Genomic DNA, 72,089 nt, shown 5'->3' with positions numbered 1-72,089 from the left:
TTTTCCAAATTAAACACATATTAGAGGTCTTGTAGAATATCACCATATAATTTTTAGTTTGATAGTATATTTGGAAACAAAAGCTAAGCCTTTTTTTTATTTATCAATGTCTTTTTTGTTTCTAGTCTTGTTTCAAGAAACTCTAATTTTCTTGTATTTGACAACAACCATTTTAGTTTAATATTATGCCATCTTTAAGTGATTATCTATTCTTTTTAAGTGATAAAAGAGTATATCAATCATTTGGTTTTTTGAGATTCATGTCTTTGACATAGTATTTACAACTTTTGCCAAAAATTCTTCTTCAAAAGTATATTATTCAACATGCTATGTATTCTTTTTCAATAAATTATAATTCATTTTTTTTGCTACTTCACTTTGCTATGAGATTCTAAAGTTATAAAATGATGCATAATTCTATATTCTTTGTAGAAATATTTAAACTCTTTAGATTTTTACTCTCTATTATTATCAAGCTTCAAGCATTCATTTGCATATTTAATTATTTTTCTACCTCAATCTTTTTTTCTTTAAAAAAATCATATATCTTTGATTTTACCTTGTGAAGAACACTTTTATCATTTTAGAAAAATCATATATATATATATATATAATATCAAACATATAAAGACTTAATGTAAGTCTCTAAGTATCTAAGTATATATAATTTAAAATATCTTTTATGTAATAAATAAAAATATTAAAATTTTTTCTATGTTACTTTTTAAATACATAATTTTTACAAAAATTAAGCTTATGCCTCTTCATATCTTTTAGCAACTCACATTTTTTTAGCTCTTATAGTCTATGTTTGTTCATGAGGCCTAGTTGCATGTACCATAATAAAGCTTGATATGGATCACTTTTATCTCATATATACATAGCAATACCAATACCAATACCAGTAACTCTATTTGTCAAGCAATCTATTGTAAAGTCATACAAGTTTGAAAACGTTTTTGCATTCATCAAAATTAAAGCTTCTTTTAAATTTTGAAAATGTCTTTTTTTATAGTCCATCTATACTAGTTTTTATTCGAGATTCCTAAAAAAATTAGGTTCTTTTGTAAATTAAAGATATTATTGATATATACTATTTTTTAATTTTATTGTATATTTTAATTAAAATTAAATCTATTTTTACTATTTTATAAAGCATATTTAAATTTATATATCATGGTAGATATCTGATGCACTTATTACATTTAGAATGTAGTGCTCTCTATTTGATTCTACAATACTAGTTGAATTAGATGATTGAATTCTATCTTTATGTTGATCTCTATGCACTTCTATATTCTAACTACCATTATAATGCCTTTTCTAATCTGCAAATCTTTTCTTTGTACAATCTTTCTTAATGTGGCCTATCTTTTCTTAATTTCAACATTTAATATAATTTTTTTTATCTAGACTTTGATCTTGAGTTACCTCTATTAGTACTTTGACCTCAATCATGTTATTTGTCTTTGGCTAACAGAGCTTTAGAATATTACTCCTCACTACTTAGCATCTCTTTAAATTCATTCGATAATAAACTTTTGGCAACATCACCTATCTTAATGGTTTCTTTTCTATACAAAAAAATTATAATAAGATGCTTAAAAGAAGGTTGTAACAATAGTAATAATATGAGAGATTTATCTTCTTGCTTAATCTTTACATCAGCACTAATCGATTCACATATAATATAATTGAAGGCATTTAGATACTCCATTGAATCTCTTCTTTTTATTTATTTAAAAGACATTCATTTTTTTTTCATGTAGATATCAATTTGTTAAAGCCTTTGTCATATATAAGCTTCTTAACTTCTTTCATAATGTAATAGCCAACTTCTCTTTCATAAAATTATATAATTCTTTATTAGTAAGACTTAACTATATAGTTTTTATTGCTCTCAATTTGACGTCTTTCTATTCTTCATCATTTTTGTTAATCAATTGTTTTTTCAATAATTTTAAAAAAACTTTCTTTATTAATAAATTCTTTACTTTAAATTTCTATAGTCCAAAGTTGATCTTTCCATTAAATTTTTCAACTTCAAACTTTATGTTTAAAATATTTTTAAAAATGATTGAAAAAATCTCAATCTTACTCTAATATTAATTTTTGTAAATTGAAACAACATAAAATTAAATATCTAAAGAAGTTGCACAAACTACATTCATTTTCAAATACTCAAATCAAACAATTTCTTTTCTAAAAATTGCCCCAAGATTACAAAGTGCCACTCATAATTGACCTTTAAGAAATAGTCTCTATATATAATTATTAGGCTTGATCAAAATCCTATCTATCTAGGCACAAAACACACCTAGAATGGCCAAAATAGGTCAAAATTTGTGCTTTGAGAAATTACTCTACATCTTGCTAAAGAAGGGCTTACATAACACTTTATTACCTCTTTTAGAAACTTCCAAGCTTGTGTATAATGGTAGCTTTATCACATTCAAATACACTAAAAGACACATACATAATAGACTTATAATGCTTTAAAGAAGTGATAGAAAAATATAATGTTGGTTAAAGAAGAATTCTTTAATAATACTATATCTTTGAAGATGTCTAACTTCTAAAGTACTTATTAAATTAGAGCACCTAAGAAGTTAACATCCATAAAAAAATAGATGTTGATAATATAGTTGATTACTTTATTTTGTCATTGTATAAAAATATTAAATTGGCTTGAAGTTTCAAGGAGCTTCTTGAGATTGCTAGTAGTTAGATTCTTAAGAAAAAAAATTGTCTTCTAAAATCAAAGAATATGTAAAAGTGGCTCTAAACAAAGAGCTAAAGAGCTTATCAAATTCTTCAAAATAAACTATAAGAAAGATTATTTTTATTTTTATTTTTATAATATCTAAATAATAATTAAAAAAATCTTTGAGATTGTAAATTAATATTTGGACTAAAATATAAGAACTTACACAATATTAATAGCTAATAGATTTATTGGTTCTACATAAATAGCTAGTAATTCTAAATATATATATATATATATATATATATATATGTTATAAAATTAGAATAATATCTTTATATAAAATTTATTAAGAGAATCATAGGTAGTGATAAAAAATACAACTAAGTATAGATAGATTACATAGAATAGAAATAATACCATATAAGTTTGTGGATATAAATAAAAGTCTATACCTTATTATTAGATATTTACTAAAAAGAAGTTCTAAGAGACTCTTGAAAAACAAAGCATACAAAGATTAATAACAAAGATATGTGCTTAGCAATAAAGAAAGATTAATAACCTTATATATGTGTATAATATTACATTATAATACAACTTTTAGATAAAAGAGTAAAAAAGACATATATTAAAAATTAACTTAATTGTAGTCTTTAAAAAAAATTAAAAATCATAGATAGAATATATAAAAAAATAAAAAAAATAATATCTATGCTATATTTTTTTAAAATAGGCTTTTATTTATTTTGTAGGGCCATAAAAAAGACATAATAAGGTGTAACAAATATACATATATACTTTAATAAATACCTATATAATTAAATAGAATTAGATAAAAATAGATAAAAATAAATTAATTTCATGATACGTTCTAAAAGAGCTTCTTAAAAGCTTCATAGATGCTACTTTGACTTTATATGTATTTGTAGTTGATTGATAGGTTAGAAACTTGATTAATAAGTTAATCACATATTAATAGCTTGCAAAATAAGTTAATTATGTGGCATATATATAAAAAACTTGCCTTGTAAGTTAAAATATGTGTCTTGCCTAGTCAACACGTTTTGGAGGTCTTATAGGATATTGCCACATAGTTCTTAGTTAAGAGTATATATAGACGTAAGAGTGAAGTCTTCTTCTTTCTTGTTAATGTTGTTTTAGTCCTTAATTGTATTTCAAGACTTTATACTTTTCTTGTTTTTAACAATAAGAATTGTAATTCAATATTATATCATCTTTGACTAACTTTCTAGTTCTTTTCAGTGACTCAAGAATATATTGAGGATTTCTTTCTTTGAGATTCATATCTTTGATAATTTGACAAAAGTATTAATTTACTATTTTTATCTTATTTTAGAAGTGAATGGATTATCTCACTTCTATTGTTGTATTTTAAAGATTGCAAACTATCCACCTTTAAACAAACAATCTTATTTTTTAACATTGATTTTTTCTTTAAAGAGAGTATATTATTTTTCTTTATAGAAATTTTCATTTGATATTAGAAGTTGTGGATTATCTTCCTTTAATTTTACTTTTTGAATTTGTTTGAATTATCTATAGATGCTATTCTCAACAAAAAAAAAGAGAATAGATTTATCACTATTGTAAATCTTCATGAGCTAATTAACACTCTAAGAGTAGAAATCTCATGTATTTCTAAAGTGAATCATAGAGGTATTATTTCTATACTTATGAAAAAAATTCAAAGTCTATGTCAAAAAGTTGTTTAATTGAAGGAAGCAAGTACATCGACCTCATAACCAAATCCAAGGAATTTTACTTCTATAAGTATGTTGGGAACAAGGATTAGTATTTTTGAGAATTTTGATGGAATAAGATCAAAATTTTGAAGATTTTTATAACAAGCCAAGCTCTATTTAAGATTGCATCTCTTTCAATATCTTAATGAATTTATTCAAGTCGGATTTAGAAGCTCACTTCTATCATGAAGTATTTTTTCTTGGTTTGCATCTTTAATAGAAAAAGATTTGTCACTCTTTTATGATTTATATTCATTCCTAGAAGTATTTACAGCCACATTTGAAGAAAATAATTAACAAAGAATAGTAGAGACCAAGCTCTTATCTTCACATCAAGAATCTTTAGTCAGCCACTATATATGCTATTGAATTCCAAAACCTTGCTTGTGATGTAGACTGAAATGAAAAAGTCCTTATCAATCAATTTTGATATGGATTAAAGAATAAAGTCAAAGAATTGTTATTGATAATAGTGAAGGTAAAATCTTTGGAATAATTTATTCTTCAAGCCATTGCATACAACAATCAATTTTTTGAAAGATTTCAAGAACAAAGACTTGATTAAAGAGGAAGAAGTCTAATAATGATAGCCGCTCCTAATTTTTCATAAACTCATTCATCAAGGCCGAAACCAATGTAAATCAATATAATATATTTTAAACCTATCACAAAGTAAAAAAAAAAGACTCGATGATGTCAAGAGGGCTTATGATTATATTATAGAGAAGCTAAACATATTATTTAACATTGTCCAAAAAAACAATGCAACTACAGAATAAGAAGCATGATTGCCAAAGAAGACAATATATCAAAAAACGAGTTTTTCTAACTACAATAAGAACTATAGAGCTGGAATCTTACATAACCCCTACTAAATGTCCTACTCTCTTTTTAAATCCCTCACCTTGTTTTAGAATAGAAATTTATTTAAGCCTAAAAACTCAAAAAGTCTTAGCTTTGTTACACATAAGATTGTTCTTTTAGATGTAGCAATTAAAAATCATAATAGCATAGTAATATTTAATATAATAAGATCTCTATTTAGTTTGATTATTTTAAGATTATTTTAATTAAAAAAAAATATAATCCTTAGATAGATTGAAATTCTTATAATCTTAATTTTTTTGGTAGTTTATTCCAAAATCTTGTTAGTCAAGTAGAAATAAATAAGTCAAGTACATCCAAATCTTTATTAGTAGATACAAGAGCTTTCATGCATGCTATAAAAAAAAGATTATCTTTTGCTATATATGCTACACCTATTTTTGATAGTGAAAAGATGTCAAATAATATTCCTAGCTAGTATTAAGATTTTTAAGCCGTTTTTTAAAAAAAAAATATAAACATTCTTTCAAAGCATCATCTTAATGATTGTTCCATCAATCTTCACAAAAGAACTCAACTACCATTTGGACCAATCTATAGTCTATTACAAAATGAATTGGCTACACTTAAAGAATACATTGATAAGAACTTAGCTAAGAATGTCAAATGCCATTCTAAATCTCTAACCGAGGCTCCTATCTTATTTTTAAAGAAAAAAGACAAATCTTTGCAAATATGTGTAGACTATTAAGGACTCAACAAGATCACTATCAAAAATAACTATTCTCTATCTTTGATTTCAAAACTTCTTAATTAACTCAATCAAGCAAAGATCTACATAATAATAGATCTACAAAGAGCATATAATTTAATATGCATTATAAAAAGAGATGAATGGAAAATTGTATTTCAAACCAAGTATGAATATTTTGAATATAATGTCATGCCTTTTGGACTCACAAATACATTAGCTACTTCTTAACATCTAATAAATAATATCTTTTGTCAATTCCTTGATGATTTTATTGTGAGTTATTTGGACAATATCTTAATCTGTTCTAAGAAAATAAAAGAATATAAAGTTCATATTTGTTGTGTATTACAAAAAATTAGGGATGCATGATTATATGCCAAGTTAAAAAAAAATGTATATTCTACACTACTCAAATTGACTTCCTAAGATACATTATTTCCAATGAAGGACTAATGATAGATTCAGAGAAGGTCCAGGCTATCATAGATTGGAAGATTCTAAGAACAATAAGAGTTGTGAAATGCTTTTTGAGCTTTCTCAATTACTATCAAATCTTCATCAAGAATTTTTTTTAAGTTGTAGCTCTACTTACATGTTTGACTAAGATAAACTTGATTATAGTAAAGAAGTCAAAGCATTATTTGATGCTTTAAAAAAAGAATTTATTTCTATACTAATCTTATATTGTGTTGACTTTTTTGAGAGATTTTTCATAGAAAAAAATGCATTAGATTGTGCCTTACATGCAATATTGTCACAAATGGGAGAAGATCACAAACTCCATCAAGTAGCTTTTTATTCCAAAAATATTTCAACAGATAAGATTAATTATAAAATCCATAATAAAGAGCTCTTTGTAATCATGGATTCATTTTAAGAATAGTGACATTAATTAGAAGGCACCGTGAATCCAATCACTATATATACAAATCACAAGAATCTTAAGTACTTCATGTTGGTACATCTTTTATATTATCACCAAGCTCATTGAAGTATGTCTTTATCAAGATTTGATTTCGAGATCAATTATCAACTCAAAAAACAACGAGGTTTATCAGACGTCTTTTCTAGATATTTTTATTTTATCCTAAAAAAAAAAAACATCTTTTAATCAATAAAGACTAAGTTTTTTAAAGCCAGATTATTTTCACCTTTGAGTAATAAAATCAGCATTGATTATTGATTCAACCTTTGTCAAGCAAGTTTAATTAAGTATATCCTTAGATTTTCTTGTTTATTATATCAAGAATAATTCTTCTAAATTTCATGATACTTCCAAGTTTGAGTTCAAAAACAACCTATTTTATTTTGAAGGACGATTATATATTCAAGAAGACATGGCACAATTACGTATTTTTCAAAATTATCGTGAATTTCTAGCAACCACACATTTTGGATATAATAAGACTTTAGAATTAATATCTAGAGATTTTTAGTGGCTTCAAATGTGAAAGGCAGTCAAAGACTTTGTACAATCATATTATATTTGTTCAAGATCCAAAACTCCTTGCCATTGATCTCATAGATTTCTTCAGCCATTACTTATTCTAAAACAATCATAGTCTTTTATTTCTATGGATTTTATCATAGATATTTTAGTCTCAAGTTTGTATGATTCTATATTTATGATAGTAGATTGTTTTACTAAGATGGCATATTTTGTACTAAGTATAAAATCTATTATAAGTAAAGAAATGGCTAAGTTTTTTCTTAACAACATCTATGAATATCATGGATTATCTAAAGATATTATATTGGATAAGGAGACTCAATTTATATCAAGATTTTGAAGAATCCTCTTCAAGTTTTTAAAGATAGATATAAAGCTCTCTTTGGCTTTTCATCTTCAAATTAATGGACAAACAAATCAGATAAATCAAGTTTTAGAATAATATTTGAGGTGTACTATCAACTATCATCAAGATAATTGAAAAACTTTTTTATCATTAGTAAAATTTGTATATAATAATTTGGTACATTCTTCCACTAAACAAACATAATTTTTTGCCAATTATGATTATCATCCTTAACTTGATACTTTTGACTTTTCAAAAATTGATAATCTTATGGCAAAAGATTTGACAAATTATTTATTAGAGCTACATGCAACAATAAAGGCATACTTAAAAGGAGCTAAAGAACAATAAAAGATTAATAAAAATGCCTATTGAAAGGAACAACTACAATTCAACGTGAGTAATAAGGTATAATTACTTCATTGCAATATGAAGACTATTCATCCTTGTGACAAGTTGGACTATTATAAGCTTAGACCTTTTTCTATTTGTCAATAATTCAATCCTATTGCTTATTGATTATATTTATTTATATTATATTATAACTATTTATAGTATATAAAAATTAACTAAAATAGATAATATATTTATAAGTATTGATTTAATTTAGAATAATTAATAGGTTAATTTAAAGAGAATTGATATAAGAAAATTTATTTTGAGGTTTACTTATGTTGATTATAGTATTTAAAATATATAGGATTTAAATATTTAGTATAAAATTTAAGGAAAATATTGAATCTCAAAGATAAAAATCCAAACCTTTAAAAAGCTTATTTGGAGGAATGAAAGTAAATTATGGATTAATGAAGGCTAAAAATAAAGATCTTTATCTCTATTAGTCAAATGCCACGTCTAATAGGCATTCAGCAAGCTATGTGCAACCATAAGAAGGGTTCGACAACTTCAAAAGAAGTACTCAAGAATCAAAAATAAATCGTGTAAGGTTTAGAATTTGGACTAAAATTTGCGTACAAATTTTAGAGGATTTGGAATTAAGGTGATGAAGTTATAGTCATTTGAAGTTAAGATATTTTCTTAAGATATATTGTTGTTATTTTAAGAATATAAAGAATTTTATGATAGATTTTAAAAATTAGGAGAGGCTACTACAAAGATGATTTTAAAATCTAGATCTTTTATGAAAGAACTTTTGCCTTTGGAGTTTGTATCAAAAAGTTATAGAGTGTTGAAAACAACACAGGTAATTCAAAGGCAATAAGTGAGTCATTTTGTTGATAGTAATGGTTGGAGCCATATCTTGAGCTTACAGATGATTTTTTGACTAAAAATTTTTAGAAGTGATGTTATTAGGTTAAAAAGCTATATATCAAAGTTTTATGGTAATTGAGTACTTGGTTTGTGAGATATAAAGAAATTTGCACATTAGTATATGTAAGCAAGGATTAAAAGCTACTAGTAGGGTTTTGGTGGTATCTCAAGATCCATAATGAATTTGTAGTTGAAATTTGTTGTGGTAGTTTTTAAAAATATATCAATAATTCATGTAAAATTTTGATTTGTTTGAATTGTCCAATTATGAGATATGAACTGTTGAAGTTTGGAAAAAAATCACCTTAAGGATATACAAGACTTTATAATATTTTTATCACAATTTTGATGATTATTAATACTTAAGACTAATGTATTGATGTAATTGCCCTTATAGGAAGAAATTTATATATAGACTTAGTATTTTTTTTTTATCTTGAGGCTTGGTTGAGTAATTAGTGATAGCCAGAAGCCCAATGCTTTTTTAAGGCAAATTCTCTCTAATCCAACACCAAAATCTATGAAAATCCACCTTATATTTCATATATCTCTTCTTGAGCCATATAAGACAACAAATACATCTTGCCACCCCTTCCTATAGAAGTAGATAATAATCAAGAATTTGAGGTAGAAGAAGTCTTAGATGCAAGGTGGTCTCAAAATAGATTAGAATATCTTGTTCATTGATGTAGATATGATATTAGTAAATGCTTGTTGGAGCTAGCAAAAATCTTGCAAATACAGTAAAGAGAGTTGAGGCTTTTTATCAACAACATCCATCAAAACCAAGATAAAAAATAGCAAAACTTTGCTAAAAAAAATAAGATTTAAAGAAGTTACAAAAGCTTCAACAATGATCAAATAATAGGGTGGTCTTCTTTTCCTAGTATAGAATACTATCAATGGCTAAGATGACCTATCAACCATCTTTGAAGAGAACAAAGATTAGAATATGTAGCTAATACAATTCACCAAATCTTGGATTTCATCAATATATGATGATTGCTCTTGATAGAATTTATTTCTAAAAAGAGAAGTAATGTCACGAATATAGAGATATATATATATATACTTTAGTAAATACCTATATAATTAGGTAGTAGCAGATAAAAATAAATAAAAATTAATTAATTTCATAATACCTTCTAGAGTGTATTGAACACAAAGTTCAATAACACAAGAGTGTATTGAGGATTTTTTTCTTTGAGATTCATGTCCTTAATACAAGGTAGATTAGCAAAAATAATATTATAAGCATATTAAGGTAAAAATAAAAGATATTTTTTGATAAAAATAATTTCAAATAATCTTAATTTAATATCTTATGAAGACCAATTGTGAGCCAAGGTCAAAGCAAAATCACAAAGGCATAAGAATAATTGCCTATAGCAATAGCAAGATTCTTTTATTTAATTAAATTAAATAAATAAATAAATAAAACTTATTAATAATTCTATGAATGTTGGTTTTAGAGGATTTGATTTTGTAATGATTTTCTAAAAGCTATGCAAGGTTTAAAATTAATTTAAGTGATTTTGCTTTTAAAAATTAAAATAGAATTTATATATTAAATTATTATATGAATTTTGTACATAATCTATAATTTATTTTATATAATTTTTTAAAAATTCTTATATTAAATTTGTATCTTAAATTGAACTATTTTATTAGAATTGAAGTAGATTAAAATTTTGATTTTTTGTATTTTTAATATTGGTGAAGATTTTTAAGATTATATAAAAAAATATTAATTAGATTGGAGTGAAATTTTATAAAATACTATTTAATTTAAATTTTGATATTAATGAAACTTTAAAAGCAAGTCAATAGTACAAAAATAAGATTTTGGCACTAGGAGCTCAACATTAAGGTTGAAAAAAGACATTTACCAATATCCAAGTAGATTATGTGGATATTTTTTTTAATTTTATAGTTCTATTTTTTCTAAATTTCTTAAGATTATTTTCAATTATAATGTTAATATATTTTTAATGTATACGTTAAAATAAATGATTAATTTAATAACTTCTAAAAAAATTATAAGATTAATTTAAAATAAAGTAAATTTTAATTAAGATTTAGTCAAGATTGATTAGGATTTTTTAAAATTTGATTAGGATATAGTAGGATTCAAATAATATTATTAAAATTTTATTAGGATTTTTTAAATTTAATTAGGATTCCTTTATGATCTATTTTTAGGATTAAAATTTTATTTTAAGATTTGATAAGAATATATAAGGTTTATTTGGAGTTGATTAGAATTTTATAAGATGTATTTAGGATTTTTTAAAAATTAATAAGATGTTCTTAAGATATTTAGGAGCTTTTTTTAAGTTGTTTAAATTCACAAAAAAATATTTTTAAAAACCTCATGCATTATTTTTGGTTTTGAAATCCAATTTTAAGATGAATTAAAAAACTTCCATATCTAAATACTTAGTACATTTCTTGCTTGAAATTTTCATCATACAACAACAATTGGCACTCATGACACTTAGTAAGATTAAGGAATGGGACCAAAAATAATAATAGATTGGCAACATGCAACATTATAAGAAAAAATATTCTAAAGTTGATTTAGATTATAAAACTTGAATTTTTAAATAAATAAATAAAAATCCTTAAAATATAGAATATATCATATAATTTTAAATTATAAAATTCTTTAGTTTTGTGGTAGGTCTAATATATATGTTGTACAAAGTATTTGAGTTGATCTTATAAAGTTTGATGCACTCTTCTCAATGCAACTTATATTTGATTATACATGTATGACATTCTATATATGGTGGTATGTAATTGGACTACTAAATATGTATTAAATATATTAAATATACAAAGTTAAGACTTTCAACTTTTAAAGATGATACTATAGTTAGAAATATAGATGTATAATAATCTACTAAAACTAATTATAGATAGATCCATAATGGTCCATATATACCATAAAATGAAATAAAACATGTTAAACAATAGGGAGAGGTTAATTTTGTGAACATATAATATAATGTAATTTTTCAATCATTCTTATTTCTTAGGGCCATCTTGCCAATCCTTAATTGTGACAATTCAAGCCAATTCTTTTCACAATTTGTGAAGATGTAGCAAGGCCAAGATCTTATAGACATTGCTCATGCTCCTCTATTAAGATCCTCGCATTAGAAACATGTGACAAGTGGTTACTAAAGCTTATGTCAACTTATATATTTCAAGAAACCATGGTTACAACATGTAATAATAGATACTTTACCTCTCTAGCAAATAACAATCTAAAAGCCAAATACACCACAAAAAATGATTTATTATGCAACACATTATAAATATAATACAAATTCTTCAAAACTTCTATAAAATATTGCTTAAAAATAAATGAAAAATACTACTAATTTCCAAATAAACAACACAATGAACATCACAAACAAACAAACAAACAAAAAAAAAAAAAAAAAAAAAAAAAAAAAACTATTAAGCTTGCTGAATTCCTTCATTCTCAAAGTCGAAATTCAAGTGACCAGTTTCTGTGTCTCACCAAAATCCCTAGCAATTGTCCATCACATCTACTGCTAAGCTTCTTCAGCCATATCCGGAATATTACATGTCATTAGAAAACACAATGGAATCAGCTCCACTAGTATTCTTGCAAGCTCCCCATAATTGCGAGAGAATGCTCAAGTGCAACCGGGCAGAAAATCATGAGCTTAAAACGGGTCACTATATTCCCTTCAGTTGCCGTAGAAGAGGTTGCATGATCAAGGGCTCAAACTACAAGTACCATAGCCGCTTCATCATTAAGTAGAAGACGTAACAAGGGGTCGATCTCAATTGCTAAGAAGAAAATGCAGCAAGTGCTGAAGTCTGACTTTATCATGGAAGTAAGCCTGCACTCAATTAAATTCATAACAACCGGCTAACAAAGAGGAGCATGCACACTATCCTCTTCACCTAATGAAACATGAGGTAGGAGATGGGTGTGGGAACAAACAACATCCCTATTTTGAGGGTGTTGATGCCTCCCTCGAACCCTGCTCGTGGATATTGTCTCGCTCCAGTCTTCCGTGGGTTACAACCAATAACCACCTTACTGCTGCACTGCTTAGACAGTTATCTAGTCTATTGCAATTAAACTTGAAAGCTGAGCGGAACTTTGATGTGGCTTAGATTCCAGTAGCCCAGCTGTATCAATTAACTTCCTCCGTAGCGGTCACGTTCCAGCAACGTCAAGTGTAGAATTCTGTCCAGCACTCTGCCTGCAGCTCCATGTGCGGGTTTCCATGGGGCAATGAACTAGCTACAAATTGCTGAAAACAAGTGTTGACTGAATGGTTGCCTGGTGATTCAAGAGTCTTACTAATTCTGAAAGAATATGGCAAAGATAACTCCTCCAGTACCATCTATCATCCTTCCAAAAAATGTGAGAAATGTAACAAAAGTTGTTCCATATCTATACTGTCCACATAATTTGTACTCTAGCATGGGAAACAACCAAGTGATCCAAAGGCTACTCCATATACGGCCGCGTCATCTGACAAACCAGTTCCCATAATGATCAAAGACACCAATAACGGCGTGCAAGCCAATGCTTATCAGAATAAAAAATGCCATATTAATGCAGCGATTGAACTGGCTTGGTGTCTTGGCTGTTCCTTGAAGGAGAACAATCATGCCAGAGCCAAGTGCACTGCGAAACCATTGCAGTGATGCGTCTCGATTGTTCACAAGGTAGAGCCACGTACCTGCGGTGAGGTAGACAATGGTGAGAAAAATGCCTATCTTTGACCATTTGATCTGTACAAATTCTTTGATAAGCGCCGTCCGTAGAGATTTAAATCCTGGAGCGTTCTTGATGGCACTCGATGCAGACTTTCCAAGTGCAACATATATTTGCATAAGCTCAGGATCTTCTTCAACCACCTTGGTCTCCAATTGTTTCTCGACCAATTTCATTACACTGTGCAGCCTCCTGGAGTTTTCATTTAAATTAGGGTCAGTGCCTTCTGCATTTAAGATCCCTGGAAAATAGCTTGATATACAATCATCGTCAAGAAAGGCTTGACAATTTTGAAGGATATAGTCACGATCCACAACATTAGCGTTGTATAAACCATGTGAAAAATTTTAAGTGCCCAACATTCCTCCTCAGGTTTACTCAATACCATTAAGTGCCACCCTTCTACCCCAACATTTGCAAATGTATAAGCCCAAGCAAAACCGCAATTAATCCCACAAACTTCGGAAATAATCAGTGCAAAGATTTCATCCTCAAACTTTTTGATAGGTCGATCAGGATCAAAATGTTTTGAATTGATTTCCAGGAGTCGTTTGTAGACTTTTGATTCCTTCCACATACTTATTAAAAACGTCCGACAATTGCTCACGCAATTTTGTTGATTTTCTTGAACTTTCCACATTGGCAACCACTTGGGATGACCTGTTTTCCTTGGGACGACGCCTTTGTCTTGTAGTGCGATGTTTAGCTAATTCCGATTCATCGGAACTTCCATCAGATGTTGTGTCAGGTGCATACCTCATCGAAGATGTTTCTGGCTTTTAGTGTTTAATATAATCTAAATCTATGAGTTCTGAATAGTCACGGAGTATTACTCCAAAATTCAAAAGAGTACTGTCGTATAATGCAGTTTCACTGTCACCGGACGATTACCCATGCTTGTAACCGGACGATTACCCATGCTTGTAAGCATGTTACCAATAACCTGAGAAACAATCTGAGCAATGAGGACTTCTTTAATGTGTTGATGCACCCCTCCTGTGCTTATCCACCAGCAATCTGCACCAAGAACCAGGACCCAAAGGAACCCTCTCAATACTTAGAGAGCATTTCTCAAATTGTGTTTTAGCCATTTCCTGGATCCTTGCTGAGGATAATCAATCTGCACTGGGAGCCATTGTACTAAACAAGCAACGGCCATAATATCCATGAAAATCCAGATAAGCTGATAGCAAACTTCATATTCTGGGTCTTGTAACTTGGTTCTGTCGTCGTATTTTGCAATGCTTGTGCCTGGCATACACTTACAATAGTAGCAAAGCAGATCACCCAATAGAACATAACAAGCCTGCAAGACATTGAATGTTATGATGTTACAAATTGGCAAGCCTGATACGAGATTCTACAGTTCTAAGTACCAAGATGAGTCCCAAATTTTAGCTATTCGTATTGTGCCGACAAGAGACTTTTGAGACAGTTTTATTGAAAAATAGGGTGGATGCTTTAGGAATTAACTTTGAAAGGTCGAGTTCGGTGCTACATTGGAACACGCCCTACCTCCACTACAATTCTCCTACCTTGATCAACAATGCCCAGATCAATGCTAGATTACCGCAACTACGAAAAATTTAGCAGCATAAAACGCACCTCGCAAGCCGCCATGGCGCTGTCGCGAACCCCGCCAACTCGGTAAAAGCATCGCTTTAGCGCGCGCTTTAGACTAGGTGACCCTGAAGTTCTTTCGGGCACCCGAATGGTCTCCAAAAGTGCTTGCACACCAGATAACGCATACAATCTGTCGACGATAGCAGCGAGAGTTGGATGTTGAGTGGCATGTGAGCGAAGAAGGGCCACCAAACAGCGAGCCAGAGTATCAGCAACCATTCAGAACAGAAAAACAAAAACAAGTCAGAGATCGGCTTGATGTGAGACCTGGCAAGAGCCACGGCGTGAGCAACGAGGACATGATAACTCAGGCATAAGCTGATAGAAGAGGGGAAATCGATTGCGTACGCTTGAACGGGGAGAATAATTACGCGACGACAGCAAGTCAACTGTGTACCGACATTCATTTACCGACACGGGAAGGATGTATGATACAGTCAACGGTGTCACATTGAAAGGCCATCTAGAATCATCAATAGGTGAAACTACAAGACTGATTTTGAAAACTTGTTATTCATTCAAACAGCCTCCAGAAATCATTCATTTCATTCAATGCATCAACCAATTGCATTCAATTCCTCTTGCATTTCCTTATCTATCAATACCTCTTGAAAATGCAAATCACTCTATCAAGGAACCATCCAAAAACTCAGTGTCTCTTGTCGCCTTGGTTGGCAAGGTGGTTCGTATCTCAAAAATATTTCAAAAACATTCTATGAAATTTCGATTACTCTTGTTTCAACTACCTGGTTCTAGACTCGTCTCTCATTTGTGTGCATTGTTTGTTTTTACAGAAGGGCATAATTTGCGCATTTTAGGTCGGATCAGCGTAAACGTCAGTGCAAGCTGCCTTGCTCGGAGAAAAGCACAGAATTGGTGGCTGGCGCCTCATCTCCTTCAGGCTGTCCATCATTCGCTGTTCGAAAGATTAGGAAGTTCAATAGTAGGGTTAAATGTTGTTGCGCAGGTGAAATTAACCGGGAGCGTAGATTACACATTACAATCTGCATGAATTTAGCAGGGCTTAATCGAAGGCTGCATTCTGTTATTACTTCCTATGAATGCATCAAAGCACAAGAATACTCTCCGTCTGTGTGCCCTTGTGGAGGATCTGCAACAAATGAAGCTGGGAGAGAAACTGAAATTAACGGCAGTGGAATTAACTCAAGCAGTGGGCAGCATTACCGAGTGGCATCTTGAGAGACCTGTTTATTAAGATTTCGATATCTAGCTCCCAGGCGATGATGTCTTCAGTGCTCTTAACACTCATATAGGATAGAAGATTTTTGGGTTAATAAGCTCACAGGAAATCTCGCTGTGTCGTTCAAGTGAGCGAGTATATGTGAGGAGGTAATCTTACCCTGTCGATTGATTGGCATTATGGCGCCTTTTTATCAGTGTTATATGTCTCAGGCGAACTGGCTAACAAGTTCCTTAACTTGTTACTTTTGCAGGTATAGTTGTTGCAGATCAAGCACAATCCGATCCAATAGTTTCAGTTCTGGTTGGGGGATTGTTGACAATCGGGTTCGCAACTACTGGATTACTCGTTGCAGTCGTCCAATCGACATGGCAAGTTATGCAGTGTGTGATCCCCATGAATTCAGCTTGCTAATCTTCCCAGGTGCAAATGAACAAATCAAATGAACCCCCGACTGCAATCCGCTAGATCAGTACTCGACACAATGTGCATTTCATGAAAATTTTGATGGACCTTATCTATGTGTGTTTTTTCTTGCAGAGTTTGTGGGATCATCCTTTTCATACATGCTCTCCTTGAATGGGGCACTACACAGTACTATGTGGCCTGTTTCGCAATCAGAGAACAAGATGGTGTTGGTGGATCGTATTGCACTACATTCTAAGCAGCTGTTCGAAGCGCTTGCCTCGTGGATAAGATTCAGCCACCGGAGAGGTGGCCCTCAAAGGCGACCGTCAAATTCATAGTATTTAAAGGCTTTCTATCATACTCAGAGACAGGTGGGAGATTTATAGGTGACTGCATGTGAACATCATCGACATTCACAAGTGCAGCTCCCTTATTTTACCTCGCATCATTCTGATTGTCGTATGTTCAAACTTGGTAGGATTCCTTTGAATGAAAACTTTGAGGAAAATTCCAACTTGCACTTCATTCCAGTTATAAATCTGTTGCAATTGATAATTGGGTTACTTTTGCAGCTTCTGTGTGGACCAAACATAAGCAAAAAAGGGGAATTACAGCATCAATCAAAGAAGAAACGAAAGTGGGGGATCGTGGGAAGGGCTGGAAGTGACAATTGTTACACTCGAAGGCACGGCAGTCGATAAAGATCACTAACTTGACAACCTAGCATCATTGTAGTTGATAATGATACCATCACACTAAGTTTGCATGATTTGCATTCTAAGTTGAGCCTTGTACCTAAAGATTCTACTTCGTTCGATGGAACCATCCACCGCAACTTGGACATATACTTCGACCAAGGAATTTGGGAGTTGAAATTTCAATCCAATGAACCATTCTCTTATCCAGGTTTTTAAGTGGTGTCAGATTGCCTGCTTTGTGCAACCACTTAAATCTAAGCTTAAGGCCGCAGGTTGCATCAGTCGCAGCAACTTTCTCCGGAAAATTCATGTTTTATTATGCTTTCAAGTTCACTATCAGAAGTGACAAAAAGTGATGCGATCAGGACAGTGCAGGCTGTTCCTTGAAGAATGAAGACAAATGGTGCTTAGGCCTGAGACAACTTCTGTAGTTTTCTTGTGCACTCCTCAAGCGCAGCTTAATCCTTTTCCTTGACAAGCCAAAGGCATCTGTTGATGCATAAACCGATACATCGATCCAGCGAGTCGCTCGGGGAAACAGATTTGTCATTGTCCTCAATACAGCCCCTCGGATTGCCCACTGTCATGTACACAGACAAAGTTTTCTTGCCGCCACAGTAAAACATTTTGGACATTGTGGGCTAATGCTATTATTCTTGTGTTAAATTCGAAGTTTAAGTGGGCTAATGCTATTATTCTTGTGTTAAAAATGGAAGTTACTCTGGGAAAAAGACCTGTGAGCCAAGGAAGTTTTGAGTTGCATCAAACTTCAGTTTATGTCTATACTCTTAAGATGTACTTATCAGCAAGAATGCTCTCTATACTCCAAAGCATGAAGATGAAGTCAAATATGTATGTCATGGATTCATTTTGAAAGACAGTCATCAGAAATAATTAAGGGGAACTTTTTATATTTTTTAATCAGATTTTTTAAGTGTTTCGTTTTATTTTATTTTTTAAAAGCTGTTGATCAACAGCATTCAAGTGAAATAAAACTTTTCTTTTCATATTTACATCATATGTATGTAAATACGTCTAAAAGTATCAAGAATCTTGATCCTTAGCGGTACTTCAAAATAAATTTAAATAACATACTTTAGATTCTGTCATATTGTGAAGTCAATTTTTTTCAATTAAAATCATGATATGCTGAATTCTCATTATAAAGACCATGGTCAAGATCATGATCAATGCCAAGCAAAGTATTCACCACTACAACTAACTAACTAACTAACTAACTAACTAAACAGTATATATATATATATATATATATATAATGAGGGATTTCAGACCACATAATACATCAAAAATATTTAGATATTCGGTAATCCGATTTTCTTGCTCAGATATTATTTATCCTCACAAAATACTAGTTGAAGTTAAGACGAATCCTGGCTGTTGCCAAAGTAACTGCCGCATCATGCTGTATGCCAATCAAAGTTTACAGTTGAGCAATTGCAAAACCCTAAAAAACCTCCGGAGGGCATTCAAGGTGTTTGTGATGGAAGACGATTCCATGAGGCATAATCCTGAATCCCTTAAACTCTCCTCAATCAACAACCAATTATTCCTCCCTTGGAGAGATTCTTCAATGCTTCGTTAACTATTGGGGGGGTTAGTGCGAGTGGTGGATGGGGAGTTGTTGCTGTATTTACCGTAACCAATATGCAAGGTACCATATCCTTCCGGCTGCAACAAACTCCTCATTTACAGTACCCAACATGACGCGGTACAGACGCATACTGCGGCAGTGGGTCCACTGGCGAGAGGATCCTTGTGGATTAGGCCATGTCCGCCACTAATCCCACGCTCGATTGCTCAATTAGTAATCACCGGAGCTGTGCTTACATACGTCGAAGCTGGTATATTCCGGTACTGTGAGGAGGGGGGGGGGGGTGGGGGTCAAGGGTGGAACAGAACTGCTCTAGTCCATCGATGCCTCGTCGAAATTTGCCTCGGTGGATTCGAAACACTGCTGCACTGGCGGTGTGGGTTTTTGTGGATTTCGGGGCACATTGTGTGTCTGTCCCGATTAGGGTTCCCACAATTGGGTTGCTCTCTCGATGTGGGTGATCGTGGTTGCTTGCTGTGTGATGAAGAATATTGCGACTGTCGCTGTGCATGAATTTTGCTTCGGTGCCTTGCGATCGGTCGCTTGGAATCGTCGACAGAAGTTTGCTGTTTGTGTCTTCTCTTGCTGTTTTCTTTGGTGGTTTCTGGTGGTTTTTCTTTTTTCTTTGTTCATGTTTTTGTCTTGTGTTTTTTACTGATCTGCATTGAATAGGAGTATCAAACAAACGAAGGAAGACAACGCAAACGATGTAGTTTGGACAAACCATAACTGAGCAGGAGGTCTCAACCTCAAAATTCCCTAAAAAGAGGAAAGTTTGTTCATCAACGACTCAATACAATGATGTTGTTGGGGGGCGGGACTACATTTGTGAGCATAAGACATATAGGATGTCATAGAGGAATTCTTGAGATAAATTAATAAATAAACGAATAACAAGAAAACAGTGGTTCAATGAGCAAGTGACATATTTGTGCTGAAAGATCTTATTTTACTGAAGCATTGGTTTCAATAGTTACTAATTATTGAAGTTGGAAGAACAGATGAAGCACCATCTGGAAGAATTTGTGTCTCTTTGATCTCTATTTAACACTTTCTACAAAAAATTGAGTTGATTTTCATCTCTTTCTGTAGAATGCCATGTTGTTTGATGGATTCTATGTTGGCACTTTGTCACTAGTCTCTATTCAATTGAAAATATTCTATCCGTTTTTTTATTTTTTATTTTTACCTTTTATCTTTGGGTATTGATGTATCAATGATATGCATGGTGGGTTGTAATTTTACTTGTTTGTTTATAAACAGACACAAAATATAGAGAAACAAAGCCTCAAAAACTCTAAACCAGTGATGGTAAGTTAGTAGGAAAATTAATACATATATCTTGAAATCCCACTCTAACATACACATGTGGTTTTCATATGTTTGGATTGAATGTAATCAGGCATGCTTTACTCACCCCATTGTGTGAATAATAAGTATTAGTATTATTATTATTATTATATTTGTGACTATGATGATGATGAAGGGAGTGTCAAGGTGAACAGTGGGCTTGTGCACAGACAGAGAAAGAGGTTTACCCCTTCATGAGGTCAACTCATGAAGTTGCTTGGGGAAGGGAGCCTTGAAGGCAAACGAAGTTGGTGAGTTTTAAAAAAAATTAATGTTTTTTTAATTAAAAACAGCAATCAAAATGTGCATGTGAATGGAGCTTTTTTGAATGTGTCTTGGGATCCCACACTTTGTTTTGGAATTGCGGAGTTGGAGCTGCCTGCTGCTTGGGCTACAAGTGGGGCTCCTGTCAATGCCTTCCATTGATTTGATAGGAAGGCATAGACAGGACAAGGAAGAGAAGAAGATTACCGATTTGATTTCATACTAATTAATCATTCTGTGAAAAGTTATGAAAAATCAGAAAAATATGGTATTAGTAGTAGTAGTAGTAATGATAGTAATCATAATAATAATAATGATTGGGGTTGAATATGAAAATCGTAAATATGAATTTTCGTATTTTCATTTATGTCTTACATAGGAGGAATCTCTAGAGAATAGAAGCTAATATTTTAACGGATACAATAAAAACAAGCTGATTAATATTTTTTCCCTTGTTTATCTCTTTGTGTTTTGTCTCTAATGTGAAATCTAACTTTTCCTATCCAGTTTAAAAAAACACACTTGAAACTAAAATTAAAACCATGATATAACAAGATATTGAGAACCTCCAAACACAATAGATTGTTTTCATGAGTAACTGTCTCATACAAAATAAATGGATACATACTTTTGCTCTTCTGGAAAATTTTGAATTTGAATTTTCAAACATTCCAAGCACTCTAAATCAAGCAATTGAGAAGAGGAGCATGTGCAGGTGGGTTTTTCAATATGAAGTAACAGCTGGAAAAAGCAACTGGGTGTGACCAAGGCTTAGGCTAATTGTCATTGGTTTATGTGAGAGCAGTCTTGTGTGGCAACTAAATTAGTGGCACACTAACCCACTTTGCTAATTCACTTGCCTTCAAAGTAAACACATGGGTTAATTGATTATTCAATAATCACCCCCCACCCCTCCCTCCCTCTTCCCTCTATATCTCTTTAGTAGCAAACACAGTATTAGTAGTTTTTAATACCACAGTGCTTTTTGCAGAGTTGACTGATTACTTGATTAGTGGCTAAAGTACAAACCACAGAACAGCTTAATATTGGGTTTAAGATTTGCTCTTCTTGGTTTTTGAGCACTGAGCCTGCTTCTCCCTTTCACTTACTCACTCACTTGTGTGGCCTCTGCATCTTAAAAACAAAGCTGCTTTGTTTTCTGTTCTATTTTGTCTTCTGTTTTAATGAGTACCATCAGAAGATGAAGTTGTCCCCTCAAAGTTAAATGGATTTCTCTATGATTTGTTTCTATTCCATCTTTTTCTTTTTCTTTTTATTTTAAGTTTTTGTGACATGCAAGAGGTTTACCCATCACATTAGAAACGAAAATTAGTCTCACATTCCCAATTGATAAAACTGAAATAGATGGAGACTGATGTTCCTTGCAATGATGCAGTTTGAGTCATAAAAAATAAAATAAAAAAATAAAAAATAAAAAATAAACTAAAAAAATAAAAAATAATAATAAAAACAACCATGACAAGTGTTTGATCTCTTAAAGTAATGAAAGAGTCCAGAGTGAGGGCAAGTGAGGAGTGTGAAGGTAAGTTTCACATGATCCACATCTCTCATGACATGCTGTGAATTAGGGACTGGTTAATCAAATTCGTAGCAGAGCCAGCTCGCTAATCTGAGTCTTGGGTTGTGGAATGTGATTTGGTGCATCTGTGTCATCAACCCTAAATCATCCTCTTCTCCACATGAAGCATGATACTGCAAGATTGAAGCTCACAGACAGCACCATTAATGTCTGGATTGTTGCAGCAGCAGCAGATTCCACCCCACCTTCATGCTCTACACTCATTCCCCACCTGCTCTCTCTCTCTCTCTCTCTCTCTCTCTCTCATTGCATAACACAAGCCTACAAAGTTAATCACTCTGGTTAAATGGGAGTTAAGGTCAGCTCTAATTGATTGATTGATTCGTTTGTGTGAGAATATTTCTTGGTTGCGGAGCTTAATGTAGGGAGAGATTGAGATTCTGCATCAAGCAAGTAAACCTGGGAACCAGCCCACCCATCCTTCTGTTTCTTCAGATAGTCATTCATTCACCAAATCAAGGCTTCTTCGCCTAGTGTGTACGTATGTGTGCGTATTAAATAAATTAGTTTGTATAACTACAATAGGATTTGTTAATTGAAAACTCTTTAAAGAAGAAGTTCAAGTAGTATTGCACTCCATATTTCATCAAAGAAGCAGGTTCTAATACTTAGTTGTGGTGTTAATAAAGTAAAGCAATAAAATGGAACAAGAAATATCAAACAAACATTTGACACTTACCAATGTGTGATAATCCATCTTACATACCAAAAAGAATTCAATACAATTGCAGACATGAGAAATGTAGCCTTGTAAACTATGACAATAGTTGTTTCATTAAGGTAGCAAACAATTTAAAATTTTATTGAAGATAAAAAAAAAAAAAAAATGAAAAAATGAAACATTGTGGTTATTTGTGTTGGAACAAGTCATATATGAATATGACATGTGGTTGATTTGGTTTGTGATAGATTTGGCACATTGGGTCAAACAACTTTGAAGCAAATTTACCAACAGCATGGGGTCTTGATTTTTTTAAGATATTTGTATAAAACCTACCCATTTTATTGGTATTATTTGTGTGCTCAAACATCACAAGTTTTCACTAGTATTTATTTATTTATTTATGTATTTATGAACAACAGCAAGGTCAGAGATTCATTCATCTGGAACAAAACTCTGTTTATCTCAGGAGCAACATGTGTGGGTTGATGGTTCCAAAGCTGAATCTGGGGACATGTGTGCAGAATGTGATTAATGGGAAGATGAAGCATTTTCCTCACTTTGTGTGAACTCCATTTGTTGAAGTTGTTGATAATCTATATTCAAACCATGGGGTTAAATATATCATTACTATCTGACCACACCAAAATGTCTAAAATTTATAAATTATTTTTGTTTGATATATGAACTGTTTGTTTCAAAATGTAAAGGTTTCAAGGAAAGTTCACAATGAAGGTTGATTGACCTAAAACTTCCTGTTTGTAGTTTCTAATGAGAACATATTCACTTGTTGGAAATTCAAAGCATTGAATGTTATAAATATGTGAAGTAGTATTTGAATAATAGAAAATCAAAATGCGCCTTCATATGGCCTTGACTCTATCCATTGTGAAATACCTGCATACAAACATTTTAGAAAGTTGCTTTGTGTAGAAATTAATGAACAAGCCATACTTACTTTGATGGTTTGAGAAAAAAAATGAAAAAGTGAATTCTATGTTTTGCTATTCAGCCAAATTTAGAGAGATAGTTTTTTCATAAGAACTATTCAAAAAATGTTATATTTTAAATTCTCTTTCAAATGTAAAAAATATATATAATCAGGATATTTGCACTAGCAACATATAATAGGTACACTTATTTATTGATTTTTACATACATAGAAAAGAATAGCAACTAAAACCAATGCATATATATAGTTATATACAACTCAAAGAACATTACTTTATTTCAGAATATGATGTTTTAATCCAAATGTTGATGTAGTGAAATGAACATCATTTTCTCAAAACTCTCCAACCAAGTAACAAAATAAAGCTAAATATTGAGAGACTACTCCATTTGTCCAAGTGTCTATTCTCATCCATACACATATTCAATCCATGAATAACTGAAAGAGCTTCTATCTCCTCCCCCCCACACACACACACTTGTGGTCATCCTCGGAGAACTCTAGATATATATATATATGTATATATACATATATTGATGAACATGTCAATGGAAAGGATGAGTAAATGCCTTGAGTTTAATGAATCCCACAAGCTTGTTCATTGCCTTGTTTTCTGGTCACAGGGCACTTGGTGGAAGCTCCCCGTCTTTGGCACTATATTTTTGTCCACTATCAGCCTGTTAATTGATCCCAGAGCTCCTACCCACACACCATGTTTATAGCTTGCAGCTCACCCATAAATGAAAATCTTCTACTTTGGAATAGTTTGATAACCCAGTCAGAAAAAAATGAAAATGAAAATAAATAAAAACAAAAAAAATACCGTGGTATTACAAATGTCAACCCTATAAACTGAAGAGAATAACCCCCTCATTGTAAAAATAAAATAAAATAAAATAAAAACACTTACAGCCCACGACGTTCAAACATAAGAGTGGCATCATGACCACGAACGCCCCTATGACCGAGCATCCAAGTGAAAGTTTCCAGTGTCTGCCCGTGGTTTCTGACAGGTGCCCAGTTAGGCTTTGGGGTTGACCTTTTCATACTCCCAGAGTGGCAGGGCAGGGCAGGGCAGGAGGCCCCAACGCTTCCGAAACCCCTGCCAGTCCCTTTTCTCAAGATTTCAACCCTGCCCCCAAAGCCCCTGCCCGATTCTCCCCCACTTCCACTCACTTTTCAATAGTGGGAGTTGCATGGTTCGTTCTCATTAGCGTTCTCAATGTTGGGCACGTTACTTCCACCTTCACAATGGGCTGGGAACATACAGTAAACGCAACAACTGAGACGAAGAGGATCCTTAACTGGGTTAGAATGGACGGGTAAAATAAAATGAGCGAGGTGCTCTCATGTGTGGTGATTTTTTTATTTCAAAAGTAAAAGTAAAAGTAAAGTTTTATTTAACAAAGTTATGCTGTGGATAAGTGCTTTGACTTGAGTACGAAGAGAGAAGAAGAAGCAGTGGGATAATGGGTCCTGTCAAATAATAAATCTTCCTCGGATTTCACCCGTGAAGGGAAGGGGGGGGGGGCTACCATGTGCAACGACCAATAGCTGACACCCAGCCCAACAACAAAAGCCCATCACCACGCGTGGAGAACAGTGGCACCACCTGAAAAAAGTTTTGAGGGGGCCGAACTTCGTACCTGCCCCAATAGAAATGAAAGACATAAAAAGTAAAAGAAAAAGTGGTAAATAAAGTGGGAAAAAGACAGTGTGAGGAAGGAATGAATCTGTCAGCTTGTTAAAGCCATTTGGTGAGCTGAGCCCATCTTGCCACCACTCCATCTGCCTCCGCAACACTCAGCACTCTCCCTTTCTATTGAGAGTGGCACTATATTTGGGTCTGTTTGTCCCTGCCCACTGTAACTTCGCTTCTTTCATTCTTGGGTGCTCCTTTGTATGCTTCTTGCCATCATTAAGTTGTTAATGAGAGTAGCAAATCATTCGTAGCATATAGGACGTCAGGTTGATCTTTGAAGTACACACACACACACAGATATATATATATATATTGTATATTTAGTTACGAGTGCAGAAATTATGTTTTAGTTTCGAAAAATGAATCATCCCCTGAATAATATGAATCAATAACGACGGATTAAAGTTGGGCGAAAGTTGAGGCAGAGTACTGACAAAACCAGAATAGAAATTCCCATTTGAGAGGAGGGATTAGTTAACGCTGGAGCTCCAACTCAGCAAATTCCAAATGTCACTTTCCGGTGCAGCATGATTATCAACATGTGCGCTAATTGTTTTGGGATTTCTAAATATGTGAGTAGAGTTAAGTTCGCCAACATTGTTGCACCTTAGTGACTAATGAAAGGAAGCTATTCAGTTTCTCTGCTGCATGTACAATTCTTGGACATGAGAAATATTTCCCTGTTGCACACACATTAGTAGCCACAGAATCAAACCCATATGCTAAAATAAAGCTCGCAACACTGCACTTCTTCATTGACAAGATTAATATTTCCTTTGTGTTCCTGTGGGGTTACACAAATGCAATTATAATGCTCCAAAAAACTTACACTTATCAAGTATGAAGAATGTTTAAATACAAACTGGTGTATAATCTCTGCTTCAACTATTTGTGTTTATCTTTATGTTATTGACTTTAAAGTTTTACAAACTGACCAATTAGAGTGGTTTGAAAGAAACATACTACAGTGTCAGTTTTGAAACTTGTAACTAATTTTAGAACCAATTGTATAATATTAAAAAATTAAAAAAAATCGGAACATGTAGGATATTATTCTCAAGGTATTAAGGATCTTTCTTCTCTTTTGAATTTTTGAATTTTTTAAAACTTCAAATTATATGTATTTTGATTCAACATAAAACTGCCCTGGGCAGATGATACTGATCTTGAAGGTGCAAATAATAATAGGTTGCCATGGTGTGGCAATAGAGAGCATCAAATTCTGCCTTAATAACAACAACAAGCTCTGTTTAGGATGGATCAATGCTCTTCATACAGTAAGACAATAAGACAAAAGGAAGACAATGAAATACCCTTCATGACAATGAAATACCCTCCATGACAATTCAATTATTAGGGTGAGTCATTACTCCTTGGTCAAATCACTATTGGATCTAGTCAACAAATTTCTTGTTCAGTATTTAATTTATTTAGGTATTTATTTTGTTTCTTTTAACTTTGTATCTTTTGATTATTCTGTCTGCTCAATCCCACAGTTGCAACCTACCTGATGGTATTGAATTCATTTCAGAGATTTGACATGATCTGTAAAAGAGATAAATCCATAAACCAAACTCATAAGAATCATTTGGAAGAAAAAATAGAAGCTGGGAAATTTATACAATTGTATTTAAGTACATATGAAGAGTCTGTGGTGAATGCTTTCCTTAATGATTTGTGCTCTCTAGTTAAAACCAATGTTTTAACTTATTCCATTAAAACTAACATGGCAACATCAAAAATGAAAGCAATAAATATTGTACATTTTTGATGTTGCCATGTTAGTTTTAATGGAATAAGTTAAAACATTGGTTTTAACTAGAGAGCACAACACCTTGACACAATGTATTTTTTTGGGTTTATTTCTATTTTACTGTTGTTCTTCATACTGAAACCATACTACCAAAATATTTACATATTTCAGATGGAATATGAGACATTGTTCTTATACTAAAATCAAAATATGTTATATGTTCAGTTGTTTTATCAAAAGGTGAATTTCTAGAGGTAGGAGAGAGAGAGAGAGAGAGATAGAGATAGAATGTCACATGATGCTGAAGGTTTTATAACTCTACAAATGAATAAACGTCCATGAGAATATGTTTACTTGCTCATTTCATTAACTTTAAGTAAACAAAGTTGTACATCAACAAGCCATGCCTTTGAAGCAATAACGAATACTCTAGACCTTCATGTAACATTTTGATTTTGATTTTGATTTTGATTTTTTTTTGGATATTAATGATAAGAATTGTGTACATAACGTTAGACTTGCAATGTTACATACAACCAAATTCAATGAACTTCATGTCATGTAACATTGCAAATGGTGGTTACTATAATTGCACCGGTAATATTTCAAAAAAGAAGGAAAAAATTAAAAGACGAATTTGCATAATAATCCAATCAGTGGGTGTGTAAGCGTGGAAGGGACACGAAAAGGAGATTCCAAAATATTCCTTTTCACACAGTCCGAGATTGGGATCGTCGTGTATCGGCTCCGGTCCTGGAAAGGTCTCGGTAGAAGTGCATCTGGGTAGCAGCCAAGGAAGTGCATTTCTGATTATCCGGATAATCAGAAAAGCTTCGGAATGTCGAAGCTGTAGATTCCACAGCTCCGAACTACGACAGATTTTGTATTCAAACACTGGAATCTCCTCCCTGCAACCATCTCGCGGAAAGCGGTGATCGGTATTATTTGTATCTCAACGGATGCTGTCCGTTCAGATCAGTCTCGGAGTTGCGGTATTCGGTTCCGAGCTGTTGTTACGGACCTCCAAGACAGCGAGGAAACGAGGAAAGTGTTGCAAAACCAGGGTTCTGGAGCGAGCAGTCTGTGGGTGAGTGGGCATGCTATTCCTACGCCTCATCCTCCTCAGCCAAATTGCCCAAGTGGCCTTCGTGCAGGGAGCGACAGCCGGGCGATACGATTGTCCATGTTTGCAGCCAGCTTGTACAGCTGCTTCCGAGGCCGCGGAACTGTTGTTCCGCTCTCTCTCGCTCTCGCGCTCTATGCGTCGATCCGAGCGGCGATACTGGCAGAGCGGTTCACCGCCGCCCCCAATTTAGCAGCCCATCCAAAGTTGCGTTCTCCGCAGCCAAGTCGACAGACTCTCGGAACACAACGGCACTGGACAGCCTCACAAGTAATGGGTGAGTTTCTTCCGCGATTCTTCGAGACAGGCTGTGGCAGGATAAAGAGCGGCGTCCGAGCTCCGGCGCAAGACTGGATGATGTTTGCCGAAGGTTGCTAGTGCCACAAGCTTTGCTACTTCTAGGGCATAAGACTTTGCGTCTTGGGGAGATTTCCTGTAATGAATTGTTGAGTTCTTATTTTCTTGCTTCATCCAATCATTTTCGTACGAGAGACTTCTGTGATGGAAATATTATTACTATTTTTCTAAGTAAAAAAATTGTGTTAATAAATCGAGCCAAAGAGGTGTGGTTGTGTGTGTTAACGAAATAGAGTTAATCAGTTTGGTGTCAATGCAAGCCAACAATGTTAAGGAAGATAGGTGAATTGGTTGTGATTTATGTGAAGTTCTTCTCTGAGAGATTCCCTAATTCAGCCGACTTTAATTTCACTGAGTCTTGTCTAATTTATATTCAGAATCAAGTTTCTATACTATACCATCTTTCAATCTCTTCATGATGTTTTGAAAACTTAAACCATAAATCATTGTCGATTTACAAATAGTAAATGATTGAAGCGGAATTTTCTAAATAAAATAAAATGCTTATCATAAGTAAAATTTTATTATTTTAAAAAAATTACAAAATTAAAAAAAATATCATAGATTGATTGTTTTAAATCTTTTGTTTCTAGTTAGAAAATTGACATTTCACAATGTTATCATGCCCCAAATATTTACACATGTTTTATATTCATTTTTTTCTAAATTCATGATAACAGATATAGAGCAGAAAGATTTAAGAAAAATGATGAAAAAGGGTCCAAGGGTGATGTAGCCCCATTATTAGGAAACTGAATATTTTAAAGAATGCCAATAGTATATGATATTGTAAAATAATATGCAGTATATAATTAATATAAATATATATATTTTAACACACATGAATATTTATGATTAAAAAGAAATGTCTTAAAAGATGTGTGTAAGATTTTAGTACACAACTTTACAAATAAATCTTTAATTTGGACATAAAAATAGCCCTACTCAATAGTTTAATACTAATAAAAACCAAGTTAAAAGTGCAATAAATATAATCAGAATAAATAAATAAATATATTTTTTCCCGTAATGCATTGTTATATTTTGATGTACCCACAGAATTGTTCCTTTTGAACTCACAGTTACAAAAGACAATAACTTCTGCAGTATATTTGAAATTGCAACCGCATTTGATTTTCAAATGAAGTATTATGATGCAGTTACTTCAAACCTTCCATCAACTAATTGTTGGTGTTAATTTCTGAACTGAGCATAATTAACACACATTGACATGGTTGCACAAAAAGACCCAATTGGATGCTTCATAATACGATAATATTAATGATGCAAGGGCGTTCCATACAGTTAATTATTTTTGTTGTAGAAGATTCCATAGATAGATTCCTTTTTGGAAGGATAGGCCTTTGTGATGAAGGCATGAAGTGGGGAACCATTATGGGGCACCAGCGTTCCCAGATGTGGGGCTTTATGGTTGAGCATGCAAGGAGGAATAGAAAAGAAGGGGGGGCTCAAGATGGAATAAATGGATTGATGCTAATTTGGCTTCCATAGTCAGGGAGTTGATGATAGAGAGAGTTCTCGAAGCTTTGCCTTTAATCAGCTTTAACCTCTCTTCTCTCATAATTTGTGGCCAACGTGAAAGCACATCCCAGGATGCTGAAAAATTGCACTGAGGCGCCCCCAATTTATGAGTTCAAGTGTGGGGGAAAGGAATTTATGGGATTCTAACACACAAATGTAACGCAAAAATAGATGTAAGTTTAATGATATTTTATTTTTAGTTAACTTTTTAGATGGGGTCCTCGCCAACATTTGACCGCCTTGGGAAAAATGGTCTCCAATTTTTTAGTTTCATCATCGTCATTTATGATCACTGAATCTAAAAATAAAAACTTGGAAATGAGCTTTTGCGGTTATGTCTGGGATCAATTCCATTTTTGGTTCAATACCATCTGGGTTATAATAGAACTGTAGGAGCCGTGCTCACACTATCAAACAGCCAACTTTGTGCTTTCGAAAGCCTAGTGATGCATTAAACACATAATGTAATACGTGGTATTTCGAAACTCTATTCCGCAATAGAGCATCATGAGAGAAGGATGGACCAGACAGCTCGAAGCAGCTCCAATCAGAATGCCAGACACCCAGTCTCCAGCCAGTAACCACCATAACAAAAAGCATCAGTAGGATTCGCTGGTGCGACAAAAAGATAGGAAAGGAAGAAACCAAAGAAGAAAAACAACACACTGTGCAATAAACTCCGGTGAAAAAAAGAAGAAAAAGGAACAGTGCGACCGGTACTCAGACCCTCCTTCACGTCTTCCAGCATACACATTCCAGGCTTATACTTGAGAATGCTCAAACGCGAGATATGCTGCAGGCATTGCATCGGAGAAGCCACTGCAACATGCTAACGAGTTCACTGCTGCAGAAATCACGACAGGCTTCTGGGTCGAATACTTAAAGTTCAGCTCTCTGAAGAATTTCCAGCTTGAACTGAAACAGAGGGTTGGACTTGTGCTTGGGTTGATTTGTGGTCAGGATATGTGTGTGTGTGTGTTTTTTTTGTTTCGATTGGTGGTAACCAGGGTAAGGGGAAAGGAGGGAGGAGGAATGGAGAAGCGATGTGGATCGAGAGCTACTCTCTAGGCGTCATGGAAGCAGAGCTTTCAGACGACCTGTCGTTGCTGCTGATCATACATTCGCAGGGAAGGATGAAGAGCGTCGCAGTCGCGATCTGTCAGGGCCCCCCTCAGTGGCCATGGGTGCTGCTCATCGACCTGCCCGGGGTTCAGTCCCCCTGTGCAAAGTCAGCGACTGGCTTGCGCGGTGGCGGGGGTGCCTGCTCTACCGACATACTGTCCCCCGCCCGGCCGGGTATTCCACCAAGGTCAGCGCGGGACCGGTCTTTTCTTTTTATAATCAGCGGCCGGGCTGCGGGATCGGTGGCAATGCGGGTGCTCCTCTCATCTCATCGCTAGACGATCTCAAGGCTCTTTGCTGCCTCACCCTGCTGTCTTATTAGTGGCATATCGGCAAGCAAGGTGCTCTAGGAGTGAATGAGTCGGAGACGCTGTGGTTCTACTTCTTTCACGAGGGTAGTTATTGCTGTGGAAGTCACGAGGGAAGGGCCCCAAACCGGAGCTGCAGCTGGTGGGGTGTGGGAGAGTTGAGACGGTGGTGCTGGTGATTTTGTTTACAGAGTGGTGAGGGAGAACTGGTAGTGTTCACCGTGGGGTTTGTGAGGCGGCGTTGTGAGCTAGAAGATGGGTTGCATTCAACTCTTAGAAGCATAGAGGGATACTCAGGGACAGGCTAGAAGGAACGCGAGAGAGAGACGAGGGTGAGACGAGACGGAGGTGAGGGGACAAGTGCGGTAAGAGGCAGAAGGAATTATTGAAGGTGATTGTGGTATTTTACAGAAGTTTCAAAGACCGCTTCTGAGCTCGCATGCTTTCGTGCACGTCTACGAGCAATTGGTGTAAATGTGTTACGACTCACTTCTCGAAAGGTTCAAGTGCTCATCACCACCCATCTTGCGGCAGGTGCCAAATTCTATGTTCGCAGCTACTGGGTGTGAGAAGACGCTTCGTTGTGCGCGCATGTCAGAACGTTTACAGTGAAGTTGAAGAGTAAAGGGCTGAGTTGGTTGTACGTCTAAGAAGTTGTCTCCTCTCTAGAAGTTCAAAGTTCCAGGGGGTTTTGGTTTGTGAGTAAACAAATCAGGCAAGCTGGAGCTTGCACAGGTCCTAGCGGGGTTCGAGAGGGGTTACGGACCGCCGCCGGCCATGTCTAGCGGCACCCCTTCGCCCATGATGCGAGACAACGACGACGATGGCGTTGATAGAAGACGAGAGGGCGACCTGGAGGGCCTCATGCGATCCTTGGGCGAAGACGTTTACTCACAAGACTATCTGAATCGGCATCATGCACACGAGCAAGTGCTGCATCTGCAGCAGAACGAGTTTTCCTCACCCCAGCCGATGTTTCCGACCCCCACGACCTCTTTCTCCCAATCGCCCTCCTTTCTAACAGAGCTTCTCTCCTTGCCTTCACCGGTCACCACGAGTTGCTGGAACACCACAGTTTCTGACCCCTTTCTTCAATCGGCCGTTCCTCGCGAAATGTTAAGCAGTATTGCGACCGATACCATCAATCGTAGTCTAGTGATGCCACACAGCCAACCTCAAAGTCAACTGGAGGCACTCTGGGACTCGTTGCCAGAGCACTCCTCATGGTTTGCGGAGCAGGGCGGGGAGCCGCGTCATTTGTACGTTGACAGTCTACAGGAGCTTCTGAGCAGCACGTCTGCTCCCTGGAACCAGCAGCACGCAGTGTCATCGACGGCACCCGTGGGCGTGGGCAAGACGTCGCATTCATCAGGAAGGTCTTCTGTCATGCAGTCGCCGTTGGGATCGCCCTCGCTGAGCTCCCGGGCCTCCCCTGCGCGCTTGAATTCCGCTGCGTCGACTATCCCTAGCACACCAAACTCCTCCATGAGCTCTGACAGCTTCAGCGTCGCCGCGGCGGAGGAGGATGAGACTCACCATGGCACCGGGAGCTCCAGCGGCCGGCCGTTACTTCAACGACCGCAATCTGTCACTGGCCCTAGTGGCAGCACCAGTGCCAAGCGCAAGTCGCAGGACCGGGTCGTAAATGACAACTGCGATGAGATTCAGTCCCTTGATTGCAAAAAACAGTAAGTCCCTGTCTTTTAGGTTGAGGTTACGGATTCGTTTTCAATGCGAGGATATCCCACCCTCCAAACCAAATTCTAAACATATGCACAATTCTTAACGGATGCTGTGAGGATTGTGATTGGCAGACGATGTGCGTGTGAAAGCCTAAGATGAATATGAAGATACTAAAGTGCTTTCACGTGTCTTTGGTCTCGTTTAGATCCCACAAGGCGAGAAGGAAAGGACCGAAGCGAGTGAGGGAGCCTCGCTACGCCATTCAGACTCGCAGCGACGTGGAAATCATGGAAGATGGGTACAAATGGCGCAAGTATGGTCAGAAAGCTGTGAAAAACAGTCCTCACCCACGGTAGTTTTCTACTCCAACACTCCGTCATCAATTCCACCTCCTCCAGTGCAGCGCAGAGACAGATTTTTGTTTGGTTTAAGTTGAGGGGATGTATGTCCTATACTCAGAGCTGATGGAGCTTTTTGAAATCGGTGATGTGCAGAAGCTACTATCGCTGTACCAATCCTAAGTGTCCAGTAAGGAAGAAGGTAGAGCGCTCCGCTGATGATTCAGAGTCGGTGATTACAACTTACGAAGGCACTCATACGCATGTTAGTCCGGGCACGGGCTCCCGGGGTGCTGCTGACGCGCCTCTCCTTGCAGCATCGAGTGAGTACCCACCCGGTGGTGCTCCGTATGTGCCCCCAGCTCCTCTCACGCCAGTAATTTTGCCCTTATCGTCAAGGGTGAAGTATGAACTTGCCGCATCTCAGAGGTCGTCGAAGGACGTCGCAATGATGTGCAGCCACGACGCTACTTCAACCGCGGGCCCTTTGCGAACCACGTCGAGCATCTGTAAGGTCGAGCCCCGATTGCACACCTCTCCCAGCAATGGAGGTCTCTTGTCTGCCTCGTTGCTGCGGATGCAACAATTATTTGCGGAACCGCAACTGAGTGGGAGTGAATATTTGATGATGCAAGACTTTCAAGATTCGATGTGCTGGGGCAGTATTCGAACGCAACACTCCGGGAGCTCGCAAGAGATCGTTTCCTTAGTGCCCACTTCGGCAGCTGCCTCCAGCGGAGGATTGCTAGAGGACATTGTCCGGCATCGGCACTGAGGGAGTCGTGATGCCCACCGATCATTGGCACGACGATTCTATGAGTTGGAGGGTATCAGAGAATATGTGTTGCAGCTCGGTGCATCTGCTGCGACCGTGGTAATTTCGATTTCAGCCAGGAAATCACTCCTGGGGTCCGCGTTTCCGTGCCGCGACCATGATCCTCGCCTCTCTTCCACTCACCTGTGCCTCGATCAGTCTCTTGAGCCGCGGTTGGAGGTGTTGTGATTTCTTCATGCAACCATATACGAAATCATATCTCCTCCGCCGATGCCGATTTATTTCCCACTGTGTACACATATTGATCCAGTTTTTGTAAAGTCTACAGATTACACAGGAACCGCCCTTTTAGGGTCATCTACAGGAGTGATGTCATTGCGACCACAATTTTTCATCACGGCTTGCTTGCCACTTCGAACCATACTCGAGAAATTTTCAATAGAATATTAGAAAGTAGACCTAAGATCTGCCGCTATTTCTTTCTGGACTCTAATTTGTAACTGGACATTTTAAGCGCATGTAGGAAGATGTTCATTACTTAAAAAGAAAAATGTTACTGGCGACCGGCTGTATTCTTTTTCTTGCTTTAAATTCTTTTGATCTCACAGAGGTCTCACTGGACTAAGTCCTCTCTCTGGATCTGTGCTGGTTATGGTCTTGTCTTGATGTTGGGGATGAGTGGACATACTCGTGTATTTTTTCGCTCTGTTCAGGATGCTGGTTGCTGGTCAAACCCAACTTGGCAGCTAGACATGACCTGTGAGGGCACGCAAACTGCTGTACAATGTTTTTGTCAGTGATGAGTGTATTCAAAGTCGCACTGGAAGGGTACACAACTGAAGTCAGCGCCACGAACCTGGAACTGTTGTTGCACGCGTTGAGAAAATTTGTACTTGACTCGGGTTGTCCACCTTGAGATTTGCTCTCTCTTACTTCGAGCTTCTTCACGCTCTTCACAATGGATTCATCATGTGGAAGAAGGCCTCGAAAAGGTGAACCTCGTATTTGTCCAAGGTTGAGAGCCTCGTTGTGAGGGCTTCGACCTTTGCTCCTACTACTTGCAGCACAATTACTCTTGCGGATGAAGACCATTTCCTCACCATCACTTGGGACAGCTCTACATGCTGCTTGAATACGGCCACGGTTACGATAACGTACTTTGACCGTGTGAACTGCACCAGAATGTGACGACAGGCCTGCATCCTTTTGGCCGCCCGCTGCAAGTTGGACGTCGAAGCAAAAGAGCAGATACTGAATCATCTCAAGAATTGAAACCTAACAGGAAGAGAAAAGAAAGATCATCGCACTTATTTACGGTGTCGTGTTTTGAATCAGGCTATAAGTAATTTAGTCACAGTAATTGTGTTTTTTTTCACGTTAGTGCTTATATCAACGAGGAATGATTGTACCGGCACTTCCACCAAAGAGAAACTGAGTTTGTTGCAAAGATATGGCGTGTGATGCGTGAGATGGGCGTGTCTGGGTGGAGCAACAAGGACTTTGGTACGTGGGGCCGTCCACAAGGGAGCTTCGTCCCTTCCGCTTCCCTGTTCCTGCTGCCTTTGCTTCTTCGCTTTTAGAGGATATCCTTACCGCCGGCATCAACTTCTCTGGGACGTGCATTTATGTGAGGTGTGAAGAATTCTTTCTCACTTTCCAAGTTATCTTAGTAAGATTTACGTATCTGAGATGGTCTGATGTTTGCAACACCCCAACAAGCTGTCAAGGTGATACGTGAAATTAAGCGTGACAACATTGGTCTTCGGAGGTTAAGCACGCTGCATTTGCGTGCGATTGGCAATTCGAACGGCTAACAATGTGACCTCCTCCTCAAACATATGAAATGAACATCAATCAATAGAAAAATTCAAGTGAGACGCAGATATTCATAGTGTTTTTTCATTTGAGGAAGACAGGAGGTCGGGAGGGACAAAAAAGAATAGATGACTTGTTTCTTAGTAAGAAGATCAGCTGTACCATCTTTATTGAAGAAATCGAAGTGAGAAATTGTAATGTAGAGGGTTTTGTGCCGGACATGTAGGTCGTGGGAAATAAGAGCACCTATCGTTGTTACATGCGATGGTTGTTGACAGAAGACATAGACTTGGTATGCTTGGTTCAGTATTTCAGTTATGTCCACTAAGTCTGCAATTGCAAGGCTTTTGAGTTTTTCTTCTAATCAAGGATTTCCAACCGTTTGCTGAAAAAGGTTCTCACCGTATACGAAGTTGTGTGTAATGCGTAGGTGTTATGAACGCATGTGGGAACAAAGCGCAGGGGCCGGAGTTAGTGCTCCTGTGGTGTGTTGGGTGTGCCGAAGCATTTTAGGGTTAGATCAAATGTGTAGGAAGGGATACATAGCTAGACTTTGATTCCGAGAAGTTGGCAGTATTGACTCTCTTTCTCATGCCTTCTCTTCAAGAATAAGGTTCCTTGGCAAGAAAGAGATCATACAGTCAGTGAAATGTCTAAATTATAATATTTATTTTGTTGCATTTGCAGGTTTTTAAAAATGCGTGAAGTGTGACTTGGCTTGTATGCACGCCGGATAGCTAGAGGAGGGCGTCCAAGTTGGGTTCAGGAACCTACAAAACGTGGCCGTTAAGCTATTGCATCCAGTGGAAGCCAGCGGCACAGCTACTAAGTTTGTGGAGAAGAACCCATCAAGCGGCATTCCATCACCTTTGTTTTGCAGTTGGGTTTTAAAAATGTTACTACCTATTCTTCACACTTAAAAGCCCCCGCAAAATATCAGGAAAACAACTCCTGCAAATCATGCTCCATGCACTTAGTTTTGCAAACAGGCCTAGGCTAGTCTTCAGAAAAAAAACACAGTTTTAGAAGCACTAGATACTTGGAGGACCTTGATTAGATCGCAGTAACAATAACCATCTCCATGAACAGCAACAAACATGCACTGAATCTGCATCCCAAGGACTTACAATCTGCAGCATCACATCTTTCGACGACTCGTGTGAACATGTAAACTTACACCATTTAGCTGGCCAAGGATTCTCACGTAACCCAAAATGAAAGCCATAGTTATCAAAACAAATGCAATGCATCGCCTTGAACTTGTCTGGTTTAGGATTCTAATCGTTGTTAGAATTCCAGGTAAGGAGCAGAAGCAATTGCAGTCTGAATTTCTTTAGAGAACTTGACATGGGTATGTTACCTCCCACCAGTCAGCTCATGATGCAGCTTCGTGGTGGGCTTGGAAGTTTTTAAATTGTTGCCATTTGGACTGGTTCATAGACCAAAGTAGATCTCCAAATTCAACCTTGGAACTTCTTTAATCTATTCTAATCTTGATTTAGTGTGACCCCTTTGCTAGTTGCTTTTAGAGCATAGCTACATGTTGGTGCCAATAGACATGGCTGACGGGTGGATGCTGTGGCTGCATGGTGTACTGGCCAAGGCAATCCTAGCGCAGTCTGTATCTACTGAGTGGAATGGTCGACAAAAGCCAAGTCCACTGCAATGTGCCCGCCCTACATTGGCTCCCTAAGGACCCCACTTCTAGCCTCTCTTCCTTCCAAGAAGCCCCCTTTGTATGGTAAAAGGAAAAAAAGTGGTTTCTACCGACTACGCAACCTCGTGGCCAGTAGGAAAAGGCTTGGCGTCACATGTTTACACCACATTGGCTCCCCCAAGGCCCTACTCCAAGTCATTCATAAGCAAGAGAGAGTCGTTTCCATAGCAAGCTACTGGGAAAATGGTCCATTCTGCTAGGGCTGGTCTAGCTAGGGCCGATAATTGGGTCATAATGGAGCTTGTTTTAAGGCAGGGGCAGCCTGGTCGGCCATTGGCGACGTTGATCGTTATACTCTTAGCAGGCTTGAAAATTGCCTTGTAAAACACATTTGTTATTATCCACAAAAGCATTGAAATCTAGAGCAACTCTTTCTCCTTTGTTCTTATGTATCCCCTAATCAAGGTTATTAGGACATAAGTAGTCACATTCTTATCATAATATTTAATCAAAGCATTTGATAGAACCCATTTTGGGTCAAAACCAAACAAACAAACAAACAAACAAACAAATATACATAGTGGTTTGTTGAAGTTTTGACTAACATTTATTGATTACTAAATATATTTTGGTAATATAAAAAGGGAGATAATGAATTATGAATGTTACAAATAAGGTGAGCATAAACTATGTGAAATAATTGTAGTTTGTATTTTTTTCTAAAAGAGAAATAAGCTGTTTTTTTAAAGAATTTTTTAAATCTTATTAATGAAAACTACATAGCAGAGAGCAAGAATAAAAGAAAAATAACTTTAAGAATGATTCTTTGATAATAGAAAACAAAAAGGAATATACCTTATTTTAAAAATTATAATGATGTAACAAGTATAAGAATAAATAATACTATTAATACTAATAAAAAATGAACATAAAAGGTCATCAAACCAAAAAAGAAGTTTCTTCATATATGAATGTGTTATTTTGAAATCCAAATTTTTATTTTTTAAAATTCAAAATGTGTTTATAAAGAACCAATCAAAGAGAAGGAGATTTGATCATATGTACTTTTTGAAGAATTTTGTTCTTCCAACACATTCTCTTATTTGAATATCAAATTATAGAAAAGAAACAATCTCTACATTAAATAATCTCTATCTAACATTTGTTGTTTTTAAAATTGGAATTCAAATTTTAACACGAGGTTTATTAAAGTTCTATAAAATCTATTTCATTTTTAACAATGTATTTTAGATGATTTACTGTAATATATATATATATATATATATATATATATCAGAAAATCATCTAAAATTTTAATTTTAATTTTAATTTTTTAAATCAAAAAATATTATATAACTAATTTTATAGATCTTTGCTTATTTGAAGTATTATGCTTTTGAGTATTATAGATTTTATAAATTTTAATGATAGTATAATACAATATTTTTAATTTAATAAATATTTAAGAATTTATTTCTAATGTATTTTTTACTATATATAAGAAAATATTAAAATAATCCATCCATTTACAAAATCAATCCATCCTACTGTGGAGAACAAGGAGGATTGGGATGAAGAAGGCTGAGAAGAGAGGGAGTAAAGGCTAAGAATAAGGGAGGTGGAAATAAGGGCCATGATTGTAATAATGGTTTCTAAAGATGATCCATTTTTTAAATCATGGTTACAATAGTGTAGGTTGATTTAATAAATAGGTGGGATGTTTTAATATTTTTTATAATATATATATATATATATATATATATTAAAGATCTTCTTCTTTAATTTTGTTATTAAATAAGTTATATACTATTTTATAATTAACTTGTATTATTTAAATAAAATTTTGATAAAATATCTAACTTTTTTTTTAAAATAATTCATAAAAAATAATTATTAAAAATTCACAAATAATTTATATTATTTTTAAATGAATTTTTTAGTTATCTTTAAGATCTTCATAGACTACATAGTCAAATTAGTTAAGTTTTAAGTTAACTTATGTAAATCTAATATAGTTTTATATAATATTTTATTTTTTAAATATTTTATTATTAAATTCTAATTATTATTTTTTAATTAATTATTATTTAAGAATGATTTTATTTTTAAGATAAAAATTTAAAACCAATATTTATTAAATATACTATGATATATGTTATACTATCATACATTTAAATTGAAGTATTATTGAAATAATCTAAAATTATAAATATAAATGAAATATCAATAAAAAAAAATTATGCAAAAATATCTTGTACATTTTTAATTCTAAATTTTCAAAAAAAAATTATTTAGGATTTTAATTTTTAAACTTATTGGTTTCTAAATTCACTACAAATAAATAGACAAAATAGAAATCACACTTGTTAGAATTCTATAAGTTGAAAAATATATATTTTTAATAAATATATGGAATTTTATTTTTTAATTAAAATTTATATTATAAAAAATATAAATAAAATAATTTTTAGAAATTATCTAAGAAAATAAAAATATTGATTTTAAAAATAAAATAAAATATTAAAGTTTTTTTACTATTATAAGAAAAAAAGTGGTTATTCTAAAGTTGGTTCTTTTGACCAAGTTAAGATTAATTTAGTAGAAAATTGCTTGATTATAAGATGTTAAAGTTGGCCGTATTAAAAGGAATCCATTACAAACTATTTAAGTCATACTATAAGAAATAATGTGGCAAAATTTAGATAGATTAATGGTTGTAAAACAAATTAATTTTGAAATTCAATTTAGATTTTTCTAGGTTATTTTGTAGATTAGAATAATAATAATTTTTTAGAATTTTTTTATAATAATTTAAAATTTATATGAAAAATATATAAAGACATTAAATAAAAAATTCATAACACACTTTTACTTTTCTAAAATTAAAGTAGAAATGAGACTCATAACAAATAGATTGTACAACAATAGTGTGCTTCAAGTTTCTTAGACTTCTATTATATTATTTCTTAGCCTCAATTAATAATAAATTAGAAATAATTTAATTAATATAATAACAGAAATAATATAATAGAAGTCTAAGAAATAAATGTATCCTAGTAAACTATGACAATAGTTATTTCATTAAGGTAGCATAAAACTTTAAATTTTCTTGAAGATAAAAATAGATTGTTAAAAGATATTGTATAAATTTCAAAGCAAAAAAATAAAACATTGTGGTTATTTGTATTGAAACAAGTCCAATATAAATATGTCAAGTAATATTTGTAATAGACTTTCTTCTATTGTTAATTTTAATTCTATATTTAATTATATTTCATACATTATTATAAAATTTAAAAATAATTTTTTATTTATACACTTCTAAATAAAAAAATAGATATTTTATATTTATTCATATATAAAATTATATTATATTATAATATATATATATATTTTTTAAAAAATCATATTTATTAATAATCTAATTTATGTGTAGAATTAATTTATTCTATTATATTAATTTATGTTTACTTTCATATCATCATACATCTTTTTGTTCATTTTTTTTTTCTATTGCATTAGTCATTTTTTTTTTACCTCTACCAACTTATAAACAAATATTAAAAAAATAATTAAAATATTTGTACATTTAGATTTTTTATTTATTAAAATAAAATATTAAAATCAAGATTACATTGGCAACATCCCAAACTTATAATTATTAAACATGTTAAGACTTATATATTCAATTTTATTGCTATACTTTATCAATACTAAGACTAATATTAGAATCTATTGTTTTGATTAAATCAAAAGTGAAATACTACTTAAGCTTCTTTTTTAAAGGATTTTTAATTAATGTATCTTATTTTAATTCTATATACTAATTTATTCAATAAAAATAAATAAAAATAAGTAGAAATTAATATATAGATAATATCTTCTTCAAAAAACATCCATTAAGTTTTTTAGATATAGATTTTTACTTAAAGTGTCTTTAGGGATATATATATATAGCTTATTTATTTACTTAATATATATATATATATAGCTTATTTATTTACTTAATATATATATATATATATATATATATATATAAAAATGAAGCTACAATATTTGTTCTATATTAGAAATACCATCACTATTGTTAATATATATATAGCTTATTTATTTACTTAATTTATCTATCTTATTACAACCATTATTAAAAAAGTTTATCATTACAAGAATTTATTGATAGAATCTCAACTTTCTTTGTTTGAACTTCAACTTCTTTTATTCTCATCCTTTATTCCAATCTCCCTTGTTTCTAGCCTTCACTCCCTTTCTTCCTAATGTTCATCCTTACTTCCCGCCATTGAACAACCACTTTAGCTATAAACATCTCATGCACATTCATTCATCTCATTGTATACCTCCAAAGTATGGAATATCTTCACTATGCAATCTACTTGAAATGCCTCTGTCTTCTTTGTCAAAGTCAAGATTAATCTACCAAAGAATATCAAATTAAGAACACAAACATTAAACTCTTTTATAAAAAAATTTATTTAATTTTTTAGGCAAAAGTCCTATTCATCAAAAAATTATGAAGAAACAACATTGATGGCTTTTTTATATCTCTTGTACATCATACTCCACTCCAAAGCTACTTCTATGGTGTTCAATAGCAAAACAAGATGGTGTCAATGTCTACTTCTACAACTTAGGATTTATGTCTATAAGCTTCATATTAATGCTTCAATTGAATTGTGTTTATGCTTACAATCTGCAAACTAAAACTAGATTTCCTTTCCATAGCAAAAATCATCATCTATGTCTCAATTACACCTTTAAGATCAAAATTTGTAAACATCATGATTTCAACATTTATTTTAGTGGTATACATTTGTGACACGACTTTAAGTAATATAATATAAGTCTTTCCAAGGGACTTATGATATACAACAATTGCATAATGGTGGAGCCAATTAAAAACATAATGATCAATTGACAAGTGTCATGATTGATTAGAATATGGTTGGGTTGATAAAAAAGAATGTGGTCAGCTCAATGGTGTTTGGACATAGTTTTTGATTAAGTGTAAAAGTAATGTTGAAGCTAGTGTAATAATTTACACTCTAAGGTGAAGCAATAATTATAGATTATCGGATGTTGTATGATTTGTCAATGTAGTATAGATTATATATTGTAATCCAAAGGTCAATTTTGTATTCTATATTATTGAGTTCATATCTAACGTTTTGATTACTATCATCAATAAGGATTTTTGTAGTGGTGAGGAAAACTTCCACATAATAATAAAATTGAAGTTTAGCATTGGTTCTGCTTGTAAAAAAGACATTGAGTGAAAAATTATAGAATACATGCATGAAAACCAGCTCTTTTGCTAATTTCCAACTTACAATTCCTTGTCTAACACCATTAATAATAAAAATCTTTGCTCATAGTAATACCAATATGGCTTTGAAAACTTTGCTAGAATATATAATTGTCTTTGATGCAACTTCTAGCATATAGATTAAGTTATGTTTATAATGTTTATTAAAGCTGCAATTCTAAGGAGATTTAGGATGAAGGTTAGGAGGGAGAGAAAATTGAAGAGGTTGGAATAAAGGCTGGGAATAAAGGAAAGAAGAATTGAGAACAATAGGGCTTGAGATGAAGACTAAGAATAGAGGAAGCACATGCTTTAAATGAAGGGAATCAAGACTCTAATTATGGTTTTTAGAGATGATCCATTTCCCTAATGATGGTTACAATACGATGGATTGATTTAATAAATGGATGAATCATTTTTCAAAAAATATTACATCTAAAATAACATATTTATTTAATAATGCTACTATTTGTAACTAATATGCTTTTATAACAAATAAAAAATATTACAAAAAGGACTCTAATAAGTATAGAAATTTACTATATTCATTTTGTAATTAATAATTTTTTTTATTACAAATATATAACAACATAGTAATAATGATAAAAGATTGATACATGCTCCAAATTAGTATTAATTAACTAAAAATTCTTCAAGATGCTTTGATTAGATTGAAAAATGATTAGAGATTTTACATTAGATATATAAAAAAATAAAACCTAGAAAATACCAAAAAAATAAAATGAAATAAGACTATACTTTTAGATTGGCTTAATGTTTCAAAATAATTAAAAATAATTTTTCAATGGAAGTTATTATTATTAGGATATTTTTAATACTACCATAGTTTTTGCTATTGTCTCCACAATCTACTATCCACTTGACATACTTTTGTAGTATTTTTAATTCCAATCAAAAAAAATTTCAATATTTCAAATATATTTTTTATTTTATCTATTTTTAATTTTTTTTAAAAAATAATAAAAATAACTTATAGTGGCAATAATAAAAATATGGTGAAATGTAATAGATGGCAAGTTATAGTAGCATTATTAAAAATCTATTTTTTTACTATCATTTTTTAAAACATTCTAATCTCTCTATTTAAAAAGCAATTATAGACACTATTTAGATAGATTTTTTTCCCTTGATTTCTACTATTATTGCAAATAATTTGAAAAAACCATAAAATTTATTTCTATTACATGTATAATAAAAAAAATTAAATGTGCTTTATTTGTATAATTTTTTCTCAAGCGTTCTTTATTTTAAAGAAAATTATAAAATTTGTAATAAAATAATATCTTACTTCAAAAAAAATACTTTTAATATTTTAAAATTTCTTTCAATATAAATTTGAAAATAAAAAAATACATACAATAATAATTGAAAATATTGTTATAACAAAAAATTACAATGCCAACTTCTATTTAAGAGTATGCAAATCAATGCCAATAACTTCTTATTTGAAGAATTTTTTATTTAATATTCTAATCTTATAAATTTCTTAAAATTTAAATATATTTTAAAATATCCAATAAGAATATATTTAAAAAAAAATTACTTTAAAATATAATATAGAAAGGTTATTTATTTATTTATTGATTTTGGCATAATTAATTTTAATATATATATAATTTAAGCAATTTCTAATGCTACCACAATTATTGCTATTGCCACCACAACTTGCCATCTACCACATGCTATCACAATTTTTGCTAATGCCACTACAAGCTATCCAAACTTATATAGCATACAAACATGCATGTTATAGAACATTGCTAATGAACAACACAATAGATAAAGTGTACATTCTTTATGAATAGGTAATTACATTGTTCTATAAAATGCATTGTAACATGCAACTTAAGTTTAGTGCAACTTGTGGTAGCATGACACAGATAATAAGTTAAAGTTACAATAGCAAAAATAATATATATATATATATATATATATATGAACTTAGAAATTGAAAATAAAATATTATTAGTGCAATACATAAGTAATTATATTTTATTTTTTATAATATAATAATAATAATAATAATAATAAAACTAAATAAAATATGGATGTATATATATATATATATATATATATATATTTTGAAGAATTATATAAAAATTAACATCATGCACATTCTACAAAACAACTGTAGATTAACAATTATATAATTTACATCTGTTTTTATGTTCAAAAGGTGGAAAAATGAATAAAATTAAATTTTAATTAATAAAATTTAATAGACTTAAAAAAACAGAAAATAAAGAAAAAATGAATATTTGAAGATTTTGACAATATAATACAAACCAATTATTTTACTTAGAAACACAACCTAAATATGAGAAATTATTCTTTTATTCAGTCAAATATTAGTAAATTTTGAAGAATAACAAAAAAATAAATATTTATCTTAATCAAGTAAAACATCGTATTATATCAAAAATATTAAGTTATATTAAAGTTAATATATATATATATATATATATATATATATACATACATAATGTACCAATAAGTTTTTAAAATACATAAATGTCTGAATCTAAGTAAAACCAGTATAAGATGTCACTTGTGTCTGCCAACTGTAAAAATTTAACATAAAATTTTAATACGAAACTACAAACTAAAAAAAATATAATAGTAAAATTTTAAATTATTTTATGATAAATATGTATTCATTTGTAATGAATTTCAAAAACAGAATATATATATATATATATATATATATATATATATCTTAAAAAATCAAAATCTTCTAACCTATTTAAAAATTAAACAAGAAGATTTGCAAAAGACATAAGAAAAAACATTGTTTATATTTAAGTGTAAAAAACTTGAACACTTTAAATATTTTGATATATTTGTCAAAAGCTAAACAATTTACTTCAAGTATATAATTTAAAGCTATATACACGTGCATATAAATTTATTTTATGTTTTTAAATTAAACTTTATAATAATGAGATAAGTGAAAAGATTACTTAGAACTAGCCATAATCTATTGTAAAATCAATATGGTAAAATCAACAGAAATAAAAAAATATGTATATATATATATATATATATATATATACATGCATACATATAATAATTTATGTTTAGAAATATAAAATTTATGATTACTCTTTGTAATATTTTAAAAAAATGTTTCCTAAATTAAATATTTTAAACTAGCGTAACCTTTATAAAATAACAATCAAATTTATTTTTTAACCTTTTATATCATATTATTTTCTGAATCAAACTAGAAATTTAATCTTATAATACTAAAAAAATCTAATTAGATTGGATTTATTAACTCAATAATAGTTACACTTCCATTAATAGAACTTTAATTGGTAGTCTGTTTTTGGTGATAATTATATTTTTATTTTATTTTATTATATTTTTTTATGTCTATAAAATGTACTCTATTTTTTTTAATTTTTTTAAAATCTAAATATTTTATTAGATGATAAGAAATGTGAGAAAAATAAATACAATAATTTAAACGACAAATTTTTAAAACAAGTTGAGGAAAGTAATTACCATTCAATAGCTATGTTTAATTATTTTGGATAATACATATAGTTGAAAGGAACAAAAGAGTTTGTACAACCTGAAATTTTGCAAAGGTCTAATTTCAAAAATATTTTTTGAATCTTTACTACACAAACGGAAATCAAAGAGATAGTAGCATATATTACAAATTTAGTAAAGAAAACTTTTAAGCTTTTCAAATCCATCTCGGAACCTTGAAACAAAGATGTAAAGAAGTAATTTTAATCTAAAACATTCATTTGATTAGAAAGACACATAATTTGAGGATATATTTTCCGAAAAAGTTATATAGTTTTGAATGCTATGGTGTAAAGAAGTAGGTGCCAATAAGTGGCAAGCTATAATTAGCAACAAATTGCTCTCTACAACTGGTCATTGATTAGATATTGAACAAATTTGGAAAATGTCCATATATTATGAAAGTATGAGAATGTGTTACAACAATTCTAAAGAACTAGTAATGAGTCCCAAAAGATGGAGGCCATGGAAAATATTTGCATAGAGATAACTCTTGCCTACAGAAAAATGGAACTTAAGATTGAAATGATTTAGAGTCATATGGATTTACTTGACTTTATTTCTTTCCAAATATAATTAGTAGTTAATGTTATTAATCTCAAAGAGAAATTTTACTGAAATGAACAAAACATTTGTTACAGACATATAACATATGTCATCAAACTATATTATGTTGCAATCTTTAAAATTTTAAATGATTTTATTTAAGGAAAATTCACATAGATTCTTCTACTAGTATAACCATAAAAAATAATGATAATATTAATAAGGAAAAAAATTAATCGTATTTTTAAAATATTTATGTGATCTATAAATATGTGTTTATATATATATATATATATATATATATATAAATTTTTTTACTAGTATGTAAGTCAAGTATTAATAGATTTTTTACATATTAGTAAATTCTTTTATTTAAGTGATATAAAAATAATTCTTTATTAAACTAAAATAGGCAATTTAAATGGCCACATGAGAATCTAATAAAAAAATTTAAAATTTGATTTATAAATAATCATAATTAAGTCCATATTATTTAAATTTTTAAAACATGTTATAGTATTTGGTTTGTTAAAAAATAGAAATATAATATCAAAATGTTCACATGATTTATTTTTAAAATTTGTAAGTTTTAATGATCTTCAAATTTTATTTTGGATATATAGTATTCAAATTTCTTATTGGAACAATAATATATTATATATATATATATATATATATATATATATATATATAAATAAATACATGTATACGTACAATTATTCATTTTTATTTTGATACATCTAAATTAATTTTAAGTAAGCTGTATAAAAAAATTAAGACTGCTTTAAATGTTATTATTTTTATTTTATTCTCTTCTTCTTCTATGGGTGCAATAATTTTTGATTGTATATGTATGCACAAGGTTTTGTTCTAATTTTTCATGTTAAATTTGAAGTTTTACTAATTAATTAGTGATTTTTTCACTATTGAAGTGGCTACCTAGGAATACTTCAAGTTGTCATGTTGAATTGAAGAGATGTTTTGAATAAAGTTTCATCAAGTACAATAAGGTGTCATTTGTTGGATTCTTTCTTTCTTCTATTACACCTTTATTTATTTTTTATTTTTTTATTGTTGGTCTCAATCAAATAACACATGTAATTCTTAAACTTTAATTTCTTATTCGTCTGCTTATATTTTGATTAATTTTATTTAACTAATTTAATTTTGGGAGACTGTGCATCCCCTCCTCCCGCTCCAAGAAAAAGAAAAAGAAAAAGAAAACATGACCGGATATCACGGGTGGGCAGAATGGATGAAACCTATCGAAAACTTCGTCGATATTTGGATGATACCTATGTGAGAACTTCGCCGATATTTGGACCTGAAGACGTGGATCTCTAAACTTAGACTCTTTACTTTAAACCCCAAAAACTGCCAACACCGCATAATTGAAAATGATCAGTCCCTCACAACTCTGGAAATCCCCTCCTCTACGGTGTCAGAAATGTCTCTCTCCCTCTCTCTCTCTCTATATATATGGACGAGAGGACGGATGAATGTAGTAGTGGATGAATGAATGGACGGATGCATGTTTCCATTTAAGACCCTCCCATGACTTGAAAAAAAAAATGAATATACGAGATGCACTTCGAAAGTCGATGCATTTATTTTAATTAAAGAACTTCGAATACCTTGAAATGAATAGGAAAAAAAAACAAACAAGCAAACAAAAAGTTGCAGACTCAATCTTGATTTGAATGAGCTAATGGAATTGAATCACACCCCCAAGCCAAACCAAAAAGCTTGTCCACAATGAAGGGCGGCGCATCTCTCGGGATCGACGTCGTTCGTTCATCCACATACCGTTCATTCGTTAGATGACAGCATCCGTTATTTATTTTATTTTATTTTATTTATTTATACTTCCAGCGGGCTGGATCTTCCATCTTCGAAGGCGGGTCTTGTTGAAGGTCGTGGGCGTGATTGTTTGTTTGGTTTTTTTTCAAAATTCCGCCGTTGTCCCAACTGAGGCGGCCTCTACCCCAGGTAGGGAGGGGAATATGCGGGGGTGCGGAGATCCAACAAAGGAGGGTGGGGTGGCACCGCGGCGCATTCTTGCTTGGCTGTGCACGCAGGATGGAATTATTTTGAACAGTGGAGGAAGGAAGGAAGGAAGGAAGGAAGGAAGGGCAGTGGGACACAGTAGGAGTAGGAGGGAGCAGTGGTGTAGGGGAGCGAGGGAGCGAGCGAGCGAGCGAGAGGGAGAGTGCGATAGAGAGAGATGGAGCTTTCAAATTTAGCAAAGATTCGGAAAGAAATCAGGGGGGGCAGGACGGGGATCACTCGGGGAAGGCCCCGTCCTATCTGGTCCCTCGCTCTCCCCACTATGATGGACGGACAGACAGTCTTGCCACGAAGTGTGACCCCTCCAAGATAAGGCTCTCCTTATTCAGGACTGGCCACCTCACGCCCCGATCGGCCTTCCCCGCTTTTTCCCCAGAGAACCTGATATCATTTGAATCCGATCATGCAGAGATTCCCTCGCCGTGTGAAAACCTCCACTGAAATTCGCCGGGTGCACATTTCACTAAGTCTTTTAGAGAAGGGGAAGAGCTCCAGTGGATATCCACGAGGGCAATTGCTTTCAGTGCATGATCTCACCGAGCAGCCCTTTCAGAATCACGCTGATGAAATTTCCGAGTGGCGATTTAAAAACCCGACGGCCTGTTGGAATCGCCGATTGTGTCCAAGGAGGACAGCTTCAGCTTGAATTGGATTTTGTGGCCTGGCTGGGATAAAGTGGAAGCACATCGCAACTCGCTTGCCTTGACTTTCAACCTCCGAAATTCCACAGTTACAATTGTTTTAATTTTCCCATGGTCTTCTTCTGTTTTTCAAATGTTGTTGAATAATTGGCTTTTCTTGTCCCTTGTCTGAACCACACACCTTGGGCATTGATCCAGTTGAAACTCAATCTCGTTTGAATCCTTGTGAAGCAAAACAGCATTTAAGTTTCTGCACGCCACGCTTTGTTGATAGTTTGTATTGAATGTTTGTCGAATGTTAATGACATATGCAGCAGCATTGAAATTTGAAATCCCGACCATTACAGGTTGAACAACTTCCTCGCCTGGAGGTAAAAACAGGGCCGCCAACGACAAGTTCTTTAATTCTGTGTAATGATAATTAGGTGTCGAAGATCTATGATACTCAAATCTGACAAAGCAAGGATAAACAACTTCATAATAGAGAATTCTTCAAGGAATGCAACTCCGATGTATATACATATATATATATATATATAAACATTGCATACTGTGTAAAATGTGTAAATCAGCAGTTGGAATTTTCAAAGTCACAAGCGTCGTCAAATGGTAATAGAACGCGGGTTTGACCAGTTCGAAGGAACACAGTGAAATGAGGAATGGAGTTTCGTGAGGACGATGAACGAACGAAGCATCTCCGTCCGCGAAATCTGAACGAGAAGGCGACGAGGGGGATGGATGCTATTTAAATGGGGGCGTTGTTCGCTGTTCGTTAGGCGTCCATCGTCTCTGAGGACCCCCCCCCCTTTCCCTTCCTCTTCTTCGCAATGCCTCCAAGCGTAGCATCTGCCATTGCGAGGCCATACATTGCCATGGCAAGCAGGCAATCGTCAGGCTCATTCTGCCTCTGCAAGTACCTGTCGCGGCGTGGATCCTGTGTATTCGCTGCCTCTCTTCGTGTTCTATCTATCGACCCCCAAATCGCTGCAAACTGATCTGGTTCCATCGCGCTATGTGCAAACCTCTTCGTTGTTTGCGTGTTGATATATGAGGTGCACGCTTTGGGAAACTGGAATGAGCTCTGGTGCAGCTGTGGACGGGATTTGTAGCGTTTCGTTTGCGATTTGTAGGGATTCTGGCCCGCGGTGGGCTTTTGAGCGGCGTCAGTGCGAGTGTCGTGCAGAAATTGGAAGATGTGGACTTGCCAGGGGATTGTTTTGAGGTTTTTGTCGATCCGCTGCAGTGGCGCGGCGCCTGTAGGATGTTGGTGGTAGCGTATTAAGATAGTGATTGCAGATCGGCTTTGTGGCACTTAACTGATTGCAGATTGAAAGGATTGTCGTTCGTCTGAAAAACCCAAGCTATACCTCATGGAATTGTCATTAGTATCAAAGGCCAAATCAGGTATGCAATCGTTCATTGCACATTGGACGAAATTTTTGATTGCACGCGGTTTGCGTTCCTTTATAGTGGCGCATTATTAGCTTAGGTTAGTGCTACATTCGGAACCGGTGTGCACCTGTCAGCTGTTAAATGTTTGGATTCTTACGTGAACACGAAGGATAGCCTTATCAATCTCGGTTGCCTTGAATCATTGGTAGTTAAAAACTTGTCCTTTCGATAATATGTTCAGTATTCGAGATGACTCGGGGCTGATTGGTAGCGTATTCAGCCGCTCGGGGAACTTGTAGTTTACTCCAGATGACTAACAAGATCGTGTAGTTCGTTTACTCTGGAAACTGATTGGATCTTGTCAGAATCGAGATTTAGAATTCTCTTTTATCTTTGCCCTTATCGGTTTGGTACAGATAGTGTGCATGGTGCAATTTAAACCAGGTGAGAATGATTCCCATACGTGGTTTTGAATTCTCTACCAAGCGCACACAGTTAAACAACGTCATAACTTCACACAACCCTGGTGATGGTTTCCAGCTTTGCAGAATGTAGCTGCAAAAGCAGAACGAGTTCTCACCGAAATCAAGGCTGATATTAAAGCAGATTTTGGTGGGCCTCCTACTCCGGATGCCGTTACCCGGTCCAATGGGAAATACATTCACGGTGAGTGCATTGGCTAGCTTTTAATAATGCTGATTTTGATACTCTACTAATAATTCTGATTTTGCGGGCTCACAGTGCAAAGTAATTACTCAATTAACATTAGTATCTTCAATTTCGCTCTTGTGAACCGAAGATGTCTGCTTTTTCCTTGCATCGCTTGTTTAATTGGAAATTAAGATATCCTTCTTCCTGATCACAGAGACTGAGTTCAGAACAGAGTACACTTGGAGTGCCAAGAATGATAATGAGAAACGGCACGAAGCTGAGTTCAAGAGACGAATTCTGGGCCTGTCTAAGGTCAGCACTGATTCTGATTGTAAACTGAAAGATAGGTCTAATTTGAAATGTAGGCTTTGGCGATTTCGCTTTTAGGAGGTTTTGGTTGGATTAAAGATCGTCTGGAGAGTTTGGGCCCTTATTCATTATCTTTGGAGCATCTTGAACTTATTTAGTCCTGGGTTTAGTATCCTGCAGACCTAATCACTTTGGTTGAACAATCTGTGATTGATTGGTATTTGTTCTGAACCATAGAAACCGGAAGAATTTCTGGAGGGGTCTGATGGCGAGCATGAATCTGTCGATATGCACAGTGCGATGATGTCTGTTAGAGATACCTTGGAGGTATATGATCTTTTCAAGCTTACCCCGTTGTTCATTTCTGGTTTTGTTGCGATTTGTCATCTACAAACTTCATGAAGCAGTTCCTTACCCATTTTTTAAAGAGTGTACATGATATTTTATGCTTCTCTGCTTCTCACTACTTCCACTTGCAGGTTGACGAAGCGTTGAAAGATTTATGGTTCGAATACGTACCGAAGAAAATGAAGGAACATGAGTTTTGGCGCCGGTATTTTATTGCCGTGAAACGTTTACGGCAGGAGGTTATTGACTCGGATTGTGAAACTTCTATTGGCAGAAGTTGGGCGAGCAGTGAACGCAGATTGACTATTGGTGGTATCCTTAATGAGGTATGTCTTGCTCAATTGTTCGATAGTTTGAATCCTTCCTCACGAGATCGTCAGAAACCTCGATCAGTATTTTCCTCGTGTGTCTATTTCTCATTTGTATAGATACCCACCATGTTTCTGATATACGTGCTGCACAATGGTAGAACATGCTCTTACCTGTAACGTTCGTGTAGAGCCTAAGGAAGGATCCAATCGAGGAGGAAGCCTACAAAGAAGCACTTTCTGTCGTCTCTGTTCCTCCGTCCATGATTGTACGACGCCTTGCAGCTGCCATCGAGTAAGAGAAACAATCTGCTTGTACTAGCAACTAAGATTACGTTTGCACTAAACATTGGTCAAAGTAGTCATTGTTAAAATTTAGTTCTTTCATGTGCGGAAATGTGGTCTTTAAATTTTGTACCGCTATTAACAACCTAAATCTTAGTGAGTTATGCGCATCCCGTCGGCGTTTTTTTTGGTTCTGTTATGGCTTAGTTATGCAATCATGTAGGAGAGAATGGTTTTCGATAGGCGATAAGAACAATGACATCATCTATGCAGTATTGATTCAAACCAACGTTCCTTTGAATGTGTACTTCCATGTTATTTCATTTTTACATGGCTTGAGATGATTGAGACTCAGCTAACTCGGAGATTTCTTGACTCAATATTGATGTTCGACAATTTGACTACACAGAATCGGTAGATCGGTAAAGAGCATGCAAGAGTTTGCGTCTCAGGGTGGTCGTCTTCTAGATGTTTTATCCAGTACTGGTGATTGGTCTGGCATAGTCTCGAGCTTTGCTGCTATGAAACGGTTGAGTGGTGGTCGTGGCAAAGACAACAGATTAAAGTTCTCAAAGACTTACAGTGTTGGAGATTATCAGAACTTGCTGAAGTCACTTTTTGATGCAGGTGTGTTATATTTTATTCATGCAGTAAATACGAGCATTTTAAAGTTTTTCTTTGGTTTATGAAATTTTCATTTTTATATCTCAGCACACAAATTGCTACTGATTACAATATGTGAGTTCTCTGAAAGATGTGACTTCACCTTCAGTGCATCTCTGTCTCAAACCCTTGAACTTCTCATTCTGCGTCCGCTTTTTTCATTATTGAATCTCTCATTCCTTTTTTGTTGTTTCCTTTGAACTGAAGGTTCTCAGCATGAAGATCAGGAAGTCAAGAAATCGTCAGTTGTAGTCAATTCAAAGCTTCCAGAAGAGATCCATGGAGCTCCTCCAGATAGTTTTGTGGCACAGCTTGCTGATTGCATGGCTGGAATAAAAACTGTTCAAGGCATGGGTGAATTCTGGGTCCAAGTGATAGATGAGGTACTATCACCTATAATTATTTTGATGATTATATTCCAGAATCACTTCAAAAAATAATTGGTGATGTTTTGCTGAGTCGCAAATGTTTCTGTGCGCAGCTTCGGCGCCGATGGAAGGAAGGGCTACCAATATCGCGCATGCCCATTGACGAAATTCCTGATCTGCGCTACTGTCTGCTTCACCAACAATTACAGTTGATTAATTGTTGTATTGCGAGGCGCAAGAAGCGCGTTGCAGATCTAGAGTCTCTTGAGATCTTAAGTTCATATGTAGCTCACGAAGAGAGTTCTTCTTCACAGAACGCCGACAACCATGTAGCACTTCTTGAAAGGCCTAACAAGAATACTCCGGTGCTACTCTATGCTAAGCTAAAAACTGGTGAAAAGGTTCTCAGAATTGGAGCGGACCGTCCGGCAGCTGACCTTCTAATGTTGGAGACCGGGGAGCCAGTGTACTCGCCTATTACTCAAGTAAGTCAATGTGTTCTCACCATTCTGGCGTAGATTATGATGTTCATGAAGAAAGCAATCAAAAAATAACCTACGCACATAGGTCTTATAATTTGAAATATCTGTTTGCTTAATCTGTTATATTCTTCATCTGCAGGATAACCCTATAATGACTGAGGATGCTATAAGAGAAACCGAGGAACTTATTCTTCGCACTAGAAGGTGAGTACAAATAGTCCCCGTACAAAGTAAGGACTATTTTGACAGTTGTATCTGAACACATGCAATATGATGCAAGGTTTTGTAATGTTCTAACCTCCTGACCCTACTATGTTAACAGTGTTGGAGCTGGCTGTTCACAGCTTCTATCTGATATGCAAGCCTTTAAGGTACCTTGGTTATCTATCATGGACTATGATTCGCAATTTCATATCAGCTATCATGTTTTATGCTTTGCAATTTTGTAACTTGTGTTTTTCAAAATTATGGTTGTTTGGTTTTCGATTTAGGCTGCCAATCCCGGATGCATATTGGAGGACTTTGTGCGGTGGTACTCTCCTTTGGATTGGAGGGAGGAACCGGGATCTGGTCTCATGTTTCAAGGAAGTTCGGAGAATGCCGGGGAGAATGGGGCTGTTCGAGGGTATCTTAGCGCACGCATGCAATGTCAAGGTAGGTGGACTCTATATTTAATCATTAATTCTTGACATGTCTCATGCAACAACTATGTTGAGCTGTGTGGCTATGTTATTACGTCCTCATCAGTATTTACCGCCATTAGTGTTAACATCATTTCAAGTCTCATGTTCATCTTGGCTGCAACGTTGCGCATTTTCAAAGGTCGTCTATCAGGACAGGGCATAATATGACCACCTGAAATCAACGTATTGATGTTGATTTCGATCGAATGTTATCAACCTAAACGGATGTGTTGAACAGGAAACTTGTGGCAAGAGCTATGGGCGTCTTCACGACCAGTACCGGCACTCAAGCAATCCCCACTATTTGATGAGGAGCTTGCTGGGTATGTTGCTCTCTACAAGTCGGTTGCTAGAGCTGTATGAAATTGTCTTGAAAGGTTTACCACTGTGGCCCTGATAGTTTTTTGCATGATATTTTATAGTGGCATGCAACTGTGTGCCAACATGTCAATAGTATTTACATATCTGTGATGTCCCTTCTGATTAGGATTAAAACAATGATAGTAATGCTGATTCTTGTTGGGCGACGCATTTTCCAGTGAAAGCACTCTCGATGTACTTGAAGCTGTAGCTCCATCAGATCTTTTCGAGCAACTCTTTCTAACTGCGGTATGTATCTTTTTTGATGTACCATATTCTTAGTGTTAGGTTGGAAAATTCTGTGCACATGCACTTGGTTTGTAACGAGCACGTGTAACTTATTTCGAGGAGAGCCTTGACTACGGCTGCAGAAATTGACATCTTTCGTTTCACGTGCTGTGGCAGCTTGGTACAGGCTTTGCGATTGCTGAGGCCGCTTCTGTGACCAAAACAGAAGCGCTTACAAGATGTTTAAAGGAGTGCACTGAGCATGTGGTGGCTACGTGTGGACGGGGAATGAGCTCTTCCAAACTTGAACGTCTATGCGGGGTAATCATTTATGCCTGCTGGAACTTTTGAAGATAATATTTTTCAGAGCTCTTTAAATAAGGTCAATAGTTGGGACTGTCACTATGACAGATATTTTTAAGCTTGTATTACAAATCTGGATTTATGGATTTACCGGAATATTTTATACTCCATAGAAAATCCTCTATCTTATTATATATGTCCAATCTTGTTTTTCCCTTTCTGAAAATGTCTTAAAGCCGTATCCTCTTCTACGATTGCGCAACAATTTTCAGAAATTACTGTTGAGAGGGACAGAACATTTGTGGAAGCACACATAATGGAACTTAAGTGTGGGTTCTAAAGCGATAATTGGTGATATTTGGAAAACTATTTGTTCAGATCTATGAAGCTATGGAGTCCGCTGTTCACTCACCACCAAGCGATGACGACGTGGAGGCAGAGGCAGTGACTTCTGGGCTAACGGATGCTGCAGCTGTTGATCGTGATGATAATTACGATTTACCAGACCCTATCCCCTTGGAAGCTGAGAAAGTCACACTGCGGAGGTCAATAGACCATCAACAGACCCAACATCATGTCAAAGGTGATTTTGGACAATTGTTCTCAAGGATTTTTGAAGTAAAATCTTCCTTCTTTGAGAAGAAACATTTGAGGCCTTTTAACGCTGACGAAGAGAGGAGGCCAGCACCGACTGTTTCAGGGGAGTGGACCTTAGTTTAGTGATATGTTTCTATTTACCTACATACACGGACTCAACACAACTCTCTATCAACGGTTGTGACTTGGAGCCACTGATTTTTGGGGAGTTGATATCTCGAGCAAGAGATAAGTGAGGAGCGCATGTGGTTTCTGGCTTTTGTAGTCTCCAACCAGGTCTGCATAGAATATTGACAGGAAGTTACTGAACGCTACACGGAATCTGAACAAGCGGCTCGAAACCTAGGCCACTTAGGGGAGGCTTTGTTTCTCATGTCCTGCGGGAATCATCCTTGACGTTGCAAGTGTAAATAATCTGGATGTGCATTGTGTAATGTAAAGTCAAAGCCCATATGCGTGAGAATCAAAAGTAAACAAAACTGTTTCATCGTGAATCTATATGCTATATTTGAGAATTTAATCTGTATAAGTCACATTTCAGCAACCAAACCCATTTTATATTGGTAGCATCTAAAATCGTATAGGTAGAATATTGTATAGTTTTTGACGTTACAAGTGAAGACAGAAGGATAAATGTGCTTACTTAAAAGTTACAGAAAGCATGAAACGGAATGAACAGTACGTTGGATTGTGATGGTTGATTGAACCCCTAAACTTCCTTGTATTAATTTGCTTTCCAGACTCCAAAACTGCCAAAAAGACACCCCTTTCAATAAAATGATTTCCTAGTCTTTTTTTACAACACTTCCAACTGTAAGATCTTGTTCCTAACTAGTATTAGGATCAGTCTGCCATATCTTAGGTGTTGAGGTCATTGCATGTGCGAAATCATAACATTCAAAGTTGAGGGAAAAGTTTCTTTTGGTGTAGCCAAAAAGGCATAGTGAGACTTGTGCTAGGCACAATTCCTTCTTGCGATTAAACTTTTTGGGAGAATTTGTTTTCAAAGACCCTTAAGTGAAACACATGCATACAAAATCTTAAGAAAACATGTATAGCATCTTCAACTAAATTGCTTTCAAGAAGTAGATAGTTGAAAAATTAGTAACAAAGAAATTGCTTCAATATATCATATTGCTTTCAAAAAACAATGTATTCAAAAAATGGGTGGTAGGTAGAAGCATCTTTACATGCTTTAGAAGGAGAAAAAAAAAAAAAAAAAAAAAAAGAATATATAAAAATGTTAAAAACTAAATTGATATGGATTTTAGAAGGTCATACATGACCATTAGCTCTAAAATGCATTGGGCAGCTTTGTATTGGACCAATACAACCCCCAAAACTACTCACAATTATAGTTGTCATGTGATTGGTATAAGCTCTTGTCCAAACTACTCCAATTGAGGTCCAAATCTAAAAAAATACCATAACTAATTTCAATAATATATTTTTCTAAAAAACATTAGTAGAGCATAAAGTTCACAAGATTCTTTATCCTTGTAAAAAAAAATTCTAATAAAAATACCAAAGTTTGATACTTCATATAGAACACTCAAGACAACTAAAAATTGTTTTAGCTTTTAAAGAGCTTTAGAAGTTAATAATAATAAGAAAGTTATTGTGTCTATCATAAGTTCATGACATCAAGTACAAATTTGAAAGTTGTAATAAACATTTTCTAATATTAAAGACTTCTTGAATAAAATTTAAAATTTTGAAAAAGTGTAATAAAAAAATATATTTTAAAATAAAATAAATTTGGTTAGCTTTTTTTGATTTTACTATTTATTATTTTATTATTATTTTAGTTTGATTTAATTTAATTTTTTTTAGAATTAAAATTACAAATTGTATCTAATGTAGGTTGTTTTATACCTATTAAATATATAAAAATATCTAAGATGTATAAATTTATCCAATTACATGAATAGCTTTGTTTTACTTTGCATATCTTCATATATATATATATATATATATATAAGCTCTAATTATAAATATAAAAATCATTGATTACAGGAAATATTCTGTAAAAGAAAATAAAAATAAAAATAAAAATAAATTGTTGTCAACCTCAATCTATTTGTTGTAGTTTTTAGATATATCTTTTTTTGTAGACAATCATCACAATAGAGTCTTTGCATTATTTGCTTTGTAGGCTTTGTTTTGTATGAATAATTGACTTATATAAAATCAATAATAATATTAAATTTAAGATAACATTCTATTTCTATTTGCAACAATTAAATATATAAGAAGAAAAAAAACCAAAAATTCAGATCAAATTGTATATATATATATATATATATATATATACTAGTATTTTAATTAAAAATCTTTTTCCTCAATTTTTTTGTGTTTCAATTAGATTTGATAATTTAATACTAGGTGAGCTTTATTGTCTTTATTTTGTTTTTATTCATGTATAGTGTTTGAATAGTCATAAGTATTTATCAAATTTGTGATGGTCCTAAAAAATTATAACATTGAAAAGTACCAACAATAATATTCTTCTTGAGAAATATATATTATAATTGGTTGGTATATAATAACATATATATTTTTTCTAATGAAAAAAATAAAAAAATAAAAAAATAAAAAATGTTTGTGGATAAAGATCCTAAAATTATGCTTGTATTAGGTCTTAAAATATGTAAATAATTAATATTCTACTTAGCATTATTGTTAATTTAACAACTAAAGACTATTAGTATTGGATTACTTTTTATGGATTAGTAATTGTTGCAATATTAGAATCAGAATTTTGAGTCAATAATGTAAATTTGTGGTATCTTTTTGTAATTGTTTTTCATATCTTCTAATTTTTTATTAATTAAATAATGTTGCTTACATAAAATTCTATCATTATTTAATTATTTTTAATTATCTAGCTTTATCCAAACTTATTTTAGCTTAGTATGGATAAATTGTGCTTGTAGTCTATCAATGATATTATTTTTATAATAATATTATTAATATTTTTAGATTAGATTTTATATAAAATAAAAATTAGATCTATGCAATGTTATCTAAATTAGCTTTATTGCTTGTGTACATTCATTGTCTATCAAAGTCTTTGGTTTTTTTTAGTTGATTTCAATCTATTCTTATAGAAGATATTATGCACATAGACAATCAACATAACTACAAGTACTTTCATTATTTATTTGATTTTAATCAAATTTTTTATTAAAGATATAATTATTAAATTTTATATAATTAAAATTTATTTATAGTTATAATAAGATGGTGCTGAAATTGCATTTAAAGTTGTTCAACATTAATAGACTTGTAAAGATATAAAAATATATTTTTTATTTGTCTTAATAGTGGTAGTAGAAAAAATACTTAGTAAAAATTTGGTAAAGTATGTAAAGTTAGATTAGGCAAAAATAAGATTTGATATTTTGATAATACTTAAGGCTATATTCATTCAAATTTTCTATCTAATTTTTTAATCTAACTAAAATGTAAAATTTAAATTCTTTCCAATAGAAAGATAAATTGCTATGAAATTTTATAGTATGGTGCATCTACAAAATCTTGATCTATTAGTACATATAAATTTTTTTCGATGGAGTTTTGTTTTTTACTTAGAAACTCAACTACTTTGAAGATATTCAAAGATCTTATTTTTAGTTTTTGATTTTTTCTGGATGCTATATTAAAGTACTTTTTAAGTAAATATATTAAAATAAAAATTGAACTACTGTATTTTTATTGTTATGACTCAAGTAAAAATCTAAGACTAATTAAATCATTATTAGTATTATTTTAAAAAAATGGTGGGTAGATATCATAAATTAAATTTGGATCTTTTTAAAATATGACTTTATTTATATGATTATAATATTAGAGCACTGTGGCTTAGTCTTGTAATATAAAAATTCTAGATGTAACTTTTTAATAGTTGTTAAATCAAGTTAGTATTTGTTTAATATTAGTTTTATAAATTTTAGTTTGATATTTCTTTTATTAGTTATCAAAGTGAATTTTTATCTTTTTAGTCTTATTTTAGTTTACTTTAATGAAGATTTCTCACATAAATTATTACTAAAGGTTATCCTTGACTTTATCTTATTTCTATATTGCTTATTGCAAGGATTTAATAAAGAAGTAGTAGTTGCAAGTTTTTTTTTGATATACCATTTTATTGATTATTATTAATTAATAATTTTTAATAAATCTAAATATATATATATATATATATATATATTGCATCTTTCACTACTATATTTGATGAGATTATATAGAATTTTATTCTTGTTGTATAATAATTCTTTTTAATTATTATTATATTACTTTTAAACTGTAATATAGACAAATACAAAAAATAATTTAAAAATAAGTATATAACAAAAAATTCTAAACCTTTGTATAATTATATTTTTATATTTTTTTATAATGAAACAAGACCAGATCCTTTAAGATCTGAAACCTTACTAAATCTATAACAATAAAGATCTCAATACTACGTAAGATCAAGTGCACCAGCATAAAATTGAAAGTAATTAAATGGAATAGGACCTAAAAGACAAGATTGAGTAGAAGAGAATAGAATCAAATAGAACCAGATAGAACGGAACAAGAAAACCAAACTTTACTATGAAAAAGAGTTTGAAGCCATATCTAACCAAATGGCTTCAATGAGTCCTATTTATATTTTGTTCAATTATCTTGGAACTTTCTAGAATGTTCTTAAAAGTAGGTCCTACTAAGATAACTGCTTCTTTAGAGGATTCTAGAGATAGACTCCACCATGATAATTGCCTGAAGCCTTTCTAGAAGATTCCATGGTGGATTCTATATGCATCACTATCCTAATTTCAACTTTAGAAATTTTTCACGACTCCACCTACATATCTCTATGTGCAAATAATACAAATATCCTATCCATGCCTTGTTATACATAGATTGTGCTAACCTTATATATAAAACAGTTAAATATGTATTAAGCCTATTGAATTTGTTGTAAAAAATATTTAATATATAGATAAATGATTATTATTAATAATTAAATATTAATATAGATAATTATATATATTTATATTTTTTATTTAAGATAAAATATAAAATTACTTATTATATATATTTTCTTATGTAATTAATTTCTATGTAAAATATTCTACCCATCTATTATTCATTTCTATCTTATATTATGATTTGAAATATTTTTAGATATAAACTTATTTATTATTTATAGCATATTAATAAATAATAATTTTTTATTATTAAATATTTTATAATTTATTTTTTAAATATATATTTTAAAATTATTTTATTTAAAATTACATAATTATTTTATAAAATTTACTAATATATATATATATAAAATAAATATAAAACCAAAAATCTATTTAAAATTTTGTAATAATATTGTATTAATATATATATATATATAAAATAAATATAAAACCAAAAATCTATTTAAAATTTTGTAATAATATTGTATTAATATATATATATATATATATATATATATATATAAAATATTGTATACATATTCTTCAAATAAGTTGAAATATCAGGGATATTTCTATATTCTTAATAATAGTAAATATATCCCTCAGATTTGTAATAATAGCAAATCTATCCTTCTTGGTGATTAGATATCACCAACATTCTTTGTTTAGTTGTCATTTGGGATCCTAATTGCAAGTTGCTCAAATTTTGCCTTGTCCTTTTTTGGCTTTTTAAGAATTAGAAAAGTCTTGACTCCTTTTCTTTTGTCAATTTGCAAACCACGCCTTGCATTGCAAATTCTTGGTTGTACCAAGTTGTCACAATGTTTTTTCTCTTGCAGTGCTCTCATCCTTCAAATTGCATGCTACAACTACCATCTATTTGCCACCGAGCTTCTATGCCTCAAGGTATAAATGTGATTTATGGTAGAATATAAATCAAGATGGTAATATAACATATGATTGATGAACTTCTCTAATCAAGTTTTTGGATGAAAGTTCAAGGTTTTTTGTATCTTTTGTCTTTGATTATTTTAGCAAAATAAAAATCAATACTGAAGATTTTTTTTTTCTTCTAGGTAAATTTATTTGTGCTTTTATTTGGAAGTCATTCTTATAGTATAACAAATCTACAAGAACTATTTTTTCATTGGCTTTTGAAAATCATTATATAGCTACATTAAATTCAATGGCACTAAACATCTTGGATTTATGGCTTGTTATTGAATAGGTGCTTACATGATCCTTATATCACATTGCATTTCTTTTAAAGAGAGGATCTAGTCTTCTTTTGATCCTAGGATGGATCTTGGGTTTGCAAACATGTTCAAATACCAATGCCCTTAATAGAAAACATGAGTTGAGCAGATGCACTTTACATACTATTATAACAACAAGCTATTGCCTATAGCATTTGATAAATTTTATTACGTCAACTTGATAGTAAATCAAAGCTTGATGCATATAAATTTTGAGATTGTTTGGAACTAACATACAAACTATTTGTGGTAGTATTTACTAAAGATAAAACTTTTTGGCAGAAGAACTTTGTAATGGCTTTCACCAAATTGGGTGAACATAATCTTCTAATAGATATTCAAAGGGAGGTCCAAAAGCACCAAAAAGCCAAAAAAGAGTGTAGCAAAATTTGCATAGTCTGCAATCTAGGCTCCAAATGACAAGTAAACAAGGAATGCTGGTGATACCTTATTATCAATAAGGATTCATTTGCTATTATTAAAAATACAAGGATATTCTTGATATTTCAGCATATTTGAAAGATATATATATTTTATATATTTTTATTTTTTTCTCTCACTATGATGCTTATTTGTTTATTTTTTAAACATAGAAGTTTTGACATCTTAGTTGTTTTGAATATTTACAAGCACAATTGTTTATTAGACATATTTTATAATAATACCTACAAGTTACCAATTAATTTTTTTCTACAATATATATATATATATATATATATATATATATATATATATATACACATATATACTTACAAGATAATTCTCCTTGTATTAAAATAAAAATTATAGAATTACATAAAAGTTTAAATCATGAAAGTATATTTTTAATCTATGTATGCAAACTTATTTGAATGAAACATATTATATATGAACATTGTTGTTATTATTCTTATGATAAAAAATTATATTATTACCAAAATATTACACATATGTTTTTTATTATTTAGAGTGTAAAAAATCATGAATAAAATATTTAAGTGCATATTTTATTATATTAATATTTCTTCTAATTAATAGATAATAGTTATGATTTCACATTACAATAGTGATGTGATATAATTGTGATTATTTTATTATTTAAGAACTAATTCTACTTGAATTTGTTAGTATTAATAATCATCAATTTATATTAGAATTTTCTATTGTAACAAAAAATTAATTTGGATAAGAAGTATTTTATTTAATAAGGTATGTACTATTTTTTTAAAGTGTATTTATAAATTTGGAATATTTTTAATGAAAGAATGAAACTATATATACAATCTATGCTTTTTTTCTAATTAATTAAGAAATTAGATTATATTAAAGTACACCTTCATGTTTCTAGGTATCAAATCATATTTTTTTCTAAAGATTTAGAACATGTTTAATTTTATTAGTAAATGGTATGGTTGGTTGAAAGAGAGAAAAAAAATATTTTAGAGTCACAAGCAACACTATATCATTAACAAATTCAAAATCAAATAGCCAATTGATGTTTTAAATTTTTTTTTTTTAAGAAATCAAAATTGTTATATATAATTTCTAAGCTTAGCATATTATTATTTAAATCATCATTTTAAAAAATAAAAATAAAATTTTTATCAATAGATGTAATTAATGTTTTTGTAAATAATACAATATAGAAATTATATGACAAAATAAATAATTTTTATTTATTTATTAATGATGATGTAAAAATATTATTAATTATATAAAAATTCTTACATAAAAATTAATTATATAAAATTTTGTAAAAATCAATTTAAGATTTATGTTATTTTCCTCTAGTAGCTCCTTAGTTCTCTTTGTTGTGGAAAAAGTGAACATATTCATTGGCTTGAAGATCCTCAAAACACACAACTTACACAAATAGCCAAAAATTCCAATACCCTCACAATGCTAGTATATAGACAATTTTTTTTTCTTTTTTTATAACCACATCACAACAACAAGTCACTCCTTCCAAACATAATTCCTCAACCAACATTTATTTCAAAAAAGACTTTATCTTCTAGTCACTTTTTGATTGATAACCATCTAGGTAAATCTACAAGGCATAATGAAAAAAAAACAAGCTAAGTTCTAACTACAAGTGACATCATAAAGGCATGTGGTTTTGCTCTATACGAATTCAAAAAAAATGGAATCCATGAGAATAGTTGTGCCTTTGTCATATTAGTGATATCTTATTATATTTGAGGGTACATTTTTTTATTATTAAGAATGCAAAGATATTCTTAATATTTCAATATATTGAAGGGATATATATGATATTTTTTTAAAATTATTTTACGTTGTTTCTAAATAATTAAATCATGTTCTTCCAATACTTTAAATGTTTTAATGTAAAAGAAACGAAATTAAATTATATATATTTTTAAAAGATTAATTATATATTTTTTGATATATATCAAAACAAACTTAGTTTTTTAAGTTTCATGCACACATGACATTAATTTTACATTATAAATAACATAAAAAAATTGAATAATAATAAGAAGATTTGGTGAATGGTGTTTGAATAGAACCTCATTCAAATGACATTATGTCATAGATAACTATGTTTTTTCTTGCCACTTTAATTATTTTTAGGATTAAAAAATAAATACATCTACATTTGATTGTATTATAAATCAAACCATTCAATTGAAATAACAATATTTTATATGCAAAATATTACTTGAATAGTATTACTTTTATTTATTTATTAAAATTATTAACCAATATTAATTTTACACTTGCAATAAATGAGATTCCCAGCAAGTAATATTTCCTCATTGTTCAATTTCCAGTTTTGGAAACCCAAAAAATTACCCAACAAAACTGTTTTTTGGACTTCAAATGATGGAACCAGGTTTTTTTTTCTTAAGGATATAATCTATGAAAAACCTTATAATAAACCTAAGCACATTGAAAAAAAAAAAAAAAAATCAAAAAAAAAAAAAAACGAAAAAATTACTCATTTTCTCTTTTCTTCTTCTTCTTCTTCTTTAATATATATTTTTTAAAAAATCTTGTCTTATTATTTCTCATATAAGTAAATAAGTAAATAAATATCAATGTGCATATGTATGTTTATATATATATATATATATGTATTCCTATCTTTAATTTAGCATGAAAACCACCATTTGTCCTATGAATGCCCCGAAGAATATCCAAGTTACCATGGCTTTAGGTGCCATTCTCGGTGATAGGAGACCCCATTGGTCATAGGCAGGGGAAAAAACCCTAATCGGGAGCCAGAGGTGAATTGGGGGGAAGAGGTTATGCTGTTGCAGAGAACGCAGTAGCAGCGATGGCGGGCGCCAAGGAGCAACAGGATTGCCTCTTCTGTAATCTCTGTGGCTCCTTACTGTCCTTCGATTCTGCGTCTTTCGCCTCCTGCCTCCTCTGCCACAATCAGCGCTCCGTTCAAGGTCTTCGTCGTTGCTTTCTTCTTTCTCTTCTTCTTCTACTTCTTCTTCTCCCTATCCCTGGACGGGTTGCGAGCTTTCTTCTAACTTTTGCTCTAGGTGCTTTCAAATCTTCTCCTGCTTGATTGGTCAGACAGTAAAATATTTCGTTTCAGGGGGTTTTTGGAATCTTTTGCATACGGTCGTGATGTTAAGCATTCTGTGAGGCTGAACTTCTCTGTTTTCTTTGTCGGGTTTGATTGGCAGATTTTCAGGGGAAGGAGATATGGTATAGAAGTACTCCCCAGGTATGCGCCCCACTCTAATTTTGAGTCCGCATTCACCATGTTATTGATTTTTGTAGACGTGAGTGTTAGCAGATTGACCTTGTCGCTTAAACCCTAAACCCTGAATCATGTCACAATTGCCTTTTTTTGTTTTATTTTTGTTTTTGTGTTTTCCTCTTGTTGTTTTGGTTGTGTACGAGAATCTAGTAAGTGAATTATTACTCCGTATAATCTTGAACAGATTGTGGAGTGTGTATGAATTCAATTGTATGCGAGAATGTGTGAATATTACAGTTGATTCGCGGGCGTAATTTGGATGGATTATCAAATTCCACTCCAGGCTTTATCAGGCTATACTTGAATCTAGTCTCATATTGTCTGAAGCACTCACTTTGTTTATCATTGAAGGAAAAGTTAAGCATATGGTCAGAGTGGATCCTCTTTACGACAACAACCCCAGTGTGTTTCAACCTGCAACTCATACTGCTACGCTTTTACACGCAGGACTTTATGCGACGCTTAGGAGTGGATTTACTTATTCAACCTGAGGAGACTCAAGTAAAAGCTAAAGAAAGCGATGAAATGCAACAACGAGCCGTAGTAAGTTAATTCGTTGGATTTAAAGATCCTAGTAATTTGAAGTGCGATGAGAACCTGTCAATTAAATGATTTCTAAAAGTGATGTAGGGTTTTGTGTTCAAGCAGCTGTTTCAAGCGTTACTGTTGCACTCTGTTTGGAGTAGTTTGTCTCAGAGAAGTCCATATTTAATGCTCAGCTAGAACGGTAAACTTGAATCTTTCGTTATCCACCTGATCCATTTTTGGCTTAATTATCCAAGGTGAATGATGAGTGTCCAAGATGCAAGAATCCAAGTCTGGAGTACTACACGAAGCAGGTATGTTTTTGACTGATGCAAGGTGTTGGTGCTTTCTAAGATAGCTCTGTACTTATCCTCAGTTTTATTTCCAGAATCATGTAAGCACAAACCTTGTGTCCCGAATCTTTGTTTGGCATTCGCTGACAAGGGTTTATTGTTTGCAGCTACGATCAGCAGATGAGGGGCAAACAGTATTCTATGAATGTCCTAAGTGTCATCACAAGTTCTCTCAAAATATGTAGTTTACGAAGAATTTCAGGGTTCTGGTGTATTTGCGACTCTTCTACAATTTAAGAGACCAAGTTGTATTAGCAGATGCCATTATGGCTAAGGATTAGGGATTTGCACAAACTGCAATGACCGCAATCAGGACTTGGACTTTATAAACCAACATAAACAGAGGATATGATATGTGCACTTGAGTTTTAAAAAAGCTTGAACATCTAGGAGCTGGTGTTCAACCTTGGGGAACATTGTTCACAGAGATTTTTACAGTCAAGAGCTTTTGTAGCAGTTGGAATACGACCCAGCACATGAAGTGAAACAGCATATCGATCGGGTTTGATGAGATTGCGGGATGTACGAGAACACATATCAACAGGCTTGCTTCACATATTTCGGTTTCCTCAAAGCAGCCGAAGTGTCGAATAGTAAATTATCTGTTAATTTTGAGTGTTAATTTTGAGTGTGTAGTTGAGCTTTGAAGCTTTTTGTTCTGCACGATGAAAAATGAACAGAAATTGTGACTTGATCATGCGCACTGCGAGTGTCCTGTCTCAGTTAGGTTTTCTTGGCTATCATAAGTTTACGTAGCGTGGAGTCTATTCATATGAGCATATGCCTAAAGGATAGGCCATGAGTTTGATCTTGTGCACAGATGGTTTAGTATTCAGCATCACCGTTCACTCTATTCTACATGCAGATATATAACAATAGTTTTTCTAAGAGAAGCTTAGCAAAATCTTTAAATTATAATAAAATTCTGTATTAATAAACCAAACATGATTTAATTTCAATTATATTAAGTAGTTTTTAATCCTTGATTTTCGAGCAGTTTCTTCTTGATTCAAATTTGTATTTTTTGATTTTGAAAAATCAAAATATTTACTATTTTTATATTTTAATTGATACGACGCTTAGATGTACAAGCATTTTAGGATATAATTTGATTTGATTTTGTTCTTGCAATACATTTACAAAATTGGATCATAAAGAAATGGTTTTAATTTCCAAAACTATTTATATGAGTGTAATTATTAGTATCACATAAAATCATAATTATGAGGTTTTTTAAAATTATATTTTAATTTTGAGGCAAAACATGGTAAACTTGATACTTAGTTAAGTAATTTATAAAATATGGCAACTTACATTCTAATACCTTTTGCAAGTGCAAATATTAAAACAACTAGCCAAAGTATTAAATTATGAGGTCAAAATCTTCCAAGCATTTACAAATTATCAAACCACTTTGTGAGATTGTAAGATTCTATTTGATTCTTAGATTGAATCTCTATCCAATCAAATATTTGTCATTTATGATGTAGCCCATCTTTTATGAAATATTACCATGTTATTTAGACATTATTTTAATTTTTTAAATGTGGCTCTTCACAAAAAAAATTCATTCTCAATTTAGCAAGATTAAACCAATTTTATAGTATGGAAGTCATTGTATTCTTGTGCTTCAAAACTATATATATATATATATATATATATATATGTTTTTTTAAATTCATATATTCTACGAATACAAACATCTTAACAATGACCAAATGATGCGAAAAAAAAAATTAAATTATAGAAAAATATCACTTGCAAAAATTCTTTGTTTTTTTTTTTTAAAAAAACCTTTTGTCTCTTTCTTAGAATTTGATGTTAGTATACATAGAAAATAAGTAGTCTAATTCTAATTTTAGTAAGTTTGGATGCACTCCCAAAACTTTTATAGAATAGTTTTAGGTTTTTAAGGCATGTATGGAAAACAATAAACATTAATAATTACAATTATAGAAGTCTAATTTTAATAAGACCTTTTGTTTAATTTTGTTTAAATTCACTTTGAAGTAATTTATGCAAATCAAAAGTATACCTAGTTTTGATGAATTTTTCATCATTTTCTCACTCCTTGACCAAAAATAGGTATATAGATAAAAAATAAGTTTATTTGCTATATTAAAGAATATTTTTTCTATTCTCATGACATTTTTTTGTTGATTTTTTTTAGTAGTCTAACAATCTTTAAAGAACTTCCCACTTGGTTATTGAATTGTTGGAATAAAAACATTCTTGGTTAAAAGAACCACTAAAAAGAATTAATTATTTTTTAGAGAATAAAGACAAAAAAAATCTTTAAATTTAGGAGAAAAAATCCTACTTTTTATTACAATGTGCTCTTATCATAAAAATACTATTAAAGAAAGCTTCAATTATATCTATTATATGTACTTAATTCTTACTTTAGTCTTATTTTATCCAAGAATAAAAGTTGAGAATAATCTTTGGATATATTTTTTAATTATTTAGAGATCAAATGAATAATAAATATCAACTTTTAAAAGTTTGATGTAAAAATCAATAAAAAGAAGTTTTGGATCCTATTATAGAAATTTATTCCATACTTTATAGAATACTTTTTATTTTATAATAGGTGGCTTTAGATGTATGCAAGACACCATGCATGCGCAAGTTCTACCTATTTTGTTTGTTTGTTTGTTTTGTTTTATTTTTTTTTATTTTTTTAATTATTTAAAGCTATTCTAAGAATCAAGTACAAACATCCAAGCATAATCTCATGACCATTAACTTTGAGTACTTGGTTTGATATGCATTAATTTGTATCTAAAAAATTCTTTAATTTTTGAATGTCCAAATTCTTATGTATATACAACTAATTTACCTATATATAAAAAAGAAAAATAAAAAAATTTAGTTGCTTCTTTACAATTAATAATTCTTAGAAATTTGTTTGTTGTTTTCCTAGAATTGACAATAGATTGATGAAGCCACTTTAAATGAAGATACAAAGATGCAATAGCTCTTTTGGAATAGATATATGTTCTTCAAAATAGAAGAAATTATCTTTAAACTTGAATTTACTTGAATCATCATATATTTAATTAAAAAAATCTTGAAAATAAAAAATAATAAGGATTATAGTTAAAGTTACATAAATTTGATAAAAAAATAGATCTATTAGAATTGATATAGTACATTTTTAAAAGAATTTTTTTTAGATTTTAAGAATATTTTTTGTTAAAAATTATATTTTTTCTATTCTTATTTTAACAAAGATATAATTTTTTTAATATAGCATGTAAAAAAATTTGTTGCTTGTAAAATTGATATCTGATGTTGGATTCAAAATAGAATAGATATATATTCTAATAGCCTTGATAATAATTAAAAATACAAACCAATATGAAATACTCAAGGTTCTTAAGATTTGTATATACATCACTTGATATAAAGTATCTTCAAGAAAATGATACTTTTATTAGAAAGAAACTACAATAGGAAGAAGATTTTGTTATAGATCTTGTAATTTATCTTTGTGGCCAAGAATTTCATAGAATAGAATATAATTAAATGAAGTATTTTTTTTTCTTCTAAATTGTGATAAAGCTACTTCTAATGAAAAATTCCAAAGTATTAGTTTTCATAAAAATGGCTTAAAAAAATCTAAATAAATCAAAATATAAGTTATAATGAATGTTATCTTTAAGTATTTAAAGGCTTTTTTTAGCTTTTGATCTCTATTCAAGCTTATCTTTGCATGTCAATGATGTA

At 32.4% G+C, this 72,089-nt stretch overlaps 5 protein-coding genes and 1 long non-coding RNA gene across 8 annotated transcripts; 3 read left to right on the top strand and 3 right to left on the bottom strand.

Moving 5' to 3' along the window:
* Positions 1 to 12,813: 12,813 nt before the first annotated feature.
* On the bottom strand, positions 12,814 to 16,133 carry LOC112276547 (uncharacterized). The gene is made up of 2 exons (XM_024507953.3): positions 15,494 to 16,133; positions 12,814 to 15,194 (listed from the first exon to the last, which is right to left on the bottom strand). Exons 1-2 carry the CDS (start codon positions 15,728 to 15,730, stop codon positions 14,946 to 14,948), a joined length of 486 nt encoding a protein of 161 aa, XP_024363721.1. The 5' UTR covers positions 15,731 to 16,133; the 3' UTR covers positions 12,814 to 14,945.
* Positions 16,134 to 32,093: 15,960 nt separating this feature from the next.
* Positions 32,094 to 38,873, top strand: LOC112276451 (uncharacterized). Of its 2 annotated transcripts, none has more exons than XM_024507785.3 (4): positions 32,094 to 33,852; positions 34,053 to 34,199; positions 34,342 to 36,592; positions 37,463 to 38,873. In XM_024507785.3, exons 1-3 carry the CDS (start codon positions 32,942 to 32,944, stop codon positions 34,958 to 34,960), a joined length of 1,677 nt encoding a protein of 558 aa, XP_024363553.1. In that variant the 5' UTR covers positions 32,094 to 32,941; the 3' UTR covers positions 34,961 to 36,592; positions 37,463 to 38,873. The 2 variants fall into 2 exon arrangements, with proteins under 2 accessions (XP_024363553.1, XP_090103180.1); XM_090247054.1 differs by having other exon boundaries at positions 34,342 to 36,831.
* Positions 35,271 to 36,220, bottom strand: LOC141044878 (uncharacterized). Its single transcript, XM_073530893.2, has 2 exons — positions 35,817 to 36,220; positions 35,271 to 35,734 (listed from the first exon to the last, which is right to left on the bottom strand). The coding sequence occupies exons 1-2, from the start codon at positions 36,218 to 36,220 to the stop codon at positions 35,707 to 35,709; spliced, it is 432 nt and encodes a 143-aa protein (XP_073386994.1). The 3' UTR covers positions 35,271 to 35,706.
* LOC149986368 (uncharacterized) lies at positions 36,102 to 36,583 on the bottom strand. Its single transcript, XR_016500609.1, has 2 exons — positions 36,370 to 36,583; positions 36,102 to 36,235 (listed from the first exon to the last, which is right to left on the bottom strand). It is a non-coding gene; the product is annotated as an uncharacterized LOC149986368 (long non-coding RNA).
* A 12,949-nt stretch (positions 38,874 to 51,822) lies between the features above and the next one.
* On the top strand, positions 51,823 to 58,035 carry LOC112276813 (uncharacterized). Of its 2 annotated transcripts, none has more exons than XM_024508533.3 (16): positions 51,823 to 51,968; positions 52,497 to 52,622; positions 52,822 to 52,919; positions 53,154 to 53,243; positions 53,396 to 53,590; positions 53,764 to 53,867; positions 54,267 to 54,484; positions 54,728 to 54,903; positions 55,002 to 55,373; positions 55,510 to 55,574; positions 55,693 to 55,741; positions 55,862 to 56,024; positions 56,292 to 56,376; positions 56,593 to 56,662; positions 56,819 to 56,962; positions 57,323 to 58,035. In XM_024508533.3, the coding sequence occupies exons 1-16, from the start codon at positions 51,935 to 51,937 to the stop codon at positions 57,662 to 57,664; spliced, it is 2,331 nt and encodes a 776-aa protein (XP_024364301.1). In that variant the 5' UTR covers positions 51,823 to 51,934; the 3' UTR covers positions 57,665 to 58,035. The 2 variants fall into 2 exon arrangements, with proteins under 2 accessions (XP_024364301.1, XP_024364302.1); XM_024508534.3 differs by lacking the exon at positions 51,823 to 51,968 and adding an exon at positions 52,247 to 52,400.
* Positions 58,036 to 67,029: 8,994 nt separating this feature from the next.
* On the top strand, positions 67,030 to 69,060 carry LOC112276388 (DNA-directed RNA polymerase I subunit RPA12). The gene is made up of 5 exons (XM_024507665.3): positions 67,030 to 67,159; positions 67,403 to 67,443; positions 67,927 to 68,022; positions 68,262 to 68,318; positions 68,465 to 69,060. The coding sequence occupies exons 1-5, from the start codon at positions 67,039 to 67,041 to the stop codon at positions 68,540 to 68,542; spliced, it is 393 nt and encodes a 130-aa protein (XP_024363433.1). The 5' UTR covers positions 67,030 to 67,038; the 3' UTR covers positions 68,543 to 69,060.
* Positions 69,061 to 72,089: the final 3,029 nt, after the last annotated feature.

This window comes from Physcomitrium patens, chromosome 24 (assembly GCF_059467195.1).
Source record: "Physcomitrium patens ecotype Gransden chromosome 24, ASM5946719v1, whole genome shotgun sequence".
Lineage (NCBI taxonomy): Eukaryota > Viridiplantae > Streptophyta > Bryopsida > Funariales > Funariaceae > Physcomitrium > Physcomitrium patens.
The sequence above is the reverse complement of the archived record's forward strand: the minus strand, read 5'-3'. Positions and strand labels throughout refer to the sequence as shown.

What these genes read in the sequence shown, in the direction of transcription:
- LOC112276388 (XM_024507665.3), top strand. Translation starts at nt 67,039, where the DNA reads ATGGCGGGCGCCAAGGAGCAACAGGATTGCCTCTTCTGTAATCTCTGT. An exon ending in CAATCAGCGCTCCGTTCAAG is followed by an intron (nt 67,160 to 67,402) that starts GTCTTCGTCGTT and finishes TTTGATTGGCAG; the next exon opens with ATTTTCAGGGGAAGGAGATA. An exon ending in AAATGCAACAACGAGCCGTA is followed by an intron (nt 68,023 to 68,261) that starts GTAAGTTAATTC and finishes TAATTATCCAAG; the next exon opens with GTGAATGATGAGTGTCCAAG.
- LOC141044878 (XM_073530893.2), bottom strand. Translation starts at nt 36,220, where the DNA reads ATGATTCAGTATCTGCTCTTTTGCTTCGACGTCCAACTTGCAGCGGGC. An exon ending in GCGTGCAACAACAGTTCCAG is followed by an intron (nt 35,735 to 35,816) that starts GTTCGTGGCGCT and finishes ATTGTACAGCAG; the next exon opens with TTTGCGTGCCCTCACAGGTC.
- LOC112276813 (XM_024508533.3), top strand. Translation starts at nt 51,935, where the DNA reads ATGGAATTGTCATTAGTATCAAAGGCCAAATCAG. An exon ending in CTGTTAGAGATACCTTGGAG is followed by an intron (nt 53,244 to 53,395) that starts GTATATGATCTT and finishes TTCCACTTGCAG; the next exon opens with GTTGACGAAGCGTTGAAAGA. An exon ending in CGCACGCATGCAATGTCAAG is followed by an intron (nt 56,025 to 56,291) that starts GTAGGTGGACTC and finishes TGTGTTGAACAG; the next exon opens with GAAACTTGTGGCAAGAGCTA.
- LOC112276547 (XM_024507953.3), bottom strand. Translation starts at nt 15,730, where the DNA reads ATGGTTGCTGATACTCTGGCTCGCTGTTTGGTGGCCCTTCTTCGCTCA. An exon ending in GCGCCATGGCGGCTTGCGAG is followed by an intron (nt 15,195 to 15,493) that starts GTGCGTTTTATG and finishes AATGTCTTGCAG; the next exon opens with GCTTGTTATGTTCTATTGGG.
- LOC112276451 (XM_024507785.3), top strand. Translation starts at nt 32,942, where the DNA reads ATGTCTAGCGGCACCCCTTCGCCCATGATGCGAGACAACGACGACGAT. An exon ending in TCCCTTGATTGCAAAAAACA is followed by an intron (nt 33,853 to 34,052) that starts GTAAGTCCCTGT and finishes GGTCTCGTTTAG; the next exon opens with ATCCCACAAGGCGAGAAGGA. An exon ending in AAAAACAGTCCTCACCCACG is followed by an intron (nt 34,200 to 34,341) that starts GTAGTTTTCTAC and finishes GGTGATGTGCAG; the next exon opens with AAGCTACTATCGCTGTACCA.